This window comes from Papaver somniferum, chromosome 1, assembly GCF_003573695.1.
Source record: "Papaver somniferum cultivar HN1 chromosome 1, ASM357369v1, whole genome shotgun sequence".
NCBI classification, from domain to species: Eukaryota; Viridiplantae; Streptophyta; class Magnoliopsida; order Ranunculales; family Papaveraceae; genus Papaver; species Papaver somniferum.
In genome coordinates this window covers 65584137-65656225 of record NC_039358.1, presented here as the reverse complement: position 1 = coordinate 65656225, position 72089 = coordinate 65584137, and the positions used below count along the sequence as shown (strand labels likewise).

General features: G+C 36.5%; 3 protein-coding genes across 3 annotated transcripts; 2 read left to right on the top strand and 1 right to left on the bottom strand.

The window, feature by feature from the left end:
- Positions 1-23747: 23747 nt before the first annotated feature.
- On the top strand, positions 23748-24488 carry LOC113325559 (F-box protein CPR1-like). The gene has a single exon (XM_026573670.1). The coding sequence runs from the start codon at positions 23748-23750 to the stop codon at positions 24486-24488; it is 741 nt and encodes a 246-aa protein (XP_026429455.1).
- Positions 24489-27380: 2892 nt separating this feature from the next.
- LOC113289630 lies at positions 27381-32564 on the top strand. Its single transcript, XM_026538954.1, has 14 exons — positions 27381-27661; positions 27732-27781; positions 27894-27938; positions 28314-29047; positions 29132-29269; positions 29486-30121; positions 30220-30588; positions 30722-30820; positions 30947-31275; positions 31374-31443; positions 31568-31741; positions 31824-31895; positions 31974-32133; positions 32225-32564. The coding sequence occupies exons 4-9, from the start codon at positions 28970-28972 to the stop codon at positions 31193-31195; spliced, it is 1569 nt and encodes a 522-aa protein (XP_026394739.1). The 5' UTR covers positions 27381-27661; positions 27732-27781; positions 27894-27938; positions 28314-28969; the 3' UTR covers positions 31196-31275; positions 31374-31443; positions 31568-31741; positions 31824-31895; positions 31974-32133; positions 32225-32564.
- A 16090-nt stretch (positions 32565-48654) lies between these two features.
- Positions 48655-51976, bottom strand: LOC113325423. The gene is made up of 4 exons (XM_026573660.1): positions 51847-51976; positions 51429-51743; positions 50911-51260; positions 48655-48741 (listed from the first exon to the last, which is right to left on the bottom strand). Exons 1-4 carry the CDS (start codon positions 51974-51976, stop codon positions 48655-48657), a joined length of 882 nt encoding a protein of 293 aa, XP_026429445.1.
- Between the last annotated feature and the right edge of the window lie 20113 nt (positions 51977-72089).

The following is a 72089-nucleotide window of genomic DNA, read 5'->3' as shown; positions in this document are numbered from 1 at the left end:
AAGTAACAATTGTATACATCAAGCATGAAACATCAAAAGTCTTAACCTAAGCATGCTCCATCAAAACGGATCACAATCATTCAATAAAAATCAATTTTCCAATATTAGTTCCATGCAAATAATCATAAAAGAAATTGTAAGAATTAATTAAAATAGAAATATACCACTTTTCATGGAACAATGGCTTCCTCCGTCGCCTCGGCTAAGGGGTTTAGCTCCTCATATTATTCACATACTCAAAATAGATTTTCATAGCTCAAAAAGGGTGAAAAACAAGAGAAAACTAATTAAGCAGACAGTTTGCAACGGTGTATAAGCGTTACAAACAGCTGTTACAGAAATGATATATGAAAACTGTTGTAGAAGAAACGACTGTCTCTGGGAGTAGTATGTTCTTCGTGTTCTTCCCCTACACCAGCAGAACTGAATGTCTGTAATTTCAATTTTGAGCTTTCTGTGGTTATCTAAACTACCCCAAACTGTTCGTAACCCTTCTATGACTTGCAACCAACCTATATATAGGCAACAACTCTCAAGTAAACCCTAAACGACTCAAGTTTATCTTGATTATTCTTTCACAGCAAGTCCCGAGAATAATTCTCTCTAGATTTCTATGCACGTGTCTTCCAAGTTTAATCCAACGTACCAGAATCTCTCAATGATGGTATCCTCAATCATATCCATCAGTATACTGTTAATACTTCACCTAACTTCCAATTATAGTTGAAGAAAATCCCGAAACTTCCTTATCCTCTGTTTAGCTTGAACTCGACGAAATCTCACGACTTTATCGAATCTGACAGACTTACCAGTCCTGTTTTATAGAAAAAGGCTTAACTGACTCCAAAGCGACAACCAAATCCGATTGTATCTCAGACAAAACCAAATCCAGAAGTTCGCTACAAGCCGTGAACTTCCTACACCTGTGTTTCCTTCTCCCGGCTTATTCATCCCAATTCATTCGACCCAAACACACGTAACAACCCTGTAATGTTCTAGGAAGTCCAGCCCAACGAAAATCAAACCTTGAATCTCTCTAAAACTCTGTTGAATTCCGAACCCTAATCTGCAGGTGTGTGGGTTCATTTTCCCGCCAAAAAAATCTGTTTGAAATGTGAAGAAGAAAGGTGCCCCCTATCCAGATTAGTGGTGCCGATAGCAGGTGCCTTTGGGATGTCATGAGGGTGCCCCTTAGTAACTCGGGTACCCCTTATCCATAGTGAGAGTCCGAATAGCAAGTTTCCTCCGGGTGCGCTTTTCGACAACTTTTCGAGCCGATTTTTCCAAAAATGTTTATTGGACAAAAATACCTACATACACATAAAACACCATAATAAGTACAAAAATGAGCACTATCAATATATAGAATCGAGACAAATTGGACACAAAAATGTGTCCATCACTAGAATACCAATGCTTTGATGTATAGACGGTACCTGAGTATTTTGTTCTTTACGAGAATTAGGACTAGCCAAGCCACTGTCTCACAACTTAGCATCCTTTTGAACTCTCTTCTAGTCTAGTCTAGGTAATTAAAGAAACGGATCTTTTTGTCTTTGTCATTTAATCAGTTGATTTAAATTCAACACTCTCAACTTAGCACTAATCTTTGTAAATGCTATTTTTATTTTATTTTTGAAGGGATTATGTGCTTTGTCAAATTAATACTATCATTTAACTGAAGAATAAAAAATTAACCATCATCAAGATTTAAAGATTTGATCAAACAGTCAAGCCTCTGATGATCTCTTTCTTGGGGTCTTCAATGGGTCCAAAAACAAGCTCACTTATTTGCCCACTGGATTGGATATAAACCCTAATCATCAATCCTTTTCACAAAGAAACTGACCTCCACGTGACGTGATTTGTCTTTTATTTACAGAAATTATGAAAGAAGAAAAATAAAGCTTTTATCTTTTGTCAGACAGGGTCGTACAGGAAATATCCACTCAAACCTGTGCAGGGAATATCTACAACTATAAGACTATTATGGTCATTCCGTATCACCGTGGATAACAGATGCACGCTAAGAATAATTGTAAACAAGGGTTGTTTTCAGATGTATTGGACCCAACAACATATTTACAATAACAGTTAGGAGGATTGTCAATGATAAATAAAAAAGAAAAATTAAAAGATAGTATTAAATTTAGTTTATACTAAGGTGATACTATAACGACAAATATGTGATTCCATTCCCGGCACCCTAGATCATCTAACCATGCTTGGCTAGGACGTGTAGTCTTCTTTATCTAGTAATATTCTTTATCCAATAATAATTTTAAAAGGATTAGCTTTTGTGAAATTCAGCGATGTCGGGACATGTTTTGTAAGCGTGTCTCGACACTCTTCAAATTTCTGTTCCCAAGAATTCTGGGGGAGTGGTCCCGGCTTCCTTGAAAAATTTTTCCCGCACGGATAGAATACCACGTTCCCTTCAAAGGGATTAGTATGGGAAAATGCTAGTGATTAAGTCGGTGAAAAATCCGAAGTGGATATAGACTTATTCAAAGCTTTTCACGGAAACATGCGCCGAGATGGAATCCAATGGTTAAGATGTGCCTGTCAACAGTCAACATTGGGATAGGGAGTGGGGACGAGTGGACTATGATCGGTGGGTGAATCATTTTCGAATTAAAATGAGCCGTTGTATTTCGAGGGCTGGCACGTGGTAGAGGAATCGACAATTTGGTTTGGGATCCCAAGACCTTTTTCCAATTAAATTTATTCCCCTGAGGAAAAGGAAACTCTTCACTCTTCGAAGACAAAACAAAAATCCCCGTTTGATCAGAAAAACCAAACCAGGGAAAAAAAACAAACCTTATTTTCAATGGAGTATTTCAAGAATCTCCCCATGGAAAGCACGATAGACATATTATCTCGTTTACCTGCTGAATCGGTTATGGATTGAAAATTAGTATCTAAAGGTTGGAATAAACTTATTTCTCATCCATCATTCTCTAAGATCCACCTAAATCATCTTATTGATTCTGGTAAGTTGAGTTTTCTTATTAGCAGCTTCGATGAGTTGAATTTCCTTCCTACACCCAACCAATTTTATTATTTTGATTATGGTAAGAACAATAACATCGTTAGCAAGATCGATGTGCTCCCTCAAGAAACATCTAACTTTATTATTGTTGGTTCCTGCAATGGTCTGGTTTGTCTTTTCAATTACGATGATACTATTATTATTAGTAACCCCATCATCAAAGAGTATGTCATTCTTCCCAAACTTACGTCACCTGCCCATATAGATGTGTAGGATCAGAATCTCGCAACGACAATGTTTCAGCGAAATTATCAATGTCACAGCACTACAGCGTCGCAGAACAATTTCAGAAATGATAAAATAAATGACGTCAGCAAAGGTCACGAGAAAGATATGATAGTTCTGCAGAAATTAGAGAGCTTGCGAAATTAACATTTGTAAGGTTGCGAGAATGTCACAAACCATACCCAAAAATAAAGGACAGATTACCTGTCATCCACTATGTATTTATTTATAAATAGTCGTTCGAGTTGTAAAGAAAAGGAGAGATCTTTTTTGAGTAAGAAACAAGTAAATAGGAGAGAGAAAGTTCAGAGCAGAGATCATTCTTGATTTCTTTATCTTTCCTTGTAAGAACATTCAAAGATTAATCAATAAAATTAAGAGTGTAAACTTAAAAATGAGTTGATTAACAATGAAATCATATGAGAGGTGTAGTGTAGGATTTCCTGCAACTACATAATGGCGCCAGAAACAGGGACTGAAGATCGAAATTTGAAGATTGTTGTTGAAGATATTCAAATCAAGAAAGTGATTAAATAAATCATTGAATCGGTTAGAAGAAAGATGAATAGAATTAATATGGATGACAAAAGATTGGAGTGTAATATGATAACAAAAACGATGATTAATGAATTCCATGAAAACATCAAAGGAAGAATACATAAACAAAATTTTGAAGGAAGGAAAGTTATGGCGGTAGAAAAGAAATCACCTTTGAAAGATTGGGAAAAGCAAAAAATTACATTCATGGCGGAAGAAATACCAAAAGAAAATTTGAACCACACATCTCCATTAGTTGTCACAGTGCCAATTGTGCGAAAAAAGAGGGAGACAACGACAAAATCCACAAGAGAATGGATATTGAACAGAACTTTAATCGATACAGGAAGTTCAATGGATATAATATTTTATCACGCATTCCGGGGAATGACATTTAAAGATGAAGAAATGTCAAGTTCAACATATTTTGTTCACGGCTTTGGAAAATCCATAACAAAACCTAAAGGAGAGATAGTGGTACGAATTCCACTTGGAGAAGTCGAAACACATGTAACGTTGTGCGTGGTGGATATGGAATCGCCATATAATATGTTATTAGGAAGACCATGGATACATGCGATAAAAGCTATGGTATCAACGTCGCATCAATGTATTAAATTCCCCACACCAAATGGAATAGGTGAAATCAGAGGAGATGTTGACAATGCGAAATTATGTCATCAGATTGAAGTAAAGCATTATGAAGGACAATCAAAAAAGAAACAATTTCGCAGAAAGTTGGCATAGGAAGCAAATAAAGAAGAAGAATTTAGAGTATATATGATAAGGGCAAAAGAAGGCAAAGGAATACCCAACAAAATTTCGGAAGAAGGAGAAGGACCTATGAAAATGATAAAAGAACCAACACCAATGGGATAACCTAAACCCACTTACACTGCCGCAGAACCAATAAAAGAAATAAATGTTGGGACTATAGAAGAACCTCTAATATTGAGAATTGGAACCAAAATGGATATGGAAGAAGAAGAAAGAACTGTTAACTTGTTGCGAGAATATAAAGATGTTTTCATAGGAAACATGGATGAGATACCAGGAATAGATCCATCAATTGCATGCCACAAGTTGGAGATTAACAAAAATGTGAGACCATTTAAACAGAGAATAAGAAAAATTGCAACAACTTATCATTCCCAAATAAAAGAAAAATCACAGAAAATGCTTGAGGCGGGAATCATAAGAGAAGCTAAATATACAGAATGGATAGCGAATATGGTCATTGTCCCAAAGAAAAACAAAGGAATCAGGATTTGCATAGATTTCACTGATTTAAACAAAGCTTGCCCCAAAGATAGTTTTCCGTTACCAGATATTCCTCAAATGGTGGAATCCGCAGCGGGAAATGATAGGCTATCATCTTTAGATGGATACAAAGGGTATAACCAAATCCCTCTCGCTGAAGAATATCAAGAACATACTGCTTTCTTTGCCCCTAGAGGTTTATATTGTTACACGAAAATTCCATTTGGTTTGCGAAACGCAGGAGCGACATACCAAAGAATGGTAGAGAAGGTGTTCACAAAATGGATACACAAAACATTAAAAGTATACGTGGATGACATGTTAGTAAAGAGTAAAGAAGCTAAAGACCATGTACAAGACCCGAGGGAGATTTTTGAACAAATGCGGCAGTATAACATTAAATTGAATCCTGAGAAGTGTACTATTGGAGTTGCATCGGGAAAATTTTTAGGCTACATTGTATCAAAAGAAGGAATACAGGTTGATCCAGAAAAAGTGCAAGCAGTTCGTGACATGCCAACACCAGCAACAATAAAAGATGTACATAAGTTGAATGGGATTCTAGCTTCGCTGGGGAAATTCATTTCGCGATCATCAGAAAAATGCAAATATTTTTTCGATATACTCAAGAAGGGTGAGAAATTTAAATGGACTGATGAATGTGAAAAAACTTTTCAAGGAATCAAAGAACATCTTATGAATACAACTATTTTACAAAAAGCAGAATCAGGAGAAGAATTATTGATCTATCTTGCGACGACGTCGCATGCATTAAGTGATGTGTTATTGCGAGTATACGCAGGAGTGGAGAAAACCATTTATTATATTAGCAAAACTTTTAATACTGCTGAGATGAATTACTCAAAGATTGAAAAGTTAATCTTAGCATTAGTTTATGCATCATTTAAGCTCCGCATATACTTTCAAGCACACAAGATAAAGGTATTAACAAAAGTACCAATTGAATCAGTGATGAAGAATTCTAAAAGATAAGGAAGAGTGGAGAGATGGAATGCACAAGTAGGCCACTTTGATATTAAATATGAAATTTTGTCTTCACCAAAATCACAAGTTGTTGCAGATTTCTTGGCAGAATTTCCTTTAGAAGAAGATTAAGCAGTAGAAGAAATGATGGATGTAGAAGAAGAACATGGATATCCATAAGATTTATTAACAGAACCAAATAGATGGGAGATATTGGTAGATGGATCATCAAATGGAGAAGGAAATGGAGTTGGAATTTTTTAATTTCGCCAGAAGGAATAAAAATGGCTTTTTCATTCAGATTGGAATTTGCATCCACTAATAATGAAACAGAATATGAAGCTGTGATACATGCCTTAAAATTCGCAATAGAAATGAAACTAGAAAATGCCAGGATCACTAGTGATTCGCAGCTAGTTATTCGCCAAATAAAGGGAGAGTATACTACAAATGAACCATCCTTGAAGAAATACAAGAAGCTGGTTGAAGAATTGTCAGCGAAAATCCCAAAAATAAAATGGAGGCACATTTCAAGAAAGATAACAGACTCGCAGACGCTTTTGCTTTCATCTCAAGCATGATGACAGATCCAACTGCGAGATGCATAAAAATACAAACACTTCTGTCACCATCAATCAATAAAGAAGAAAGACGTGGACGTGATGATAATAGACAATGAAGAAGAAGAACAAATGAACAATATCGCAGACTGGAGAATGGAACTTCATGCATATTTGGCGAAAGGAGAAACACCAAGAAATAGATTGGAAACACACAAGTTAAAAAGCCGTGCAACGAATTATGAATTAAGAGATGGGTTGCTATACCGAAAATCCTTTAATGGACCATCACTCAGATGTTTGACACGAGAGGAAGGAGAAAAGGTGCTAAAAATGTTACATAGTGGGGATGCTGGCAATCATAGTGGAGGAAGATCTTTGGCACATAGAGCAAAAATGCAAGGTTATTACTGGCCATATATGCATGAAGATGCAAAAAAATATCAAGACGTTGCGAAGATTGTCAGCGGCATGGAAAGAAAATACATGCACCTGGAGCACCATTGTCATCTTCAACTAGTGTATGGCCTTTTGGAAAGTGGGGCTTAGATTTGTGGGGCCATTTTTACCAGGATCTGGACAAAGAAGATACTTAATAGTCGCAACAGATTATTTCACAAAATGGACAGAAGTGAAGGCAGTACAACATATTCGCGACAAAGATATCTTTACATTCATATTCGAAAATATCATTTGCAGATTCGGAATTCCTGCACAGTTGGTATCTGATAATGGGAAACTTTGAAGGACAAATATAGAAATGCTACTTAATGCATTCAAGATAAAATGTGGAAAGTCTACTCCTTTGTATCCACAAGCTAATGGGCAAGTAGAAGCAACAAACAATTGCAGATATATTAAAGAAGAAATTGGAAGGACATCACAGAGCATGGTGCGAACAAGTACATAATGCAGTATGGGCTTATAATACAACTAGAAGAGAAGCTACTGGAATGTCACCTTTTTGTTTAACATACGGAGTTGAAGCGGTGTTACCAACAGAAGTTGTTATTCCGACAACAAAAAGAGAAGCTTGGGAGAAAAATCTTAGTGCGGGCTTGATTTTAAATAAACTTGATGAATTAGAAGAAAGAAGAAAAAGCTTTACAACATATGGAGAATTATCAGCGAAGATTAGCCGAGAATATAATAAACGTGTCAAAATACGCGAATTTCAACCAGGAGATTTAGTTCTGCGAGAAACACCAATATATCAGCGAGAAAATGGTGGAAAATTAGCGAAAAAATGGGATGGACCTTACATCATTAAGGAGATAGTTGGAACAGAGCTTATAGATTAATGGATCCAGAAGGAAGAGATGTTGGTCATAGATTAGACAGACCATGGAACAGGTTGTACTTAAAAAGATATTATCCGTAAGAAGCTTTGAGAAGTTATGATTCTGAAAGAATAATTGCAGATTACTCATATCAAAACAAGATCATGATGTGCGAAATTTTCGCAGAGATAATCACAGAACAATGACATAAAAGAAAGGGGCGAACCTTTATGGCGTACACCCTAGTTCGCGAATAAAATTTCGCAAGAGGCAAATGTAAGACCTAAAGTACGTCATATTAGGGGGTACCTGTTCATGGCTCAGGGAAAGGCTACACCGCCACCGGAACCTGAGTCATGGAGATTTGGGGTCAATAAAGCCCATCCGGGAGAGGCACCTTGGATTCTCAGCTTAAGCATATGACTTGGGTTGGGCGACTAAGGTAATAAGGACTCTCCCAAGGAGTGCAGATCTGATCAAGGCGCCGAGGTACACGGTTGAGTCAAGAGTGCCAGGGACGTTTGAAGCGTACCTTGCCATTCTTGACAAGTCTTGGCTTATACTGCACTCGGCCTGAAGAAAACCCCACTTAGGGTGCAGTCTCGTAACCATAAGCCCTATAGGTAAAAGGGATAAGAGGCTGCGAAAACAACTGGTTGTTGTTAAGACTGGATGGGAGGAGCTAACCTTGTATGGTAGAAGTACGCCTCCTTGAAGGGGCAACCAGGGGGAGATAAGGGCGGCACCCTCCATTAGGGAGCTGATAAGTGTCTTAAGACGCAAATGTCATGAGGCTTTTTATTCGCAAGGATATTAAGGCTTGTCATATTTGTGCAACAATCCTGAAGAGGCAATAATACAAAAGAAAAGGATAAGACGAGATCAATGGGTTTTCGCATGAAAGTGCGAAGACGTCCTGCGATTTCGTCGCAAGACGGCAATGTCATGGGCTTTATTTTCGCAAGAATATTTAGGCCTGTCATATTGTCGCAACATTCCTGAAGAGGCCATAATACAAAAGAAAAAGTTAAGGCAAGATCAATGGGTTTTTGCATGAAAGTGCAAGGACGTCCTGCGATTTTGTCGCAATGACAAAGGTGGCATAATAAGACCTTTAATTAGGAAGGAAAATAAGACCATATGATAAAACAAAATTTTATAAGTATTCGTAACAGATTATTTTTTGCAAGAAAGATAATGAGAGGCAAGTATGGGAATCAATACACAAGAAGCATTATCTTTCTCATCAACAAAATATTAAAAGGAAAAGTTGACTCCAAAGGTTGAAAAATGTAACTCGCAAAAGTGATAAAAATAAGACAGTTCAAGAAGACAAAGCTAATAAGAAGCTCAAGCTTCAGTATTAATTTCAGTAGCAGGAGATAACAAAATTCTTCGCCAATTTCTCGCAAGCTCTCCTTCATTTCGGTTTTGATCTTCGCCTTGACTAGCATCTTGATTATCGCCAGCAATTACTTCTTCAGGAGAAATTTCTTTCTCATTCTGATTAACACCAGCAGATGCTTCTTTAGAAGGAACCTCTTCTTCATCTTCCAAGAAATTATCCTCTGCACCGCTTTCGTAATCATAATCACTATCAGCAGGACGAGGAACTTCATCATCATCTACTTCTAAAGGATCAATTGATGTAGGAGGAAGAGAGTTGGACAATAAAATGTCATTTACAAGGACTTCAGCCCGGAGATGAACTTGGCGAAGAAGTCTCTGATGATTCCTATCTTGAATATCCTTAAAATAAGCAAGATAATCAAGTCTTCTTTCTGCTCGGTCGCGAGAACCAGTAAGGGTAGAGACGAGCAATGCATTTTCTTTGCGAATTTTGGCATATTTAGCCTCCAAAACAGAAATGGAAGAATGAAGATTCTTCTCAGACTCTGCGAAAGATAGAATACAAAATTTATTAAGATAAGAATTCAGAGAGATATGACAAAGAAAAGATAATTAAGGCAGTCAAACTATTATGACTACCTTCCTTTTGCGAAATAAGGTGTTGAATCAAGGAAGACAACTATTCTCCCAACGGTCCATTGCGTCATCAAATTTATCTCCAACTAAACCTTTAAGTCGAGACTGAAGATTTTTCTCTTTAGAAATAAGAAAGGCATTTTTCTTCGCAAGAGAAGAATAAGATTCTTCTAATTTGGAATATTGTTCTTTAAGCTGATTCGCCTTTACACTTAAAGCTATTCTACCTTGAATGAGTGTATCTCTTTCAGCGATAGATGACTCTGTTACTTCTTTAAGTTCATTTCTCAAGAGCGAAGAGATTGCTCTTGGTCATCACATACTTTTTGAAGAATACTAAGTTGTTGCGAAGATATCGCCATCTTGTTTAAATAAGTTCTCTTCTCTTGGAAGGTTTTATTCTCATCTGATAAAGTTTCCATCCCTAAATTAGCTTTAGTTAAAGAATAAGAAAGACGAGATACTTCATTACTTAATAAATCTTGTCTTTGAACTAATTGGGTATTTTCATTGGTAAGATTATTTATATGATCAAGAGAATATGAATAGAGGTTATCTAATTGGTTATATTGATCCATCAAGATTTCTTTATCAACACGGGCTTCTTCAACAGCAGATTCAAATTGATATCTCTCCATTATTCGTTTCTGGTTTAAAGCTTAACATGCGAAAGAGGGATTTCAAGGATAATTAAATATGGGAAGGATAAAACCATTAAAAGGCAAATTAAAGACACAGATAAGAAAATATACCTCTCAATTCATCATTCTTCTTGCGAAGATTGTCACGATCCAAAACATTCTGAAGCTTCTGATTTTCGAGACGAAGAGCATTACATTCTTTTTCCAAAGCTGTCTGCGAAGCAGCTCTGTCAGAACCCAAATGCTTGCTCAGAATTTCGCAAACATTAGACTTGATAGGATCAATAGAAGACTTCTTGACATCATCCAGAACTTCAGATAAAACTTTGAAGGCAATATCTATCCCTTCCACGGTTTCTTTCGAAAGAGGAAGAGACTTAGGTAAGAACTGGTAGAGATAGAAGGTTGAGAAACATTCTCAATGGGAAGAGAAGAGGTTTCATTCACAGAAGGATCAACAAGGGGAGGTCAGCTGAAGAAATGAAGTCTGAGGCAGCTTTTTCGCGAATTGGAGATAAAGGTTTATCTTGCGAAGATGTCGCAGGAGATTTAGAAAGATGAGTAAGTGGAAGGGAACAAGTTGGAACAGTTTTAAGGTGGCGAGATTTCTTGAGTTTATTACATCTTTATCACCCTGCGAATTACAATCCAGATAAGAAACAGAGGCAACAATATTGTTATTAGAAAAGGATAGTGTTTCTTACTACCTTCTCATTCGCAGACTTTCTTTTATGCGCAACAACCTTATGCTGCGATTTGGGAATGTTAGGGTTCTGAACTGTAAATCTAGTGTTGGAGCGCTTTTGCTGAAATAACAAGAGTATGGGAATCACATAAACAACATCAAATAAGGCAATAAACAAGATCAATTTCAGCAAAACTCATAAAGAAGAAAAAAAAACTAACCTTGATGAATCCATGGAAAAATAATAGCAGGGAGATTGTTTCGAAGAAAATTACGAACTATGAAGATTGCAGAAGAAATAGTATGAAGATGAAGAAGAACTTAAAAAGATTGAAGAAGAAAGAAGAAAAGTTGCAATAATGGAATTTGCAGAAGAACGATGAAGTTGCAGAGAAATAAAAAGAAAGAAAAAGAGTGAAAAGGAATATATATAGAGGGAATTTATCCTCGAGAGAATAAACACGATTAATACGGAAAGATATAAGCGGTTAAAAAGTAACGGTTACAAAAGACATGTCTAGAAATAAATGGAAGAAAGAATACGTGTGATAAATGCAGAATATGAAAAGATAAGCAGCTGCGGCATTTCTCACATCATTCTCTATTTTGCAGAGAAGATATGAGAAGAGGCAAGATGTAGGATCATAATCTCGCAACGACAATGTTTCAGCGAAATTATCAATGACACAACACTACAGCGTCGCAGAACAATTTCAGAAATGATAAAATAAATGACGTCAGCAAAGGTCACGAGAAAGATATGATAGTTCTGCGAAAATTAGAGAGTTTTCGAAATTAAAATTTGTAAGGTTGCGAGAATGTCGCAAACCATACCCGAAAATAAAGGACAGATTAGCTGCATCCACTATGTATTTTTTTATAAATAGTCGTTCGAGTTGTAAAGAAAAGGAGAGATCTTTTTTGAGTAAGAAACAAGTAAATAGGAGAGAGAAAGTTCAGAGCAGAGATCATTCTTGATTTCTTTATCTTTCCTTGTAAGAACATTCAAAGATTAATCAATAAAATTAAGAGTGTAAACCTAAAAATGAGTTGATTAACAATGAAATCGTATGAGGGGTGTATTGTAGGATTTCCTGCAACTACAAGATGAAAGTTTATTCAGCGGGTATATGTTCAACGGATTTGGTTACCTCCCCAAAACTGAGGAGTACAAAGTTGTCAGAATGTATACGTTACTAAAAGATTCTGATTTTATTGAAGTCGAAGTATACACTCTTGGTAGTGGCTGTAAATGAAGAAACATAGGAAACTTCGAGTACACTAGGTTTGGAGGCAAAGTGGATGTCTTTGGACATGGTGCTCTTTATTGGTTGTGTAGTGCAAATAACTTCCTTGTCTTTGATTTGGCCGATGAGAAGATTAGGGATATTCCACTACCTGCGATTCTGGAATGCGACAACTCTTTAAGCTTTATAACTATGCTTGGTGTTTCAGTTTGGCCTTTGGGCGATTTTTTGATGTGTGTAGAAAATAATCTGGTGGAAGGTGTTAGGATGAACCGGTGGTTGTTGAAGATGGAAAGTCGTATTGATGAAATGAAAAGGGAGGTAGGTTGCAATTGGGAGAGTTGGGGTGAAGAGTTAAGCTTAGCTGATGCAAGCATTAAACCATTTGCCTTCACGAAAAGTGGTGCGGTGCTGGGGATTAAACATATTAACGGACGTTCCACTCTCCATCGTTATGACGTAGAATCTTCATCTCTGGAGACCCTTACCGGTATTGATCAACATTTTGTTGGATTTCCCTCCCATCACATGAATACTTTGGTTTCTTTAGGAGCTCTTGGAGAACCAATACAAAAGACAAGAGAAGATCTTTAGTAGCAATTTCTTTAGATCAACTTTATCCACCACCTCTCCATTCCGTTTAGGTCAACTTCATCCTCTCCATATCTTTTATCAACTGTATTAGCGTTCCTGGGCTAGTTTATTCTGTTTTCTATAGATTTATATGTTGCATTTGAACTTGGTGGTTTACTTTGTTTTGATATTATTTTCAGTAAATAGTTGGGATCCTTCTTGTTTTTTTTAGATTTATATATTGCATTTGAACTTGGAGCAACTAGAAAACATCTGAGAAATGTAATAATAAGAGCAAAACCAAACATTGAATATGATGTATCTACTACTACCTGCATACATTGACCCAAAAAATAGAAGTAGCAACAATGCTAATAGGGGGTGATATTCCCCTATTAGCAGCCATGAAAAGTAAGTGGGTGCAATCTCCGATGGAAGTACATACATGATGCATCAGTCTTATGGATATGGACCAACTCAGTGCCTCCACAGTCCACACTTTGAAGCTAGTCTATAATAACAGTCAACAACTATAGTTATAAGGCAGCAAAGTAGTAGGCCTTTTATAGGACAAGAGTTGCACTAGAATAGCAATGCTTTGATGTATAGACGGTACCCGAGTCTTTTGTTCTTTACGAGAATTAGGACTAGCCAAGCCACTGTCTCACAACTTAGCATCCTTTTGAACTCTCTTCTAGTCTAGTCTAGGTAATTAAAGAAACATATATTTTTGCCTTTGTCATTTAATCAGTTGATTTAAATTCAACACTCTCAACTTAGCACTAATCTTTGTAAATGCTATTTTTATTTTATTTTTGAAGGGATTATGTGCTTTGTCAAATTAATACTATCATTTAACTGAAGAATAGAAAATTAACCATCATCAAGATTTAAAGATTTGATCAAACAGTCAATCCTCTGATGATCTCTATCTTGGGGTCTTCAATGGGTCCAAAAACAAGATCACTTCTTTGCCCACTGGATTGGATATAAACCCTAATCATCAATCCTCTTCACAAAGAAACTGACCTCCACGTGATGTGATTTGTCTTTTATTTACAGAAATTGTGAAAGAAGAAAATGAAGTTTTATCTTTTGTCAGAAGGGGATGTACAGGAAATATCCACTCAAACCTGTGCAGGATATATCCGCAGCTAGAAACCAGGGAATATCTACAACTATAAGGCTATTATGGTCTTTCCGTATCACCGTGGATAACATCTGCACGTTAAGAATAATTGTAAACAAGGGTTGTTCAGATGTCGTGGACCCAACAACATATTTCGATGGAGCCATTTATCTTCACCTGAACAACCCTGTTTAGAAGGACATGTTTCCGCGCGTGCCATTCACATGCGTGACAGATGCTTCCACCCCACACCAAAACGAACTATAGGATGTTTCTCCCCTTGGCCTTTATCTCCCATCTCTACTCGAGTTTTCATTTCATTTCTATTTTCCTTTGTCATTTAATCTGTTGATTTAAATTTAACACTCTCAATTTTATTGAACTTGCACGACCACAGCTTAAAAGAAACAATGTGCAGACTATGAATATATTTATATTTATAATGTTTTAATGCAATTGGCTTTTCTTTGGTTTCATCAGATTTGTCTTTTTTTTTGCTAAGAAACACCACCCTTCATTAAGAAACAAGAGAGTTACAAATTACACTAAGGTTTATCTTCCTGAACACACCATCAAGAAAATTTGGAAGAGAAAACCATAAACCCTTAAAAAAAAAAATTCTAGCCCGTCGCGCAAGACGGTCTTCTAAGGGGTTATTTAACCGCTTTATATACGTAACATTAAAGGAAACAGAACTAGAAATAGAACTCCGACATTTCTCCAAGAGGTCTTGGCTTCACCAGCCCACAAAGATGTTGCAGCCATTCACAAAATGCACCAATAAGAGACAATCACTACTTTAGGAAGATTCATCTCTTCTGCCCAAGAGATGGCAAAACTAAGAGTAGCAGCTTCAGCTCCCACTGCATCTTGAATCAACCCAAAGTCTGAGCGCACCTTTCTTACATTCCCTGCAGCATCACACCAAATAACACCAATTCCAAAATTAAAATCCTTGAAAGAGCCATCTACAAACATAAAGTTCTCCACTTCAGACTGAGAAATTTTGACATTGTGTACAAGATTCATAACAGTAATCCTTGGATCAATGTAAGAATTTAACATTATCTTGATATTAACAATGATCTTGTTCATATCCAGAGAAGCACACTTAAAAACTACATCACACCGCAGCTTCCATATAGACCACATAACAATAACACCTACACTAGGTCAACCAACTTTAAAAGGAGAAGCACCCAGGCTTGATTCATGCCAATATAAGAAAATATCATCAACCCAATCCAAATCAGTAGATATCAAATGCTGAAGGGAAAGACTGAACCAAATACGCAACACTACAGGGCAGTTAACAAAAAGATGCATCACAGTTTCATCATGAGCATTACAGAAAGAGCAGAGAACATTCACATGAGGATTGTAAAGCTGCATAATGGCATTAACTGGGAGCATATGAGCAAAAATTTTCCACATAAAAACTTAACTTTCGGCAGACAATCAATATCCCAGATTTTCCTCCAGAAAGTGGAGTTTTCAGGAGAAGGAATATCATTCATATACATTCGATAAGCAGATTTGATGGTGAACTTACCATTCCTAGTATGAGCCCACATAAGCGAGTCCGGCTGCAACAAATTCAATCTAATAGACTTAATTCTAATAACCTCATATGGGGAGAATAAGAGGTTCAGAAGAGGTACATTCCAACAGTTATGATTATAGTCAATAAGCTCAGACACATAAACAAATTCATTACAAGCAGTATTCATGGGAGAGGGAGGAAGAACAATCCCTGGAAACCATGAAGCATTCCAAATGGGAGTAAGCACCCCATTATTTATTTTAACCACTGAGTTAGCCTTTATAAATCTCAACCCCTTACTAATGCCTTTCCACATCCACGAAGCGGAATCATCAGCCTTATCAATCTCTAAAAGATTCTGGTTAGGGAAGTATTTATCCTTGAGAAATCTAGTAAGTAAACTACCCTGATTCTTCAAAATTCTCCAGCCCAGTTTGCAAATGAAAACCCTATTAGTAGCAAAGGAATTCCTAATACCCAGACCTCCATTAAGTTTAGATTTCCTTATATCACCCCAAGAGCGAAAGTATGCAGCATGCTTAGGATTCTTTTTAGCCCACCAAAAAGTACGCTGAATCGAATCGATTTTATTAGTAACTGTTTTAGAAAGAGGAAAACATGCCATATGATAAACAGACAAACTAGAAAGTACATGCTTAGTAACCACAGTTCTACCAGCAATGTTCAAATTGGATTTTTTCGAAGAATTTAATCTGGCATAGAAATTATCAATGAGAAAACTAAAAGACTTAGTTTTATGCTTACCAATAAACAAAGGCGTGCCTAAGTATTTTTCAGAACTACTGAGAAACTTCATGTTAAGGGCCTTAGATAAAATCTTGATGTGTCTATGATGCATATTCCCACTAGTAATAAACCCAGATTTATCAAAGTTAATTGCCTGACCTGACGCCTTTGCAAACACATTAATAACCTTTATGATATTTTTCGCATAAGTGACAGAAGCTTTACAAAACAACATGCAATCGTCTGCAAAAAAAAGGTGAGAAATAGAGGGACTATTTTGCCTAAATCTAAAACCCTGAATAAGATTTTCATCCTCAGCTTTAGAGAGAAGTTGAGATAAAACCTCCATACAAAGAATGAAAATATACGGAGAAATATAGTCACCTTGCCGTATTCCCCGAGAAGGCAAAAAAAAACTCACTTGGTGAACCATTGACCAAAACAGAATAAGATACGGTGCTGATACACTGAAAGACTAAATGGCACCAATCATCAGAGAAACACAACTTTTTAAAAACAACAATGATAAAAGACCACTCAAGCCTATCAAAGGCTTTAGAGAGATCAAGCTTGATAGCCATATAATTATTCTTCGATTTCTTCTTTTTTGATTTAAAAGAATGCAGAATTTCATGAGTGATTACAATATTGTCATGGATCTGCCTATTAGCAACAAAAGCAGATTGGAAGGGAGAGATCAGAGAATCTAGAAGAGGTTTCAACCTATTAGTCAAAATCTTAGATATAATCTTATACACACAATTTGCTAAACTAATCGGTCTAAAATCATGTGGAGAGGCAGGGTTTTTTTATCTTGGGGATCAAAGTAATGTAGGAAAAATTCAGTTGTTTAAGAAGGAATTTGTTCCTAAAAAAACTCTGCACATGAGAGACAACATCCTCTTTAACAGTATCCCAATTATCCTTGAAGAACCCAGGAGGAAAACCATCCGGTCCCGGAGAACTCCAAGGAGCCATCATGTTAACAGTGTCCCAAATTTCTTGAACTGAGGAATAACAGTCAAATTTTCATTCATATCCTCATTAATCAAAGGAATGACAAACCTTAAGGAATCATGAATATCCTGGACACTAGGGTTGGAAGAAGTATAAATCTTCTTAAAATGCCTAGAAAGCAAGTCTGCTACCTGGTCTTTATTATCAATCCAGTTCCCTTAATCATCTCTAATTGTATGAATGGTATTGTACATGTTCCTCAGTCTAACAGTGTTATGAAAGAAGCTAGTATTCTTATCATAATGCATGAATTAATTAATTCTATACTTTTGTTTATAAAAGAAATGTTCAATTTTATACCAGTAATCAAGCTGATTTGAATAGTTCAATTTATAACCACCAATCTGAGGAGAATATGGCAAAGCTTGCAATTTTTCTATTTCAACATTTAAGTTTCCTATTGTAGTTTTGATGTGACCAAAGGAGTTAACATTCCATTTGATTAAAACATTTTTCACATGACTAAGCTTATTTGCAACAACAAAGGAAGGAGAGCCTTTGACACCATGAGACCAAGAATCAGCAAGAACTTCTTTAAAATCAGGGTTAAGTTGCCAACATTTAAAAAATTTGTATGGGATATTAACATTCCTCTCATAGTGGAAGAATTTCACCAATAAGGGGCTGTGATCAGAATAAATCCTACCTAGATTTGTGACTCTAGTTTGAGGAAGAACCAAAAGCCATTTATCATTCATAAACTACGATCCAACTTTTCAAAAATTAATTTAGATGGGTTCTTATATCTTCTATTGCACCAAGTAAACGGGTTGCCATATGAAAAAACTTCATTCATATTCATCTTAAGTAAATTTTCTCTAACAAAATTCGGGGGAAATGAAGCATCAGCATTACCACCTTGTTGTTCAGAACTATGCAATATGAAATTAAAGTCGCCAACTAGCAACCAGGGGTTATTGTTATTTGCTAGCATGTCATTTAAAAAGTTCCATTGATTCCTTTTACCACACACTAATAAGGACCCATAAATAAAGGAAACAACACAATTTTTGATTGCAGGAGTGATGTCACACAATATATGAATCATATTAAGGGAGGAACCTAGAACTTCTATATTCGACTTAACAAAGTAACCAAAAGCAAGACCCCCCGATTTACCAACCAACGGAAGAAAAAACCAAGCATCAAACGGCAGGTGATGAGTGTATTTTTTAACAGTGTCCGTATCAACCATAGTTTCAAGCAGGCAAACAACATCTAGTTTATACTTTCTAACTAAACTAAATAAGTGTCTCCATTTTTTGTCAGAGCAACAGCCATTCATATTCCAACATAAAAACTTCATCTTTGATCACAACAAAAACTTAAACAGGATTGAAGCAAGATAAAAAAGAAGCAAGCAGCAGCAGCTAGAAAGACGGAGAACAAACAATATAGGAAAATAACAGACAACTAAAAAGAAGAGAAAGTTAAAGAAAAGCAAGAGTGACTTACAAGGTCATGAGCTAAGGAGGTATCATCAGCCAAGGAATCATCATCCATCATCATGAGGTCGACTTCATTTTCGAACTCTTTATCAGTGATTACCGGTTCCGGTGGCAGAGTGGCAAGAGGATATGGTTCCAAAATAATGCAGTCCTTGGTGTCATCAAAACGAGGAGGAGCACTCAGTTCTTGCTCAAAGGTATGAGGCAGAGATACACCAGCGGTGAAGTTCACTTCAGCAACAGTGCTGCAGGAGAAGCTAGAAGTCGTCACCACAGAATGCGAGATTGATGAGGAAGACGTGGCCCATAAAACATTGCTGACAGAGGAACTTAGGCTAGCAGATAAACCAACACTCCCTAAGTTGAAAGCAGCAGAAGCAGGTGGTGAGAATGGAGGATCTGAAGAGAGCGAGGGCCAGAAAGGTGACTGCATTCCATCTGAATGAGTAGAATGATTACTAGCCTCTAGGTATACTGATTCAAAAATAGTCCTAGGTCTTTTCCCCTTCCTGTCATGAACATTCTCATTGCTGCCAATGGAAAAGTTATCAAAAGGGGACACAAAAGCTGAAGTAGTCTTAGCAGACACAGAAAGAGTCGAAGAAGCCAAACGGGTCACAGGACGAGGCTTAGAGTCCAACGACTCTCTAATAGTCAAAGAAAATACAACAGGCAATGCATTAGAGAGAGCAATAGGGGAGAAAGTTGAAGCTTTGTTACCAATACTCCCAGATGGCTGAAGACAAACCGAGAATCCAGAAGCCTTCGAGTGGTCCATGAAATCCGAGCCATATAACGAACCACCAGACTTGGAGCCTTCGCCACTCTCAGTCTGAGACATCACTTTGGTGACAACAACATGAGAAGCACGACGAGAAGGCGAAGGCAAAGCTCTAACAAAGATCCTTGACTGAGATTCCCTGCATCTTTCCTCATTATGATACAAAACAAAACATTTTTTACAATCTCTAAACGGCAACTTAGGGTAAAAGGCTGTCATGTAGTAGGGTCTCTTTTTAGTATTAAAGACCCCTTTCCTAGTAAGAGGTGTTCTCAATGGGACCATCATCTTAGCTTCAAACCAGTTACCAGCTCGGGAGACTGCTGCTACGAATTTTCCAAGCTGATCAAAAACCTCACGAGCCTTACCAGCATTGACAAGATCAGAGTGAATAGGAATCTGCACAGGCATAAGAGTGACTTCCCAAACAAGATCGAAAATCGAATCCAAATCCTCTAAAGGTTGAACAACGAAAAGCTAGCCAAACACCAAGGTTGGCATGGCATTGAAGGCAATGTCTCTATCCTGACTCTTTCTGAACGTCAGCACAAACAGATTTTGCATTCCCATACCCTGAACATAAGCTTTGGCCAGTTGAAAATCATTTGACTCAATTGGCCAAGCCCTATTGAGATGATGTTTGATAGAATTTTTGAGATAACTACGGGAATCATCACATAGCAAAGCAGCAAATCTAAAAGGGAATTCCTCTATATCCTCATCACACTCAATGACTCTCACTTGATCAGCTGGAAAAGCCATTAATGAAACACTGACTAGAAAGTAACACTTAGCTACACTAAAACTTGCAGGAATGCTGAAGACAATTACAGTAAAGTGAAAGGGAAATATGAATTTGTATAAATAGATAATAAACTGCAAAAGAAAGCCTAAGTAAGGTAGATTGAGCATGCAACATTGCAATAAATCCTCAGACAAGACAATTAAGGGAGAGAGAATGAGAAAACTCAATAAATCAATCACATCTCCCTGACAAACAATTGAGGACTGAGAGAAATTGGATATAATGCCTGCAGTAATGTATTGACAACACAATTTTAAAGAGACTAACAATAAATGACAGGATAGAAAATGAGCAATATTCTTTATCCTCAAGCATGGAAGATCAAATGACTCAGATTTCATAGAAATGATTTGCCAAGTGTAACAAAGCTTCTGAGTAAGCCACCCTAGAGAACAAGTTCCTAAGAATAAATAAATCATTTGCTTCCAGAATTAAAATTAAGATTCCCACTAATGATAATTAAAATAACCATTAAATCACAAAACAAAACTTTTAATGTATTGAAAACAGCTTCTGGGCAGAGAAACTCTTCACCATTACACTAATATTGTTCCTGGGCTACTAATACGAGACCCAAAGCATAACCCTGAAAGAAGAATCAATCACCAGACCCTCAAAAGGAACACTTTACAATAATAACATCTAATCCCTACATTAAGTAGGATCTCATAAAATATCAGAATCATCTTCATCAGAATCATCTTATCAAGAATCTTAAAATAAACAGACTCAAGTATTCAAATATCATAACTAGAGAGATTGAGAGAGAACCCGAATCCTTGAGTCAAGTCCAATCACAACAGCCAAGTCTGACAACCAAAAAATCACTATTGATTATATAACTCATGATGATGAATCGATGACTCTAAGGCCGCACCTCCATTAGCTCATGACCTAGCATAAAAACACGAGAAAAGAAGAAATTAGAGAAAACCCAGAGGAGAAGCAGAATCAAATAGCTAAGAGAGATGACAATCAAAACAAAATTTCGGAAATCATGATTGAAAGTATGAAACTACAAGCAGACGAAGAACAATCGAAAACCTAAAAAATTAGGTCAGAAAAACAAAACCAAATTTCTAAAAAATATTAACTATAGTGTAAATTAAACATATGATATTGAACAGAATCACAAGGAGAACATGGATTTGAATCAAAGTGTTAAGACTAGAAACAGATTCAAAAGCAAGATTGGAGAATTTTTTTGATTTTGACTAAGTCAGCTCCGCCTGACTTATCGCCACAACTAATATTCTTGTTCCCAATGTTCCATCAGATTTGTCACAGTCACTATAAAGGGTCGGATGATAATAAATCTTTAATTCTCTGGGCATACTTCCAACATCAATATAAAAGTAACTAAAATAAATAAACACATATTTTATTAATAATTAAAAACAAAAAAGAGTAATTTTACAAATTGACAACCAAACTTTAATACTCCCTCCGTCCCACTATTAAGTGACCTAGTTTAAATTTGCACAATTTTTAAGGCAAGCAAGGAAAAGAGTAATTTTAAGTATTTTTTACAATTATACCCTTATGGATAATAATTAATGAAATTTAGAAATGATTTATCTCTCAAACTACTCCACGGATGTTCGCAATCTTCATACCATTGAAAAGCATTTTAAAACACCTACGTAACGAATATAAACATGCCTATCAAATTATCCATATTTCTTATATTTTTTATAATTAACTAAAAGGATAATTTTAGAAATATCTCCTTGTTTAGTGATATAGGTCACTTATTAGTGGACAAAATCTAAAATCAAATAGGTCACTTAATAGTGGGACGGAGGGAGTATAACATATCTAAAAATCCGTGTCTTGGAATTTTACAAATTTTATCTCGTTGGAAATGTTTAAAAAAATCTACGCAATGAGTATAAACAACAATATCATATTTAGAGTTTTTACGAAAAAATCGGATATGTATATCATTTTAGGCTCAATTTTCGAAAATTAAATGTATATCCATTATGCAAACTACCACAAAGGATACATAATACTTTATGTGTAGCCATATTTTGGTTTATGCATCAACTTATTTTTCGTTGCCACTAATAAAACGATGTACTCCTGCCGTTTCAAGAAAAATGATACTTTCACTTTAGGCACAATTTTCGAAAATTTAATGCGTAGCCATTATGCAAACCACCACAAAGGATGCATAACACATTATGCAACCATATTTTGGTTTATGCATTGGCTAATCTTCCGTTTCAGGAAAAATGATACTTTTACCTGTGTCAGGAAAAATGATATTTTCACGCCGTGTCAGGAAAAATGACAATTTCACCCTGTGTCAGGAAAAATAATACTTTAATACTTCCGCACCGCGTCAGGAAAAATGTAATTTTCGCGGCGTGTCAAGAAAAATGATACTTTCCCACCGTGTCAGGAAAAATGATACTTTCACGTCATGTCAATAAATAATACTTTCGGTCGATCGTCCTACCGTGGCAGCGGTCATCTAGTTGAATTCGTTTTGTTTTTATATTAAATAAAGTATTAAAATTTGAAAATTTAATAGTCAATTCTTTTTAATAGAATAAAATGAAAATTAATTTGGTCAACTAAACCATCACTCACTCGAGGACTTACTACTCTAGCAACCCGGCCCACTGCTATTCGCTGCTTAAATCCTAACTCCTCGTCTTCTCGATTTCATCGTCCCATTTTGAAAAACCTTACCCATCCTGCACCTAAAATGAGCATTTCATCTCCTACCAGATCTGAACTCAAGCAACGAGAATTCTTAAATTTTCCTGAAGAAGTTCATCATGAGATCTTTCTGAAGTTACCAGCGAAATCCATCTTGGCATCGAGGTGTGTATGTAAGTTTTTTAATAATCTACTTTATAAACCTAGTTTCATCCAAAATCATGTCAATCACACCAATCAAAGCAAGAACAACAACCCTAAACTCTTGATTGTTCATCAACCTTTATGTAAGCACCCAATGATTTACTCCATAAGTATTGATTACGAATCTTTATTATTACCAGCACCATCATCCTCATCCACAACAACAACATCAGCTGATTTTGATGGAGCTGTTCTGATAAATTACCCATTTGAATCTACCATACATCATGTTCTTGATTATATGTGTTCATCTAATGGCTTGATTTGCTCAAGAATAATGAGGATTAGTAGACCTAGTTGTGAATAGGAATTTACTGTGGATATTAGATTCTGTGTTCTGAACCCATTTACAAGAGAATTTAAGGAATTTAAAATGCCTGGAAAGTATTACGGCGAAGTTACCTGTGGATTTGGTTATGATAACAGTATTGGTGATTATAAACTAGTGATGATACCAGACTATGAATATACTTGCTGTAAAATTGATGTTTATACAGTGAAATCAAATTCATGGAGTAGTAGTATTCAGGGTACCTTCTTATTTCGCAGCGGTAAAGGATATCGTGGTGTGTTTTTTAATGGACGTCTTCATTGGTTGGGAGGTCTCGACACTTACGAAACGTGCTCAGAAGTTATCTTATCTTTTTATATTAGTAATGAGATAGTGGTGAATATGCTATTACCTGAAAATATTATGCCACCTAAAGATTACTACGGAGAAGTTTATAAAAATGTGGGAGTGTGGGGAGACTGCATTGGTATAGCTTGTATATGGAATTCAGTTAGGATTGATGTGTGGGTGATGCAAGAGTACGGAGTGAAGGACTCTTGGATCATAAAATATACCACAACTCAACTGCCGTTGCCCTTTTCCTTGCAAGAAATTCCGTTTTGGAAGTCACTGTGGTGCTTTAACAATGGTGAACTTCTAGTAGATACTGGCAAGAAAATACTTTTATATGAACCAAAAACTGAAAGAGTTACATCGGTGGTGGTCCGTGATATTTCTATAAACAATAGTCGACAGATTTATGTGGAGAGCATAGTCTCACTTGGTTCTGGTACTAATATGGAGAAACCGATTACAGATGAGGTCGTGAAGAATCCTATGTAATCTCAGTCAAAAGGATTCATATTGCTTAAATCCAGGAACAAAGGAACTAGTATTAAGGTCATTGTGGAGGAATCAAAGGAATTCTTAGCAGATTGCTTGAATCCAGAAGAGGCAGAATGCAAAGCAGTCATAGAGGCGCATTTGTGGGCTAAAGCAGTCATATTCAGGGTGATGCTACACTGATTATCCTATCCATCATGGAGAAAGATTGCATCACACACTGGGAGCACAGAAACATATTATTAAAGAAATAAAATATCTTAGTATTAGTTTTGAATTATGCATTTTCACTTATGTAAGCAGGAGGAATGACAATCAAGTTGCTGACGCACTGGTAGTTTTCCTTCCAACATTTGTAACCTTGTTAAGCAATGTTAGTTTTCCTTCAAACATTTGTAACCTTGTAGCCAGAGATCAAAACTTCTTTGTTGGTTAGCTTTTTTGAATAATATATACTCCCTCCGTTCCTAAATAATAGGCTGGTTTCATGTGTTAATTATACATGAAACCAGGGAATATCTACAACTATAAGGTTATTATGGCCTTTCCGTATCACCGTGGATAACAACTGCACGCTAAGAATATTTGTAAACAAGGGTTGTTCAGATGTATTGGACCCACCAGCATATTTCGATGTAACCATTTCCCCTTGGTCTGTATCTCCCATCTCGACTCGAGTTTTCATTTCCTTTCCTTTTGCCTTTGTCATTTAATATGTTGATTTAACTTTAACACTCTCAATTTTTTTGAACTTGCACGACCACAACTTAAAAGAAACAGTGTACAGACTATGAATATATTTATATTTATAGTGTTTTAATGCAATTGACTTTTCTTTGGTTTCATCAGATTTGTCACAGTCACTATAAGGGGCCGGATGATAATAAATTTTTAATTCTTTGAGCACACTTCCAACATCAATATAAAAGTAACTAAAATAAATAAACACATATTTTATTAATAATTAAAAAAAGAGAGTAACTTTTATGAAATATATCAATAAATAAAACAAAACAATAAATAAAATGGAACTTGGAGCTTTATTTTATTTATTTAAATATATCAATAAATAAAATGGAAAGTACAAAGATATTTAATTTCTTAAGAAATAAAAAAGATTATAATCTGTAAAAGCGAAACAAATTTATATTTGTATTTAAATAAGGTTATTAACAAATAAAACAAAACAATAAAACCACTAATAGGTCTCCATCATCCCTCTCACCTGCTGCAGCTCCATCAAACAACTACTATTGCAGTGCACAAATTTCGAACAAAGCTATCCTATGATTCTAATTTTCAAATTAAAGCTGCTTTTCCCTGTAACCTATCCTATGATTCCAATTTTCAATTTTCAAACCCTTTCCATCAGCCAACACCTATATAGTTAAGTTATAAGGCAGCAAAGTAGTAGGCCTTTTGTAGGACAGTAATTAGGACTAGCCTCTTCTAGTCTAGGTAATTAAAGAAATGTTCTTTTTGCCTTTGTCATTTAATCAGTTGATTTAAATTCAACACTCTCTACTGGACATCACAACTGGTTAAATATTCGATCCATGAATGAAACCATGATGCATTCATATTGTTGAATAAGCGAAGCTCAAACTTTACAATATTTGATTTGTGATGAAGAAGCAATGTTTTGTCCACAAAATACATGAATTATTGATCTCCGATGTCGAAGGAGGAGGGAATATCCAAAATCGGAAATCGAGGGTGGGGATAAAGGTCCATATGTGCTTCCATCTTTTAGATAACACACAAGTACGAGCAACATCCTTGATATCAAGGGGTGATGATGAAAGGATGTGATGAAGAACCGAGTCAGGTAATTGGCTAGTCCTATCTTCTAAAGCTTCACCCATAGACTTATGTGATTTTGGATTATCGAAATCCATGAGATTTCAATTTCTCTGTACAAAAAATAAATGGAATAAAGGTGTAGATTTTACAATGAAATGTTTAAATATATCTTCATTTGTTAAATTACTAACAATATTAAGAAAATCTCAAGTTTGATTTGATAAAAAAAAAAACCAAAATCACTAACATATTGAGAGTTCTATTGCAGCTTATTCATTCTCATTCATTCATCTAATAAACCAAACCATAACTTAATTAATCACTGCAATGTTGACGCCAAAACAAAAATTTAAACAGAGTACAGATGGAATTAAAAGAAATACCTTAGCTTAGGGTTTCCAGGGAAGATACCGGTACTCCCACTGACTTTTGGAAAGAGATAGAGAGGGCGAGAAAACAATGAAATATTAGAGCCTGTTTGGTACAGTTTTCAAAAACAGTTTCCAAAAATAGTTTTCCACTGTTTTAAAAACATACTCTTTTTTCCTTGTTTTCATTTTCTAAAAATTGTTTGGTAAACTGTTTTTTAAAACAAGGAAAATCAACTAAATCGTATCAAATGTAAAGATTCTTCTAAGAGATAGTGATATTATCCATGACTCACTTGCAGTCATTCTCCCGATCTCTTACTTTGTTTTGAATAGAAAAAAAAGAACCAAGAAAAAAAAAGAGAAAACACAAAAAACAATAATTTGTTGTTTTCACTTTTTTGTTTTCAGAAACAGAAAACAGATAGAAAACATTTTCTGAAAATGTCCCTACCAAACACGTTTTCTCCTGTTTTCTGTTTTCTCTATTTTTAAAAGCAGAAAACTGTTTTTGAAAACTATACCAAACAAGCTCTTAGGTTTTCATCTTTAGGGTGGTAAATAAAATAATGGTCCCACATGAAATTGACCAAAGGGTGAATGTCATTGGAATCAGATCAATTATTTGGGAGTAAATTATAGTTATGATCCTGGATAAAAGTTGCAAATTATTTTGGAGGCCCTAGGATCTTCTCGAAAGCTAGTTTACGAAACCGTAAACTCCCCATTTCTCTCCTTCGCGTCTGCCCAACTTCCTTACAGTTTCATAACTACTCTCGGAAAAAAATTCAAAAACCAAATTCATTCTCTCCTCCTTTTGTAAATCTTCGATGTCAGCTTCATCATCGTCAATTGATAATCAACAATTTTAGATTTTAGTGGAGTAAACAGTAAATCAGAAGTTTTAAATGGGAAAGAAAAAGCCTAGAACAAATGCGAAAGAAATTGAGTGCGATTCAGAAGAAGCAGAAACAGCGAATCGAGTAACAAATGCAATGACAGGTATAATTTCTGTAGATTTAGTGGATATGTCCTGCACAAACTAAAAATTGAATTTCTGTTGATTTTGTAGGAAGTAGCGAAATTGAATGTGATTCAGATCCAGATCAAACTGAGAGTCAAGTAAAAAAATCAAGAAAAGGCATACATTCTGTTGATTTATATCTTCAAATTTGTTTTTTTTTTTTTGTAAACACCATAAATCATGGACTAACTTTTGTGTTTGTTTTTGTAGGAGCAGTAAATCAGAAGAAATCGGATGAATGGGATGAAGAAGAAGGTATTAAATTATTTTGATGTCCCTTCTTGTGGATTTCCTGCATGAAAACCGAACTTTAGTAATTTTTCTGAAAAAATCAAAACTATGGATATTTCTTGCACAGTAGGTGTGTGTGGATTTAAAAATCAATCAATTTTGAGTTTTTTGTTACCTTATTCAATAAAAATTTGAACTGTATGATGATAGATCTGATATTTGATGAGTGGTTTGGTTGGTGTAGAAAACTGAATTGTACCAATACCATGATCCTGTTTTTCAGTTGGATACATCCTGCACAAGAATTAACTGTGGATATATCCTGCCCAAAAGTTATAGTTTTGATTGTTGAAAGTAAAATGTTTTGCAGTTTTGATTGTTTTCCATTTGTTTTTGTAGTATCATCTGGAAAGCCATATAGAGAAGGTTTTTCTGCTTTGTCGGCTTTAGTGAGGGTTATGAATGAAAAAAATTGAAGTCGAGTAAAGAACAATTGGATGTACTTATGGAATCTCCCTTTGGTGACTTGTACATAATGTTCTTGGAGAATGAATACGGTCCATCCCACTGGAACAAAACTGATAAAGCCTTCACGAAGTTCTTGAGGTGCTTCAAAGGAGCGACAAAACATGAAATCAAGTTTGAGTTTGTTCAAAATGGTGAAAAACACATATTCACGTCCACGCCACAAGAGCTGGGTCTCATTCTTGGAATGCCATGCATTGAAGGGAGAAAACGTGCAACAAAAGAGGCGATGTATGGTGGTTGCTTTAGAGAATCTGAATTTTACCGTAGGATTTTTGGTAAAGATAAATCTGCAACAAAGGCATCGATACGAGAAGCAATCTACTGATTGGTAAAAGCTAATGGAGAAAATGAAATGGAACCGTCTATTAGAAGGAGGGGTAATGAAGACTTGGCGATGCTTATCGGTCTGTACATGTGCAACACTATCTTTTTTACAACGAAAGATGCAATTACAATAAAGGAGAAGTATCTGGGTTTAGTGGTTAATTTTGAAAGATGTAAAACCTTGTCATGGGCACACCTGATACATGCACATTTGGCCAGACGCATCAACAAAAGTTTCAAAAACCCAGAAAACATTACTGGATGTGTTTTTTTATCTTCCGGTGAGTTATAAACAAAAATTATATGCCTATTTTATTAAGTATTCTTTAAATTAGAAAAGTAGTATTTACTATGATTTGAAACAGATTTGGTTTGCTGAGCATACCAAAATAATGGTGCCAAAAGCATTACCAGAAGATAAATTTGTACCGAGAGCAGGTAGGTGGAATCTGAAACAGATTTGCACTGCATTACTCAAAAACATGGATGAGTCGAAATATGTGGTAAGCTAATCTTATTCTTCATGTTTAAGCTTAATTTGTCTTCCTGTTTAAGTTGAATTTGTCTCTATGTTTAAGCTCCTAGGTTTCATGTTGATCTGTGTAAATTTCCTGCACAGAATGAATGTTTGTCAACGAACATAGATATTACCTGCACAGAATGAATGTTTGTTAATTTGTACTTGTAGTGTCAACTAACATATAAATAAAATATTGCAGTTTGATCAAAAATTTGTCGAGCCTTACACTGAGAAAGAAAAGGTTGTATTGAATATGAGTGAAGAGGGTGGCATTATGTTCTTGGAAGAAGGAAGAGAAGACAAATATGAGGAATTGAGGATGACTATAAAGTCAAGTTGGAAACAAATGCAGAAAATGGATTGTAATAATGAAAAAGTTGTGCCTAAAATGCAAGAGATGTTGAACAAGATCTACTTCAAAGCCTACCCAGACATTCAGCCTGATAGAATACATAAAGAATTTGATGATTCTGTACAATTGGATGATGATGCAAAACTTGATGTGCCTATGTCACATCAAGAAGCACCAGAAGATGATTCCAGTTCGGCACAGGTTAAAAAGGATGATGATGCAAAAGTTGATGTGCCTATGTCACATCAAGAAGCACCAGAAGATGATTCCAATTCGGCACAGGTTAAAAATGATAAGAGGGTTGAATTTGATGATTCTGTACAATTGGATGATGATGCAAAAGTTGATGTGCCTATGTCACATCAAGAAGCACCAGAAGATGATTCCAATTTGGTACAGGTTAAAAATGATAAGAGGGTTGAACTTGTTTTTGGTGATGATGTTGAAAACATGGACGTTGCCGATATTTTAATAGGGTTGAAGGTACATTTCATAGTATGAATAGACATGTTTTCTTCTTTCTATTGATATTTACACAATATTGTTAAGACTTAACAATTTAAAAAAAAAAAATTAAGCAGGAAACACCAAGATTGCAGACCTCGGCAACGGCTATTAATCCAGAGCCAACTCCTATTGTTACAGAAACAACTTCTAGTGCTCCTATTGCTCCTGAAGCAAAGGTTGCTGATGAATCTCAAGAGGCAAATCATACTGCTCCAGAAACAACAAGTTCTGCTTCTCCAAAGCCTGCTAGTGAAGATCCAAATGTTACTGTTCCTGAAGATCCAAATGTTACGAAACCATATCTGGTTTTCGAGAGGAATTTTAAAAAGAGGAAAGCTTCTGAGTCGAATGTACAAAAAGACGATATTCTAGCAGAGAATAAGAAGGCAAAGGACGAACACATTGCCGCAAGGTCGGCCGAAATTATTAAAAAGTTTGAAGAGGTAATTTCTGAACAATATTGATATTGCGGATATTACATGCACAGAATGAAAATGTCCTTCGATTGAGAAAGATTATGCAAAAATATTTATGATGAACATTGTTGATGAACTTTACTCATTGTTGAGATTACAGGAAGGATTCTATAAAGGAAATTCGATGGATGGAAATGGTAAAACATCCTTGGAAAAAGTTACAAGGGAGTTGGCCAAGACAATAGAAAAGCTTCAAGAGGTAAAAAAGTATTCATGTCTTTTTTGAGAAGTTTAATTGATTACATTTTTGTTAATGTGAAAACATCTTATTTTTGTGTATGTTCTGCATGTTATTGTGGATATGCATCATGTGTTGAGACTTCAGGATGGAGAAAGTAAACCATCGACTGCAAAGATCGACGAGTTCGCACTGGCTACTAGCAGAAACAGGAATAATATACAAGTAGAAGCGTCTTCAGTGGTGACTAAGGAAAAGGAAACCCTGTCTTCTGAGTTGAGGGTCATGAATCACCCAGAGAGGTTTTTGAATGAAGCACATGACGAGAAACGGATTCTTTTGATTCTAGACCTGAATGGGGTCCTTGGTTCTTTTGGTTATAGGAAAATTTCATAATTGAGGCCTCACTGTTATGAGTTTGTGCGCTTCTGTGTTGCGTCGTTTAAAAAAGTGGTGTTTTGGTCTTCAATGACCAGGTACTCTTCCAGATATTTGCCTAATTCGAATCATATTTCCTATTTGGAGAATTTGAATACTGGATATGTTTTTCTTCTCTTTTTTCTAATCCCTGCAGTGCAAATACTACGAAGGCAATGAAAAAGATATTCCCGCCAGATTTGGACATACAACAAATCCAGATATGGGTATGGTATAAACTTATCTTTTTAATGTCCTTGCTACCTTTATTTGCATTCCCTTTTTCCTTCTCTGGTAGCACAACCTAAAATACTGCACTTTTTCCTCTTCTTGTCATATGCTTTTGGGCAGAACCAAGCACATTGCACTGACACCAAGATTCCGGATCCTGAATCTGATAAAGCTTCCAAGCCATGGTTTCTAAAGGTAACATACCAAATCAACGCCCGTTTTTCAGGAGACTTCGATCATGCTTTAAACACTATTATGGTGGACGATTCTCCATTGAAAACAGTTATTAATCCAGTAAGTTTGCTTGTTACTGCTCCCTTCATCTTTTTATCATTTTCCTCTACCGTCTTTGTGCTTAACTATGTCCTTGCTATAGACGTATTCTAGCGCAACACAACGGTGTTTCCGAAAACATGGCATCCTGGGGATGCGAAGGGTAACGCATTAAGTAAGTCTGAATTATGTTATATGTTTAGCATTACGTAAAAAAGTCCCAGGTTATCATATATTTGGTTTTTGTTAACAGGCAAAGATGGAGCTATCCGCAGTTTCCTCTATAGTCTACCGTATGATGGGCATATCCAAGACCATGTGCTAACAAAACATCCCAAATGTTTCCGTCAAGAGGAAGCTGATAGCACAATCGCTATGGTTTGGGGTAATTCAGATTATGCGACAAAATTAAGGTTGGTGTCTTGCTCCACATGACTAGTTATAGAATCCTGAAATGTTTTAAGATATCATGTGAAGTAACGAATGTTTGGTTCTGCTTACCAGAAAGATTGAGGAACAGGATAGAACAAAGTCCGGATCTACAATAATTGGAAAAACAAAGGCCGGATCTACAACAATTGGAAGCTCTTGATCCACAAAATGGAGATAGATATCAAAATGGAGAGACATATCAGCTTATATATTATATAGATAGAGCTATCATAACACAACCATAGACAGATAAAGCTGTGGTCGTGCGACTCGTGCAAGTTCAAAAAAATTGAGAGTGTTGAATTCAAGAGTCCAAGTGGCTTCTTTATGTAAGGAAATTGAAAAAAATCTTCATCTGTAAAATCTGCAAGACCTGTCTTAAATAAAGAAACAACCACTACATTTCATCATATATTATAGATAGAGCTGTCATAACACAACCATAGACAGATAAAGTTGTGGTCGTGCAAGTTCAAAAAAATTGACTGTGTTAAAATGACAAAGGCAAAAAGAAAGGAAATGAAAACTCGAGTAGAGATGGGAGATAAAGACCAAGGGGAGAAACATCCTTTAGTTCAGTTTGGTGTGGGGTGGAAGCATCTTGGCACACGCAGAAACCTGTCCTTGTAAACAAGGTTGTTCAGGTGAAGAGAAGTGGCTGCATCGAAATATGCTGTTGGGTCCACGACATATGAGCAACCCTTGTTTACAATTATTTTTAGCGTGCAGCTGTTATCCACGGTGATACGGAAATACCATAATAGTCTTATAGTTGTAGATATTCCCTGCACAGGTTTCAGTGGATATTTCCTGTACGGCCCCGTCTGACAAAAGATAAAAGCTTTATTTTTCTTCTTTCGTAATTTCTGTAAATAAAAGATAAATCACATCACGTGGAGGTCAGTTGCTTTGTGAAAATGATTGATGATTAGGGTTTATATCCAATCTAGTGGGCAAAGAAGTGAGCCTATTTTTGGACCCATTGAAGACCCCAAGAAAGAGATCATCATAGGCTTGAATGTTCGATCAAATCTTTAAATCTTAATGATGGTTAATTTTCTATTCTTCAGTTAAATGATAGTATTAATTTGACAAAGCACACAATCCCATCAAAAATAAAAATAACATTTACAAAGATTAGTGCTAAGTTGAGAGTGTTGAATTTAAATCAACTGATTAAATGACAAAGGCAAAAAGATCTGTTTCTTTAATTACCTAGACTAGACTAGAAGAGATTTCAAAAGGATGCTAAGTTGTGAGACAGTGTCTTGGCTAGTCCTAATTCTCGTAAAGAACAAAAGACTCGAGTACCGTCTATACATCAAAGCATTGCTATTCTAGTGCAACTCTTGTCCTACAAAAGGCCTACTACTTTGCTGCCTTATAACTATAGATGTTGACTGTTATTATAGACTAGCTTCAAAGTGTGGACTGTGGAGGCACTGAGTTGGTCCATATCCATAAGACTGATGCATCATGTATGTACTTCCATCGGAGATTGCACCCACTTACTTTTCATGGCTGCTAATAGGGGAATATCACCCTCTATTAGCATTGTTGCTACTTCTTTTTTTTGGGTCAATGTATACAGGTAGTAATATATAGATCATATTAGCATTGTTGCTACTTTATAGATCTTTCTTTGGACGGAGTCATCATTAAAGCCCCTCAGACCGAGTTATCTTAGTGACTCATGTACCCCACAGACCGGGTTAACTCCGGGGACATGTGTAAAGAACGATAATCTAACAAGGACTTGCAGCAGTGGGTGCCGACCTAAAGTTCCAACAATAAAAACTAACCGACAGTAAAAAAATCATTTACCTCGACGGTTATAAAGTTAAAGGGAAAATGTGTTCAAAATGCAAATAGAGCACGTGTTAGTTTTTACTGATGCATGGAGTACCACTTACCAGGTGGTCAAAACCACATCTCGTTACCGTTACCGACTCACCACAACTCATTTTTAAAAACCACCGTTTTCTTGAAAAGAGAGAGAGAGAAAAAGAGCGAGCGAGCGAGAGGAAACGAAAACCCTAGAAATTTATTTATTTTTCCCAAGATTCAACAAAAACCTAGTGATTCATCAAAAAAAAAAATTGGTAATGGAGAAAAAGAGGGAATCAAAAAAGAAAAGACGATCTTCAAATCTCGACATTGATTATCGTCTGATTAGGGGTAATTCAGGTGTACAAAAAGAAGATGATTTAAAAGTTGTGGTTGTGAAAGAAGAAGAAGAAGATGCAATCGAAATTGAAACAAATAGGAGGAAACTGCCAAAGAAAGAGCCAATTTCTGGTAAGTAATGAGATTTGGTAATTTACTTTGTGTATGATCCATAATTTGTTTTTTTAGTAGATGCAAGTGAAATATGTTCAATTAGATGCAATTGAAAATTAACCATGAATTATGTACACATTTAGGCTTAATTCGTTTGTTGCCGACTGTCTATATGCATTTCAGACCACAATTAGTGTCCGCCGGCTGCTATAAACTGTATTTAGTTGATTCAAGCTAACCAAGTCCACTAGCTTATGGTATGTGTTGAAGTCGAGTCAAACTAAATAGAAAAATTGAGTAAGATGACACTTGATAGGGTTAGAACCTACAATATTAGAAATTTTATAAGGTTTTGGCATAAAATTCAAATTTAAATCCTTGTAAAACTTTATTTGTTTTGTTTATGTACAAGTGCCCGAATTATCCTTTTGTTTTTGCAGAAACTTCAACTGTCATTGTGCTTGTTCCGGAACCGCTTTTTGCAGTGCCCAAACTAGAAGATCCTGGAGATATTATCCCCTATCAATGTGGTAAGCAAATTTGATTGTATGGATCTGTAATGCTTGATGTGAAAAAGCTTGTCCACCCATATGTACAAGTGCCCTAATTATCCTTTTGTTTTTCCAGAAGAACCAATTTCTCAGGGTATGCTAGTAGCAAAACAGGAAGTTTGTACAGATATTGTCTCCTTTAAAGGTGGTAAGAAAATAAATTTTACCTAATTTAAAAGTTTCGGCCGATGTTTAGCTCCCGAAGTATGATTTCTGAGAATTTTGTCTTCATTTTTACAGAACCAAAATAAATATCCTACAAAGGTGGCTTCCATGCAGTAGTAAGTTTTTATGAAAGATTTGAGAAAGATCCGGTGAAAAGAAAAAGGCGCGATGCGCTGATACTTGAAGCGGGCTCAACAACTTCGTTAAAGAAATTACTGTGGTTTAGGGACGGACATTTGAAGTTTTCAAAATAAAGTTCCTTTGTGGAAGGTGATGAAGTTTTTTCTGAACAAGGAGGTTCCTATGGGTAACGCTGATTGATGTAAGTATCCACATACAATTGAATCAATTATAAGATCTTACAAGCATTCTGGAGAAGGTGACTCTGGAGAAGGGGACTCTGATGAAGACCACTATTTTGAATTTGGTGATGGTGACAATAAGGTCACCTTGACAAGTAACCCTGATCATGTTGCCGTGACTTTTGGAATTAGGAGACCCAAACCAGGGGAAACTGTAAAATAGAGTAGGGAGTCAATAGCTGTAGAAGGAGATGTATTAGCTTATTTTAAGGATGACAAGATGAAAAATACTATCATTGAGAATGCCATTGTGGGCATACTTCAGTATGAGACTGAAGATGTGGAAGAAATAAAAAGAAATGGTATCCTACTAACAAAGCTACTTACATTGCATCTTTGTGTGGCTGTCTTCCTAACAACAGGAGAAGGAAGCTGGTTGTCAAAGAAGGAATGTGGAAAACATTTCCGAAGTTTGCCAGCGATGAACACTTTCGATTGGCCAACGCTAATTCACACCACTCTCATGTCGAGCATAAGAAAACAAAAAAAACTGTACTTGGATGCTTACCCTATCTACTGGTAAGTGTGACAGTTACGACTAGTTTGCAAGATAATTAATCTGATTAACTCGAGCTATTTTCATGCGTAGGTATGTATTACTGTGTGCATAATTTTAAAAATAAAATAAAATGATTTACTCAAGCTATTTTCATGCAGTACTTGTTCGCAGCGCACTCAAACTACTTCAAGCAAGAGAAACATAATTTTCCCCGGATGGAAAGATGGACAACGAAGGAACTGAGTTACAAAATAGATATGAAGATAGCAGTGTCCATGGTAAAACAAAGACATCATTTAAAATCTATGACTTATGTTCTTAGTTATTACCAAAAATCTATTGTGCAAGTCTGTTGATCTCTCTGATGATGCTTCAATTTCAGCTATCGAGTTCACTGATAAAAGGTTGGTCAGAATCTGAGAAAAGATTGATGATAGGGTTTCAAAAGAACCTACAACTACACCTGCAAGTATACAGGGTTGTTGTAGATAGGTGGAGTAAGAAGGGGTTTGTCCTCAGGGACTAGGAGGGAGTTGTGTTGATTTTCTATGTTTCTCACTTGAATTCGAATCCTAAAGTGTCAAGACAAAAGCTAAATCTCAGTGTGGATATGGAGATTGCTAGGATCTTGGAGTCCACCACCTAATCTTAGCTTAGTAATTCAGTTACAGTGATGTCATTGTCTCTGGTAAAAAGCATTCATCACAAGTATTAATTGTCTGATTAAAGCACAACTAATCAAAAGATAAATCTATTCATTTTAAGCATGATTTACAGCACAACAACATAGAATTGATCAAACTACCAAGGATGCATGACATACATGGTGAAAGTAATATGTTGTAGAACTAAGATGAAATCTACCCTTAAGCAATTAAGTACAGCAATAACACCACTAAGAACATGAATCAATTTAGCAAAATATTAAGGGCTCCATTTAACCCTAGCAGAATGGATTAGAACATCATAACATCATAAACATGAACTGATACAAAAATTGGAATTGAACTGAACCCTTGAGCTTGGCTAACCCAAGTCTCAATTGGTGCTCTGGCTAGCCCAGGCATATCCATTACAACGTCCCAAAGCATCTATTTATACATGCACAAGTTTTTCCAAAAAAACATAAAATTAGGGTTTCATAAAGATTGAAATTAGGTTTACCTAATCTCTGAAAACTCTCAAGTGCATCGACCCAATCTTCTATTTCTTCTCCTGATGCTACCCATTCCTTCAATTGCTCTCCATTTCGACCTAGTTTACCAATTTTACACGCTAGGGTTTTAGAGAGAAAACGTGTAGAAATTGGGAAAATAGGTGGCTAAAGAGAAGGGAAAATGATGGGATTAGGGTTGGTGGTGTTTTAGAAGAGATGGTGGTGGTGTGGTGGTGGCAGAGAGTTGGTGGCGGAGCTGTTGGTGCGGACATGGGTTTGCAGACATGGAGAGGAAGGAGAAGGAAGAGATGAAAGAAAACCCGATAGAATTTTCTTAGGGTTCGTTTGGTTTGGGTGTTAGACGGAACCATCAAATCTCGATGTTCTGCTTGTGAAAGACGTCGGATGAGAAGATTATGGATTAATCCAACGACGCGATGGAGATGGGTATGGAGCGACCGTTGGATGTGGGATACATCAAAATTGACGGTCCAAGATGGAGTTAGGTGCTGTAGTGTAAGGCGGAGATATCAAACTTCGATGCACAGCAAGGGAGCGACCGTCGGATGCTTCTGAGAACTGATCTGACGGCTGAAGACGCAAGCGGGTATGGATTTGGGTTTTAGGCTTTTGGGTATAGAATATGGGTTTGGGAAATGAGTTTGGGCTTGGAAAACCTTGAGCCCACTTCTTCTTTAAGAACAACTTTCTTCTTCAAGCCCATTTCTATCCTTTTTTTGGTCTTCCGCACATCACTCTTCGCGGCTTCCTTGCGTAATTCCTCCTGGCTTTTCACTACTTTTCTGCTCTTTTTGCTCCGCAACTCATCCAATCTTTATTTATTACCTAAAAATTCAAAATTAAGTAAGAAAAATATTTATTCTTGAAAACAATGAAAATACAGAATATGGGATAAAATGTAGAATTAATGCACAAAAGATGAGTTAAATGCCAAGAAAAATATATAGAAATATGCACTTTTTAGCACTCATCAAATACCCCCAAACCTGAATTTTACTTGTCCTCAAGTAAAACAAAACTAAGGAAATCCTAACTATACCACTGTCACTGGTCTCTCGAATGCATTTAGCGTATGCACTAAGCCTTTTAAACCACTAAGTGTCCCTAGTGGACGAGTTGAAGTCTCGTGAAGGTTTGCTTAGAACGTACCTACAAAGTTCTAGGTCAAAATATGAGCTCAGATTCCATCAAATGTGACATGTGCAAAACAGTTTAAGCTCACAGCAAAATGGAGATGTCAATCTAGATATCAAAGGCACAATCCTAGCACTGATAACAAAAAAAAAGACATGCGATAAGAGTGTAAAGTGTATCTACACATGTGTAAAGAAAGATCTGAAGTCATGACTACTAATCACCAAGAGATAGTTTCTCAGGCTAAGAACTGAGGTCGAAATCTAGCTAGCTGTCCGGACTTTACGAGAATTGTGAATGAGTTGGAGGTATTTCACAATTACTCGCGTTGTACATCAATGGCATACACCCTCCTTGCTTATTACAAAAAACAACAAAAGATGACTCTTTACATGACTCTTATTTACATTGACTATTCTCTTTTTATTTTTGGAACAAGAGATGATGGAATTGATAAATACTTGATTTTTTTTTTTTTTTTTTTTCTTGGATAGAAACACTTTTGATACATATACAAAAGGAAACAAAAATTACATGACACTTTGCAAGAGGTAGCCCTTTTTGATGCACCCAGTTAAATTCGATGGTTGTCTTTCTTAATGTAACCTCCACCTTCTATCCCAACCAACCAAAGAACAAGCTAGTCAAGTTTCGTTCAGTATTCTAAAGTGATTGGCAATCGTAACTTCCTATCAAACACCTTGAAGATCGAGGCCATACATGTATTGGTAGATCGTGCGCGTGCAAATTTCTTATCACTATGTGAATTGTGCTAGAATCAGGGTGCCTAAATATCTAGACTAAGACTCCTAATAAAAATACATATTTGCACAAGAGTCAACATTTCAAGGTAAATGAGCTCCATTTTTTATGATTTTTTTTTTTAATTTTTTTAATTTTTTTGAATTTTGATTTTTCAATTTTTTTTGGAATTTTTCAATTTTTTCAAAAAGAAGAAGGAGTTCGTTTTCAATTATGGCAAATTATCATGGTATCTACTCTATACCCCCAAACCTAAACTAAACATTGTCCTCAATGTTTCAAAATATGGAAAGAATTAAAATGCAACATATGGAAAGGGACATGCTGAGTAGAGTAAAAGGAGAGAGAATACCCGATTTCGGCGAAAGCAGAATTAAAACTCCGTTATTCAAGGCAAAAATCCAACATATTTTAGCCGAGATCAAATTGGATTAGCAAAATATATACAAAAGGAACAAAAGGTTTTTTAAAATTTTTATCTACTGGATTATATACAAAAAAATTCACCATACACTAACAATCTAAAGAGTTGAGGATCAACCCAAAAGACAAAGTGTAGACATTTCAACAGCTTCACACAATAATAACAGGAAAGAAACGCAAGTGAAACTGTGAAACAAAATGAGCTACCCCCAAACCTGGATTTTACAGAAGATATAATTTTGAAAACAAAATCGCGCAGTTTTGGGGGTTCATCATGCACAAGGTCTAGCTCAAAATGAACTGTGCTAGGGACGGGCAAACATGCTATTTCCAACTGTGGTTCCTCAAATGTATTATATTTGGAAGCAAAATAGTCCAAGAGGACTTGGGAAGCACACAGTTCCAAACCTAGGTTGGGCATTCTCAGAGAAATTGGTTTTAAATATTGGTACAAACCAAATCTAGGTTGGGTGGAAGGCTAACAGATTGTGACTCATGTAGGAGAATAGGTGCGTCATTATTAATCAAATCAAAATCTCCTAAATCATCCACACATGTCACATCATGCTCACAATCCAATCAGTTTAGCAAGTTCACACTCAGAATCATCAACATCATCAACAAATTTATTCTCATGCATCGGCAAATCAGGAGAAATATCACAATGTGACCTAGGTAGAGAATCAGACACATCAAATATATTTTCATGCATATTAGTGTCTACAGAAGATTCAACTATTCCTATGTCATGCTCATCTTCACAGAATAATTGTACGAATCCCATGTCAATATCAAAATCATATGAATTACAATGAGTATTAGAAAGAACAACATTCATGCAGGTCGAAGGCGAGAAGCCATATGTTATTGAACCAACAGGTTCCACAATATTTTCATGTTCTTCTAACATATCATCATATCATCATAATCATCATCATGGTAGCATGCATATTGGTCCTCATTAAAAGTGATGGTGTCATTAGTCGATTCATGTTCCTCTAAATTAGGTTCATATTCAACATCATTTACATGGATGGGACTAGACACTTCATTAGGGACAACATACATTTCCTCATGAATTTCCTCCTTTTGTAGGTGAAGCAAAATCTGATCTAAATATGCCTGAATTCGTGATGTAGATCTATCGAAGTTTTGCTCACTAAGTCTGAAAGCTTCTGTGGTGGAGTCTAAATTCATGGGAGTACAAAATTCTTCATGTTCAAATTGTGGTGATTGGTACATGTGTGCATGGTCATTAGGGTTTATAAAAGATTGATCGCAACCCTCAAAGGATTGATTATGGTCCCAATGACTACCATTCTCACAATTTATGGGCATTTCATACCTTGGATTTTCTCTAGATTGCCTAAAATTATGCAAAATATGACAATTCTCAACAGGGTGGTCTAAACTACCACATGCGGGACATGCATAGATTTTAGGTTGCCTAAGAAAATTAGATGTGACAGATTCTTCATGTGATTGCATTTCTAAAACTGCGATTCGAGCTTCTAATTGATCCACAAGAGATGATTGTGTGAATGAGGCACTAGCAAAATGTTCATTTTCACGTTGTGGCGAATGATGCATGTGTGAATAGTCATTAGGGTTCATGTATTGAGGCTCGGGACTTTGAAAATGTCCATAATAATTCCTATAACTATTGACATCATGGTCTATGGGAGGTTCATAACGTGAAATTTGTCCACACGCAAGTTCTCTAAGGGATTCGTTGTATTCCCCAACTGTAGAAAAAGATCTAGACATGATTGGGCTCAAAGGCTAAGTAAAGAGTTTACAAAGCTCAAAATTTGGTTTTTAAGGGAATGAAAAACATTTGGTTTTTGATGGGAAACATTTGGACTTAATGGGTTTGAAAACTTTTGGTTTTTAATGGGAGAAGAGACCAAGCCCACTGTTGTATTTTGCGAAGCCCACTGCACGTCTTTGAAAAACAGGCCCACTGCTTGTTTGCAAACCAACCTGGTTCAGTTTTTTTATTTTTCTTTTTTTTTTTTTTAAATTACAACTTGAACTGTTGTCTCAATTTAATTGGACTTGAAGCCCATAACGCATTTGTCCAAAGTTCAAAAGTTCAAGCAATTAAAACAAACTCAAAAAGAAAATTAAACAAGCCCACAAAAGAAAGAAATAAGAAAAAAAATACACAAGAAAATAAAAATAAAAATTATTACAATCCCAAAATAAAAATAAATTAATTATTACAAGCCCAAATTAAAAATAAATAAGTTATTACAAACCCAAATTGAATTTTAATGAGGCCCAGTTGGGTTAGCTCATTGGTTAGGCTTACTTGTGAAGCACAGCCCAGCTGTTCAGTTTGGTTGCAAAAGCCCAGTTGGGCTTTGGATCATCCTAAGCTTTGGCTTCAACACTCAAGGCCCAGTTGGGCTTGGTTCAATTTCTTCTCCTTCTGCAGCTTACAGCCCAGTTGGGCTTTATCTTACACCAGCTTCAGCAGGCAGCAGCACCAGGGAATAACAACAGGAGCACAGCAGCAATAGCAGCAGCAGGATCAGGAGCAGCAGCAGGATCAGGAGAAGCAGCAGGAGAAGCAGCTCAGCTCTATTTGGGCTTCACAGCAGGTACCTGGACTCAGCAAAGATCAGTTTCTTTCAGCTGCACTACACAGCAGCTACTAAAACAGCAAGTTAATCTAAGATGCAAGAATGCAATGCATGATGCAAGATATGCAGTGCAGAGAATATGCAAGATGAATATGCAAGTGAGGCTAGATGAACTAAATGCAAGGAGAACAGCAAATAAGAATGCTTCGAAAACACAACGCCAAGTCCCCGGCAGCGGCGCCAAAAACTTGGTAGGGTTTCAAAAGAACCTACAACTACACCTGCAAGTATACAGGGTTGTTGTAGATAGGTGGAGTAAGAAGGGGTTTGTCCTCAGGGACTAGGAGGGAGTTGTGTTGATTTTCTATGTTTCTCACTTGAATTCGAATCCTAAAGTGTCAAGACAAAAGCTAAATCTCAGTGTGGATATGGAGATTGCTAGGATCTTGGAGTCCACCACCTAATCTTAGCTTAGTAATTCAGTTACAGTGATGTCATTGTCTCTGGTAAAAAGCATTCATCACAAGTATTAATTGTCTGATTAAAGCACAACTAATCAAAAGATAAATCTATTCATTTTAAGCATGATTTACAGCACAACAACATAGAATTGATCAAACTACCAAGGATGCATGACATACATGGTGAAAGTAATATGTTGTAGAACTAAGATGAAATCTACCCTTAAGCAATTAAGTACAGCAATAACACCACTAAGACATGAATCAATTTAGCAAAATATTAAGGGCTCCATTTAACCCTAGCAGAATGGATTAGAACATCATAACATCATAAACATGAACTGATACAAAAATTGGAATTGAACTGAACCCTTGAGCTTGGCTAACCCAAGTCTCAATTGGTGCTCTGGCTAGCCCAGGCATATCCATTACAACGTCCCAAAGCATCTATTTATACATGCATGCACAAGTTTTTCCAAAAAAACATAAAATTAGGGTTTCATAAAGATTGAAATTAGGTTTACCTAATCTCTGAAAACTCTCAAGTGCATCGACCCAATCTTCTATTTCTTCTCCTGATGCTACCCATTCCTTCAATTGCTCTCCATTTCGACCTAGTTTACCAATTTTACACGCTAGGGTTTTAGAGAGAAAACGTGTAGAAATTGGGAAAATAGGTGGCTAAAGAGAAGGGAAAATGATGGGATTAGGGTTGGTGGTGTTTTAGAAGAGATGGTGGTGGTGTGGTGGTGGCAGAGAGTTGGTGGCGGAGCTGTTGGTGCGGACATGGGTTTGCAGACATGGAGAGGAAGGAGAAGGAAGAGATGAAAGAAAACCCGATAGAATTTTCTTAGGGTTCGTTTGGTTTGGGTGTTAGACGGAACCATCAAATCTCGATGTTCTGCTTGTGAAAGACGTCGGATGAGAAGATTATGGATTAATCCAACGACGCGATGGAGATGGGTATGGAGCGACCGTCGGATGAAGAGATACAACGAAACGAACGGTACTTGATGGAGTTAGGTACTGTAGTGTAAGGCGGAGATATCAAACTTCGATGCACAGCAAGGGAGCGACCGTCGGATGCTTCTGAGAACTGATCTGACGGCTGAAGACGCAAGCGGGTATGGATTTGGGTTTTAGGCTTTTGGGTATAGAATATGGGTTTGGGAAATGAGTTTGGGCTTGGAAAACCTTGAGCCCACTTCTTCTTTAAGAACAACTTTCTTCTTCAAGCCCATTTCTATCCTTTTTTTGGTCTTCCGCACATCACTCTTCGCGGCTTCCTTGCGTAATTCCTCCTGGCTTTTCACTACTTTTCTGCTCTTTTTGCTCCGCAACTCATCCAATCTTTATTTATTACCTAAAAATTCAAAATTAAGTAAGAAAAATATTTATTCTTGAAAACAATGAAAATACAGAATATGGGATAAAATGTAGAATTAATGCACAAAAGATGAGTTAAATGCCAAGAAAAATATATAGAAATATGCACTTTTTAGCACTCATCAATTGACTCTCGAGTCTGTGGTTCCTGACACTAGTAAATTGTGCCCGGACAGAAGGATTCAGTTGTTGAAGAATAAATTGAAAATATACAAACAAGTGTTGGCGAAGAAAGATGAAGATTATGCTGAGTTGGAATCTAGAGAGTGTAATTTGTATACTGTTATTCAGTACGTTCAGTCCAAAAAGGAGGTGCTAGATAGTTTGAAAGCTGATGGAGAAGTCATTCCTTTAGATAGATACAAGATTGATCTTGATGAAATTTTCACCAGAATGAGAGAAGTCCTGAATGAACCGGCTAATGATACCGAAGAAGAAGAAGATACTGATGTTAAAGAATAAGATACTGATGCTGAAGAAGAAGATCATATAGACCCACACACAACTACGAAGAAGCCGTTTGGTCACAAGCTTCATAAAATGAATGTACAAGACAAAATGAGGATTTCCAGATTCTGGAATCACGCTTTAACAAGGTAAAAACACTCTTTAAGTTTTATCATATCTACTATTAAATTTTTGATATTTGGAAACTCACGATGATATTACGGAATGATATGAGCATAGAATTAGAATTGCTTATCTAGAATATTTGTACAACTGACTTTAACATTCCCTAGAGTTTTCTAAACTACAATAGTGTCCTGTTTATCTACTGAACTAACATGATAATGGTTTTGTTGAAACCCTGTAGTGACGAAGCGTTTCACATGGATGTAAATGATGTTGATGAGGCACATGTAGAAGTTATTGTACTCGGTTATACATTGAAAGAACTACTATTCGACGACTTTGTTGACAGTCAAGCGATACAGTTCTACACATTACGGAGGAGAATGGGAGCTGCATTAGACCATCAGACGAAAAATCCAAAGTACAATAAGTGTGCGTACTTGGACCCTATGGGATGGGTTAGTTCTTCGACTTTCTCTGTTTTGTTTTGTTTTGTGACTTTTTGTTTAATTTAACCCATGATTTCTGAATGAAGTTCACCAAATTGAATTATGGGGGAGAAAATGCAGTATGCTGTCCGTAAGGGTTATCAAGTTCAAATAGATGAAATTGTTCGTAAACCTATCGAAAAATGGATCTGGACAACCTGGACCTCCTCTTCATTCCCATGAATATAAGTCTGGACCCAAGAGCCTCAGTACATCACTGGACTCTATTGGTATTGGATGTTAAATGCAGAGAGTGGCGGTTCCTGAACTCATTGGTTGGCGGTAGCATTGTAGATCCATGCCTTAAAGATGCATAGACAATGGCAGTGTTTATCACACCAATAGTAAACACACACTTAGTGGTAACAATAGATAACCTAAAGGTTCGTCAATTTGCATGTCCACAGCAAGGACCTAAGCCAGACTGCCTCCTCTTTACATGCTATCTAATGAAAAGGTATGCAAAATCCAACAAATCTATTGAAATGGATGATAAAAAATCCAGAGAAATATGCCACGAAATGAGGCATAAAATGGCAGCCAAAATATTGAGGCCATGTGTAAATGCCATTGTGTGGAATGCTCCTAATGCTAATCAGCCATAAATCTGGATATAATAGGGAAGCTTTCCTTGAAAAAATATCTTTTGTAGTATATTTTGGTTGAAAGCACAGTATTTTTTTAATACTTAACACAGCACCAGGTTTTTAACTATATTACAGTAGTCTAATGTTATTAGTTTAATCTTTGTTGAAATGAATTTATAATGTTGTTCCAATTTGAGAATTGTAGGTCTTAGTTTTCTTATTGCAGTGGTTATCTTTGTTTTGTATGCTCATTTCATAAATTTGACCTTCAGTTTATACTTGCTGTACATCATGCCTGTCTTTGCTTACTCGCAGTTTACATGTTCAGAATATAAGTTCAACACTTCAATCCATTACCATCGTGCACTGTGATAGGTCATTGCCTTATAAGGCTTAACATCTTAGATAACCAGAAGAGTTTTACTTTGCAAGGGCACTTGAAGGTTAAAGCGCATGACAATGTTTTGGTTCAAAATAAAAACATGCATTGCTTCTAAACTAGAGAGTCGGAGACCGTCCAAAAATTTCTGATCCAGGGCTTACCCTTGTTCACACTTATTTGAATTATTTTGGTGGTGGTGTTTCTTTGGCTAGGGGCTGGGGATGGGGCTGTTGCAGTTGGCTGATTGACCACCGGGCCAACATTGGGTACCTGCAATCCAACTTCTTCGGCTAAAAGTACGGCTGCAGGTCTGGTAATATGTGGACAATAAAGATCCAAGATTGGAAAGACAAGACCACTTTCAGGAGCTCTGGGTCTCAATGCAAGCATACAGATAAGTGATCTTATATCGGAAGGAAACTGTGGTCAAATCCCATCTGCACTCCACCGGAGACCAAAAATCGATCAGCCACAAGAGCAACACCTTCAAGCACAGGAATAGTTCCAAATCGGGGGTGGGTCGCATTTATAACCCATCCATTACCATAACCCCCATATATCTCCAATCTCGCTGCAAGCATACGTATATGTGATCTTGTCTCGGAGGACAACACTATCGTCTGAAAACCCATTTGCCTTCCACCGGCGACCAAAAATCGATCACCCACAAGTACAACACCTTCAAGCGCAGTAAGAGTTCCAAATCTGGGGTTGGTTGCATTTATAATCCATCCATTACCAGAACCCCCATCTGTCTCACTTGGTTTGGGAGTTTCCTCTGGGGATTTACCTTTATCACCATCATCACCACCAGAACTGCTACTCCCACCTTCGTAACTGCTATTCATAAATGGAGAATGAGATTAAAATTGAGGTGCGGAGAGTTGAGATTGAAATTGAGGTTGGTTCTCCAAGGCTGGTGAATTTGATATTAAAATTGAGGATGGTGGAATCCCGTTGAAACCGTCCTCAACAATATCTCTTTCATTTACCATGTCTGTTTTGAGATGTGAATGAAATTGAGTCTCTGAGTTAATATTCTTGTTTCACTCTAAGATTGCAGAGGCGAGATGAAAAAAATATCTAGTTGCCCTTCCTTTTAAAGCAAACTCTATGGTTGAAGAGATGTCTAACTAACACCCTTTGCTATTATGGTCTTTCCGTATCACCGTGGATAACAGCTGCACGCTAAAATATTTGTAAACAAGGGTTGTTCAGATGGTTTGGTCCCAACAGCATATTTCGATGTATCCATTTTTATTCACATGAACAACCTTGTTTACAAGCACAGGTTTCCGTGTGTGCCATTCACATGCGTGACAGATGCTTCCACCCCACACCAAGCTGAACTAGAGGATAATTCTCCCCTTGGTCTTTATCTCCTCCCATCTCTACTCGAGTTTTCATTTCATTTCTTTTCTCAGTCTCTCTTTCATTCTCAGCTGCAGTCTTCTTCTCTCTTTTTCTCCCATCAGCTGAATCGATTAAGAAGAGATTAATAGATTTTAGGGTTTCAATCTTCAGTTTCGATTTTATTTCTCAGTCTCTCTTTCATTCTCAGTTGCCGTCTTCTTCTCTCTTTTTCTCCCATCAGCTGAATCGATTAAGAAGAGGTTAATAGATTTTAGGGTTTCAATCATCAGTTTATCGACTGCGTAAGTCTTTTATCATCATCAGTTTCGATTTTAGGTTTTTTTCATCGTTTATTTTTTAGGGTTTCATCTGTGAATCAATTTTAGGTTTTTTTCACCGTCTGTTTTTTAGGGTTTCATCTGTGAATCGATTTTAGGTTTTTTTTTATAATACGATTTGTTAATCTGTGAAATCACTTGTATTATGTTAATTTCAATTTTATGGGTGTTTGCTCTACACCTTCCAAGTGAGCATTTATTTCTTGTGCGGCCCTCTGTCAAAAAATTACTAGTCAAGGAGAAGAGCTAGATGTTATGTCTGACAGACAGAGGACGACATAGGAAAGAAATCACTTGGAAGGTATAGTATGGAGCACATGGGGCAAGGTAGCATCTTCACAACTACATCAATTTGTTGAAACACTTTACTGAATCTTTGTGGATGTTTCCTACACTTCCTGGTATGATTCTACAACCTCCATTGTTAATTCCAATATTGATTCCTGAAAGGATCAAAAGTTATTTACATCCAATATTGGTTCCTGAAAGGATCAAAAGTTATTTACATATCGAAGTACTGATTGCATAGGTATTTGTCTTGTTTTGTAGAATCACAGTCAGGAAACCACAGAAGTAGCTTTCCATGGACTTGTATAAGACAATTTGAGAGATAATATAAATTGAGTGGTTTTAAAAATTAGGAGCCTTGGTCTCTGTACCATTCCAGAAAAGTATGAAACTTCAAATGGTTATACTTGTACTATTAAGTTTGAATTTGTGGATTTTGACCTTCAGTTTATACTTGCACGCTGGTGAGAAGTAAACTGCAGTGGGGTTGGAATCAACTTGTGTACCTGCTAGATTACCTGTTAAACTTCACTTGTATACTTGCTAGATTTCCTCTTTCTTACTATTGGATTACCCTGGTGGGAGAGCTTATGGAATTTGATTTGTTGCAGGACCAATTGCAGTGATTGCCTGGCAGAATCTACATGAAAGATAAACAGAGTGCCAAGTTATGAAGCTTCACATTACCTAGTTGTAGTTAACTAGTTAAGTATTGTTGCCTTTCCTAACTTCATATTCTATACTTCCAGAATCTATATGAATGACTAGGAGTGAAGCTGTTAAAACTTTGACCTGCAAATTAACATTGCAATGAATGACCAGTGAGTGAACTCCCTTCTAGCCTTATTTAAAGTATTTTTCTGCTATTAGAATATAAGTTAATAGAAGCAGAAGAAGAGCTCCCTTATAAAAGAACTTAGCTTAGAGTGTTATGTTGTAAGTCAGCGACGGAGCCAAGGCTCGTTCTAGGTGGGGTCTAGAAATTTTTCTTTCTCACTTGTACTCATTTAACCTTAGAAAACAACATAATTATCAATCTAACCATTCATTTTTCCCCCATAAGAGACTGAATTTTCAAGAAAACCATACAATTTTACACTAGGAACCAGAAACCAGTGGGGTCTTGAGACCCCATTTGTCTCTATATTCCTCCGTCGCTGTTGTAAGTGATTGTCTTTAGAAACAACTGTCTAAGATGATCACAACCCAGTCTAAGGTATTACTTGCTTAAACATGGCGAGGTTAAGCGTAAAGCATGTTAAAGCAAGTACTAGCATGTTTTTCTTTCTGTACATATGCATCTTGATGTTTCTAGATGTAGAACATGTGCTCTTCAGAGGATAAAGAAAGTTGTATGCATCAGCATAAGTTGTAAATGACAACCCTGATTATGTTAAGCATGCTAAGTTGCTAATATAGTTCATCTTACACATGATTAGAGGATGATATTCTTACAATGGCATCTTTGCTTTGTCTGATTATAAATTTCATAAATTTGACCTTCAGTTTATACTTGTTGTACATCATGCCTGTCTTTGCTTACCCTCAGTTTACATGTTACTTTGCTTATAAGATGGTGCTCTAAATGGTTGCAGTTGCAGTTGCAGTTGAAGCTGAATGAAAGTCGTGGTCCTTGAAGACGTCAATGTAAATGGTTAATCTGTTTTGCACCATCATGCTGCAAGCCTGCAATTTTCTCTCTAGGGTCCTTTGTTTTCTTTTAGTATAGTTTCTTACTCATATGTAAGAAATAATTTAACTTTTGCTTTTGAATTTGCTCATTATATTCAAACCTAACATTGTACCATTCTTGTTAAAGAAACCCACCGAAAAAATTCAACTTCACATGGGAGCCTGGGTTTTGTTCATTTCTTGTTGTTGTGTACTTGTGTTCAAGAAAGTGGTTTTTGATTTCCAATGTTAGCATTTTTGATTTCCAATCAAAAACTGCTTACCCGCAGTTTATGATTTTCATACTGTTCAGTTAGCATTTAACCAATCCGGTTTTTTATTTCCAATGCCAACTTCAAATAACATGTGATCGTCAGTTGTGAATCTGAGGCTGGCTACACATCTGGATGGGCCTGAAAGTAATATCAAGGATATGGGTGCCTGCACTTTAAATGGATATTGTAGTGATATCTATTTCTAGATGGTTCATGGTTGTTGATTTTCAAATGTTTATTTCTGATGAATTAGATTATTGAGTTAGGATCAATAGATAATTGTTTCTGGTACGATTTTTTTTTGTGGATATTTCCTGCACAGGTTTGAGGGACCATAATAAGTTGTAGATATTTCATGCACAACATATTATTCTTGTTGCGGATAATAGCAGCACACTAGAAGAACACCGTGGATATTGTAGTGATCTCTATTTATAGATGGTTCATGGTTGTTGATTTTCAAATGTTTGTTTCTTATGAATTAGATTATTGAGTTAGGATCAATAGATAATTGTTTCGAAGAGAGATTTGGTAAGATATTTTTTGTGGATATTTCCTGCACAGGTTTTAAGGACCATAATAAGTTGTAGATATTTCTTGCACAACATATTATTCTTATTGCGGATAATAGCTGCACACAAATGGAACCTATTATTATGTCAGCTTACAAATGACTTATCTTGTTGATAAGCCTTGGACAAGCAAGACGACCTTTAGTTTGCTTGTTCTTCTAATATAACGATATAGATAAATTTTCCAGGACGCTGAATTTTAAAACATAGTTAACACTGATAAAGTTCATTGCCTTATAAGGCTTAACAACTTACATAACCAGAAGAGTTTTACTTTGCAAGGGTACTTGAAGGTTAAAGCGCATGACAATCTTTTGGTTCAAAATAAAAACGTACATTCTAACAAGAGGGTCGGAAATCATCCAGAAAATTCTAATCTATGCTTTGGCTGGGGCTGGCGCTGTTGCAGTTGGCTGATTGACCACCGCGCCAACATTGGGTACCTGCAATCCAACTTCTCCAGCTAACACTACGGCTGCAAGCCTGCAATCCAACCCTCCCATCAGCTCTGTTCGAATGAAATCCACTAAATGGGTTATAGGGAGATCTCTAGCCTTCAAAAGTAGGTTATTCCAACTCTCACAGATGTTTTTTGTTATGAGAGTATAACGGGCTCTCTTGGCTTTCACCCTAGCCCAATTCCTTGGATGAAGTTCCTGCACATAGGAAAAAACTGCCTTATCCTTTTTGACTTGTAACATAGCCCTCCGATAACCATCTATAGTGTACGTTTTCGTAGCTCTCATAAATGCCTTAGCAGAGGCGAAGTTGTGGTACCTCCTGATGATATTCTCTGCATTGTGAAAAAATGACAACTGAATATGCCCTCAATATTATATGTAAACTACATCGGCAAAGATAACTAGGAGCTGTCCCGCGCTACATAACTCAAGGGTTAAAATTTAAAAGATATGAGTTTCTAACAAATGTAACACGACTATAAAGTGTTGTTGTTAGATACCTTTAATATGGTATGCGCAATACACATGGCATGCTTCAGGAAACACTTCCGCAATCGCTGATTCGAAGCCTGCCGATCTGTCTGAACACACAACTAGATCCTTTCTCACCGAATACTCGTGACCAAGCGCATTGAATAACTTTTGCATGAACCATAAACATGAATCACCGTTCTCAGAATCAACGATGGCAAACACAATAGGGTACATTTTTCCATTGGCATCATACGCAATTGCCGAAAGTAGAGTTCCTCTGCGTTCCCCACTTAGATGCATACCATACACAGCAAATGCGGGTCTACACCAATACTTGAATCCTTGTAATGATACGCCCAGCGCAAAAAAAATAATACAAAAAACCACCATTTGTATCGGGTTCAATTGTTGTTTGCGTTCCTGGGTTGTGTTCAAGCATGTTACTGTGACTGACCAGGTGCTGGTATGACTGTTCAGGAGAACCTCTAACCGTTTCAATTACCCGTTTACAACCAGTGAGACCCTGCTTGTCAGTGATGGTGATACCTAGTCCTCTCTTCATGTCTTCACACATTTATTGCTTATCACCCTAGAATGAACAAACAAGAGTCACCATGTCAGTTTGTTGCCAAGACCAGAGAGTTATGTATACAAAAAGAAATTGATAAGTGTGATGTATCCTAGAGTATTATAGGGATGTGGTGCTAGTCAAAGACGGTTGTAATGAGTGACTGACAAAGGAAAACTCTAGACAAAACTAGAGAGTCCATTGTAGCCTATAAATAGGTATTTCTATCATCACTTGTAACCTGAGCAAGAAAATTAATAACAGTGATTTTATAGTTTAAGAGAGTCTTGCTTCACCAACACTACTAGAGAGAATGAGCTCTGTATGAGCAACACTAAACCAGCTCATACATCTCCAGAAATTGTTCTATCAAAAATGAGTGTTCATCGAACACCAAAAATTCAACATAGTAACATCAAAATATTAAAAATTCAACACAGTTACACAATATGAGAAGTACCCTAGTATGTACAAACATGCTAGTTTGTTATTGATATGTACAACCATATCAGATGTTTGCTTAATTCCTCTTTAAAATCCGTACAACCAAAATCAAACAGTGGCATAATTTCGTAACCAAAATTCGAATCTAACACTAAGAAATTGCCTATTAAACCCATGAAATCAAAATCAAAATTTTATATCCAGTTTAACATTATCATCAAAGATGAAATTGAACCCAAAAAGAAAACATCAAAGATGCATAAACATATAAAACATCAAAACCCTAGCCTAATTTTCAATCTATATCCAGACGTGGAAGTCAAAATGGGGAAAAAGATTAGAAATCCAATTTTTACATCAAGATTTTAGGAAGACGGATTTTTCATACATGAGATTACAGATCAGTGGAACTGACAAGAGGACAATATGAACATGACCAGAAAAGGAAATAACAAGAACCAGTAACAGGAAGAAGAAGAAGAAGAAGAAGAAGCTGGGTGTGGTGTGTGTTCCGTGGAAAAAGAAAAACGGAAGAAATAGAAGTGAAGAGGAAGACGAGAAATACAAGATTTGAGTAACAACATTTAGACATCGAGGCCGATTAGTGATAACTATTTCACTAATGATTGTATAATTTTTTGATAATCACGTTTAGCAAACGTATAATGAGATCCAAATATCCAGTGTCGGGACTCCACAAAAGTTGATGTCGGGACTCTGATAGCATCCCTTATGCCTATCCTCTCGACATTTATACGGTGTCTGGATATGTTATCCGAACACCCACGTAAGCCACAGTTAAATAATAACCGGTAACTGTAAAAAGAAAAAATTAATAAAAAAATCGGATGTTGGGAACCGCCAGGGAAAAATAGGTCATAAAATAAAAAGGTAAGGACAGAAACGTCCAAATACCAAAATACATTTAGTTTTGGTCACGTTCGCCAACACCACCTAGTTTTCACCCTATTATTGAAATCACACACAGTTTCAGCCAAACACCCAAAGAGAACTGTTGTAGAAGATATATGACCATATTTCTCCACGATAAGCTTGTAATAATCATTTAACAACGGAGACCCCGGGAAATTGTAAACCGAAATAAAGTGAGAATATGCGGAGGCAACAGGGACAGAATTCCCTTTGAAATCAAACCAACAAGGATTTTTAATCAAAGACCCAGGGCTACCGATGGGAGTCGGGGTGATTGGAGCTTGGTCTTCGAAATGCTGTGCCCCGGAGCTGCCATGAGCACCTGTGTTTCTCCAAAGTTTTCAGTGCATTCCATCAGAGAATCCTGATGGGAGATTCACATGTTAAGATAATTCATTATTTTCGAGAAAAGAAGGGAAAATCGAAAAGATACCTGAATATTGATGCCGGAGGATGCAACTTGAGAACCGTGCATCTCACCTGAAAGAACAAAAGGAAGAATAAAGCTCAGAGAGAAAGAAAATTCTGAACAATTCGAAAGAAGTATTTATGAGGCATGGATGGGTGAATGATGTGGACAACATACCGAAAAGATCGTTACCTACTTTATAACAATCACGTGCAATTATATATATAAGAAAATACTCTGATGTGGTTAAAAGTTGTATCAAACTCAAATTCTAGAACTTCTGGCCCCACTAAAAATATTTAGACTAATAGAAATCTTCCGTTCTTTCACACCACCAATTTTGCCTATCATCGACCCCACTTCTCTCTTTTTTTTTCCGGCAATATTAGATCTTTTTTCCAAACCCTATTTTATTTCTCTAGCCGCACCACTGTTCTCCCAATTTCGATTCTTTCTTTCTTTCTCGCCTCATCTACAGATCGTTTTTTTCTATAGGCAGAACCATTATTTTTTCTCCTATTCGTATTGCTTCTTTTGCCCTGTATTTTTTTTTTCTTTTGTTCCTGCTGTTGTGCCTAAGAAATCCATTAAGAATAGCTTGGTTTTTGTTGATTTCATAGCTTTCTACATTAATTGTGGTGTAGCCTTTCGCACCTGACCCTTTTGCTGCTCAAAACCACAATAATACTTATGCTCTACGTGAGCTCTACGTGAAGATTCCATTCACCCATATAACAAACAAACTGCAAAGGTTTGCTTAAATCTCTTACTTCTTTTTTTCTGCTATCGATGAAGTCATTGTTGTGTATATCCTTATTTCTTTATGAAACAAAGATGGCATCTTATGTAGTTGAAAGTGCAATCATATGTGGTATGGTGACTCCCTAGATGGCGCTATCGGCATCTCCGCAATGTCTCCATCTCACCCATGATATGTAAAATAGATAAAAAATGGACTGAGACTGCTTGAAAAATTATCCTGGATTGTGATAAGAATGCAGATGCCTCTCGAAACATTCTTATGTTTGATAAGTGTGGTTTAGACATCCATTATACGATAGACCCCTTTCTGTAGTATACATTAATGTCACAATTGTACGGTACCTCCAATTCGTCGTTTTTGTTTTAGAGTTCCTCCGATTCATCAACGTGGTATTCTTAACCTAATAATCTTACATTTATATCTATAATTGTGCAAATGATCAAGTGAGTTTTTGTAAAGTTTTAATCTTTTCGCACCTGGCAGTGAAAACATGGGCTACAACCTCATCTTCTTTTGCCAATATATATACTGTCATTTGTCTTTTGGATTTTTATTTTTAATATGTTTTTCAGATAATAAGCCAATAATTGCTTTGGAGAATTTCAGTCGAACTTTGGCATCTTTAATTTGGGAAAACCTCTTCGTGTCTAATAGTTTATCATCTGAGACTCTATAGTAATTGCGTTGGCTTCTTTAATTATACATCATGAACAAAGAATGAGACTTCTTTTATACACAGAGAAGGAATTGCACAAACAAACTAGGAAAAGATGTGTCTAGAACAATTGTTAAAGGCCCAGAGAAGAGATGACCAATATGATTTTACTTGGACAGATTATTATTTTAGTTTCCGGTATATATCTTCAACGTTCAAGTGCTTATGCAATATTTATTACATGAAAATTTCATGTACATATCTTTGGTTTTTACGAACATGGTTGTAAAGAAAAAATGATACTGTTTTGATGATTTTTGATGAACTATGTTTCATGGAGCGTGTTTTCTGTTCTTTTCCTTTCAGGTGGTAGAGAGAGAAGGCGGATAGTCCCGGAAACACAGGTAAAAGCACCATATCTCTAGGAACCATGTTCTCCTTTGTATTGAGGACAGTTCTAATGTGTTGCTAACTAAGTGCATTTTCTGACATGTAATAATTTTGGGTTTCTGTAATGTAATTTTGGGGTTCTGCATAAAATCCAATTATGTAACAAAGTATGTAGTTGAAGAATTATCAGCGAGTTGCAGTAAAAATGAGAACACTGCTTTCGCATGAAATCCAGTAATGTGGAACTGATTAAAGTATTTTAACATGAGGGGCGATTGGCAGTGACACGACATATTTTTGGAGAACACTATGGGAGGTATTTCGGGATAATCAATCTGATCCCGTGCAACGCACGGGCGTACACCTAGTATGGATAACAATCGCTAAAATGATTTATGACTACTTACTCTACTGTTCAATAATACCCGATGACGTTGCAAGCTTACTTCTGCTCCGGACAATTATTCGAACCGATCCAGAAAGCTGTAAACAAGAACAACACCAAGAATAGTAGAAATGAATAACAAGATAAGGAATTCCGAAAGAATGAGGAACAACTCAAGAAAAGTCACAATAAACTAACCTTGGTAGTATTGTCCCTGGCAACATGACTCTCTTCATTTCGCGGATTTACCTTTGGCTTCAGATTTTAATGATTTGGCAATATGAGCAACAAGCTTGATGCGACTACGGCCACGTAGACTATGTGGGATGAGTACTGGCATCAGAAGAGCGGGAGAATGAAAAGTGCATAATTTACAATACTTTTGTTATCAATTTCATGCTTGTATTTGCTATGTTTCTTTCATATTGCCTTGTATTACTATTGTTTTCTTTTGTTTGTCTTATTTAGTTAGAATCATCCAAAAGGAGCGAAAAAAGTGCTAAACCGGACATAAATGTGAGCTTGGACTAAGGACCAGGGATATTTAAAGATACTTCCAAATATTTATAGGGATATTTAAAGATACTTCCAAATATTTTTAAGGAGAGTTCCAAAGTATCAAACAGAGATTATTATCAAGAGATACGGAAGTGGAGACAAGAAAACAAGGAGCGAAAGCTTGGGTTTTGGGTTCTTCCATTACCAAAACGATTTATCTTTGATTTTATCATATGTATATCACGGGTTTCACTAAATCCATGAGTAGATAAACTCATATTTCATTGAGGATGAATTCTAAGTTATAAACATGATTTGATTTAATATATAAATCTATTTTGATTTCTTCATATGATTATCGTTTGCTTCTACTAATATTTATGATTCATTGACTGGTTGATTTAGGAGGCCTACTAAACTGATCCATTGATTGATCTAGTGATAGTAACGGAACTGATCCCTTGATTGATCTAGTGCTAGTAACGGGTTAGGATATCCGTAATTGTTGAATAACCCTTACACAAGTAGAAAACGTGAGGGATTCTGTGGAGCAATCGCGTGTAGAAATAATACTAGTAAGTGAACCGATTGTACCGAGTTTAACTGCTATGACCGAATCTAGATTCATAAACCCTAAAAGCATTTGATTGAGTTATATCTTGTAAGCATACCTCAAGGTGGCTCATACGGATAGAATCCGATAGCTAAGGGTACCTGTTATTCGGTGATAGGAGTCTTGGGGGTAGCTAAGCGTACCTGTTACCTTGCGGTTGGTGATAATCTTGATTAATGACGAATAAATAATTATATTACTTTGATGAATGTTTAGTAACGAAGAAGGATTCCTCGATCATACTCCTCATCCTTGATTACATTTCAATTTATTTGCTTTGTTGTTTACTTTGCTTTATTTGCAACATTCAAACAAAACCCTCTATTTGTGACATTTGACAACTGAAACTCCCTGCTCTTCGTGTGAACGATCCTTGCTTCCATTATATTACCAGTTAATTGTGTGGAAATAAGTGATTTAATTTGTTGCACTCACGACGCGCATCAAATTTTGGCGCCGCTGCCGGGATCAGTTGGTAGTTTTTAATTGTTGTTTTTTTGTTTTTTTTGTTTCTTTAGTCATTACTTGATTTTTGTTAGTTTTATTTTTGTTGTTATTTAATTTAATTTCTATTTTTCGTTTTTATTCTTGATTTTAAATTTTATTGTTAGTTTTTGATATTGCTTTCTAGATTTTTGTTTCAGGTGCTTAATCTCTGGCTCCTGGTTATCGCGCTGGTTATAATTAGTGTGGTATTACTACTCGAAGAGGAACAATTCTACAAGATTCGCGGTTAGAAGAAATGGTGAACGGAAATCCTCCACCTCCTCCTCCTCTTCGGAGAACAAGTTGCGAGAATTGACATCTCCATGCTTGGATTCACAACCATTGTGTATTACCCTCACTGACACAGTGGAACTAAAGTAGAATTTGCTTCACCATTTACCGAAGTTCAAAGGACTTCCAGGTGAAAATCCGAACCGGCATCTCACGGTATTTCAGAATGTAGTGACTAGTCTCACGGTATTTCAGGAAGACACGGTAGAGGTAAATGTTGTGTTTCCTAATCAGAGACAAATGTATGATCCCTATTCCAATATTTATAATCCAGGTTGGAAGGATCATCCAAATTTCAGTTATGCAATACGCAAGTTGCGGCTCTATATGGGAGACAAAGTGGTTTTCAACAACCACAACCTCAACAAAAGAATCCAAATTCTAGTTTAGAGGAGATTATGAAGGTTATGATGCAAGAACGAAAGGAAATATCTCAGAGTTTGCAACAAAACTTGGAATATCAACATAAGACCGATTCTGCTATTAAGGACCTACAAACCCAGGTAGGGCAGATGGCTACAAAAATGAATTTATTGAAGGCTCGGATATTCTCTAAACTTCCATCTCAATCTCTTGTTAATCCAATTGAGCATGTTAATGCGGTTATGTTGAGAAGTGGGAAGCACATAGAGCCAAATCAGCAGAAACAGATTGTTGATGACTTAGATCAGGAGGAAAAGGCGCAAACATAGCCTAAGGAAAAGCCAATTCCATCCGGCCAACCTAAGGTTTCGGTTCCTACACATATTACACCACCTCCTTTTCTGAGTCGTTTTTCCAAGTCCAAAAAGAAGGATTAAGAAAAATAGATTTTGGACATCTTCAGCAAGTTGGAAATCAATTCCACTTATTGAGGCCATCAGAATGGTCCCCAGGTGGGCCAATTTTTTGAAGGAGTTGTGCACTAAAAAGAAAAGGCTGAATGGTAATGAGTTAATGAGTGTGGGGGAGAATGCTTCGGCATTTCTTCAAAAGAAACTCCCACCTAAATTAAAAGATTCTGGTAGCTTTACTATACCATGCAAAATTGGTAAAACCAGGTTTACACGAGCTTTGTTATATTTAGGAGCATTTGTTAATGTTATGCCTGCTTAAATTTATGATTCTCTTAATCTTGGTCCTCTCAAGGAGACTCGTGTAGTTCTTCAACTTGCTGACCGATCTAATGTTTACCCTAAAGAGGTTGTTGAGAATGTCTTGGTGCAGGTGAATGAGTTAATATTTTCAGTGGATTTCTATGTTCTAGACATGAGTGATGATAACTCATCAAAGTCTACACCCTTTTTGTTGGGAAGACCATTTATGAGCACTGCTGGAACGAAGATTGATGTCCAACAAGGTACCTTGACCATGGAGTTCGATGGAGAAGTTGTGAGCTTCAATATATTTGACGAGATGAGGCATCCAAGTGATGTGAGGTCTTGATTTTCAGTTGAAATCGTGGAAATAGGCTAAAGAGTGGCCGAAATATCAAGTCGGGCTGACGACGTTAAACTAAGCGCTAAATGGGAGACAACCCATCGATTTTGAATCTCTATCCCTTTTTGTTTTCGTTTGATTTTTATTTGTTTTTATAGTTTGTATATCATATCTTGCATTCCCATCTTAAAATTGTTACAAAGTCCTATATCTATAATAAATGTTTTTGACGGAAAGCTATTTTTCGTCAGAAAAATTCTGTCTGCACACTTGCTGCGAAAACAATCCTCTAGACTTCATTCAGAGTTCGATTTAAATGGTTGACCCCAACTTTTAAAGATAACAGACTCATATTTATTTTCCAAATAGAAAATATGAATTTGGAGTCTATTAAGTTGGACCTATTGGCCTGGACATTTGAGTTTCGGTATTTTTCCAGAACTTTTCAGACTGCGTGTATGTCAGTCCGGAGGATATAACTGTCAGACCATTTATCGAAATACCGTGCTCTTTTGACACGTTATAGAAAAGACGTAGGCGAAAAACCTTTGTCAATGAAGTTTTGCTAAATTCCATACCCGAATGTACAGTTTTCAAGTTTTCCAGGCTGTTGAGTCAGAAAATTAGAAATTTCAGTTTTTGAACATTGAGGATAATGTAGAGTTTAAGTGTGGGGGAGTAGTTAAGCATGTTTGGGAAGTATACTAGTATTATTATTCACTTTTTCAGGATATTTTCAGTATTTTATATACTTAAAAAAAATAAATAATAATAATAAAAAAGAACCAGAACTTTATGATTTTTCTTGGCCTTTTGAAACTTCATCTCTTTGAGGTTTTTGAGCTAACTAGGATGACATCAAATCTGCCGTCCGGGCTGATAATTTCTATTCTTTTGGTTAGAATTTATTATCATATCCGAGAAAACTCAGTTTCTAGAAATAGCATGATAGTCGTAAAAACATCAAGACAAGAACTTGTGCATGCATTACTCGTAAGTCGCATTCTATCAATACTGAATCACCTTCTTTTTAATTTTGCAGTATATGTTTCTCTAAGTGATTTGGTGGGACTCTGGTATTTCTTTGATGTTGTCGCGAGGAAAAATCGTTGGTTGAGATAGAAGCCCCAAAGATGATAAAAACCGATCAAATTAGTTGGTTATATGTATTAATTTATGGTGAAGATTTCATCCTAAGAAACAATGTTTTACATTTGTTTAAAGGAAGTAATTTCGTGGACTTGTTTCATGAATTTAAAGGGAAATCAATAGGTTTATTGATCCTAAGTAATCACCATGAGATGGTATGATCGATCCTTGTAATTGGTGTAACCGATCCTAGTAACTGGTATGACCGATCACAAGTAAGTACCAAAATAGAAATCAGGCTTGATTACCACATTACTACTATTTATAGCAAATCCAAAAGATTTGAGGAGGCGGTATTCGACACTTGATGGCAGCAGTGTGTGTTCTCCCTGTCTCCGTCGCCTAAACAAGCGTGGAATGAAGGATCCATGGGAACAATCATGAGTATGTCGTTGGATCGAAAAGATCCATATTTTTCAAGTTGTCGATGAATTGAGTACATCACTATTTATTGCGAATCCGAATCAAAAGGATTTGATGTGGGCATACGTGAGTGAAACCTATCATCATTATTTAGCAAGTCAAAAAGACTATTGATGAAGTTCTTGACACTTGGATAGCAATATGTGTGAAACATTGTCCCTGTCTCCGTCGCCTAAACAAGCGTGGAACGCAGGATCCAACGCAACTATCACATACTTGCTGAAAAGAACATGCGCTTAGATAGTATCTAATCATGTTGTCGAGTTAAATGGGTGCTTATCTCAAGTATTGTGCTAAATATATAAATAATCCTTTGGCAACTCATGCAACTACTATGGGTAACATCGTTCATCTTAGTTTACATTTGCACACTTCACTTTTCCATCCATTCTCTTATCTATCCATGTGATTCAAGTTTAAATAGATATGATAGTACTATTGTTAGAGAATAGCTCGGTCGACCTCGCATGCGTTGCTATATCAAGCATGTTTGTCAATGTTAATGATCAAAACTATGAGTCTTGATTTCTGGTCTATTATATCTAAGTCTCAGACTAGGATAGAAAAGTGTAGTTGAGATCAGAGACTTCATGGCGATTCATCATACAATGACGAAGATCTACTCAAGGAACCGTGGAACTTCATCAACAAATTTTTGTGGAGACTTGAACTTATCTATCACTCAAAAGTCTATCTATTCTATCTCCTACTTCTTATGAGACAAAAATTCGTATGCTATATAAACTGGATCATCACATTTGACATTTCGAGTTGAGTATTCACTACTTATATTTTTCTCGAAATCGTGTGTTGGTAAAGCGTTTCGCTTTGATCAAGTTTATCTTCACCTAGTGACGAAAGTCATGAAAAGTTTCAATTACTTTGAGAATTGATCTGACGTGAAACGGTTTGTGAATAACGGCTATATAACGTCCTCTGAGAATGTCTCAGTGATTGGAATGAGAGTTTAGATTACATAACCATGTATTCCTTAATACTAAGTTTTCGAACTTTGTTGATTGAGAAAACCGGAGGAATTGGCTTTGCCAAGTCCGCGAACTCAGTTTGCAAACTCAGTCCACGAACTGACGAAAGTTCTCTTGCCGAGAATTGCTGCTGGGATTTTCCAAAAACTCGTTCACGTGTTTAGTCCGCGAACTCAGTCCGCGAACTGGTGGAAGTCTCTTTGCCGAGATTTTCTGCTGAGTTTGGAAAACTATGCCGGTTGCCTTAAGTCCGCGAACTTGTTTGTGAGCTTAATTGGTTATGATCTAAAGATGTGCTCTGAACATGAAACTTAAATTACTAAGTAATGCTTTATGCAAACCGTGGATATAAAGTTCATGAGCCGATTCAATCGAATCGAATCATCTTTGTTTCAATTGTGTGTTGTGTAGTTACATAAGATCTCATATAAATTGAACAACTCTCTAACTAGTTCATTTGAGTCAATTCAACTAGTTATGGTGAAGAATAACTAGGTTAATATGAATTGCTCATATGGTTAACCTTTTGGGTTACTATGTTGAACCAACATACACGTACACATTTGTGCATGGTTTTCACAAACCCAGTAAACGTCTACCCAAGTGTGTGTGACAAGCTAAGTTTTCGATCTAACGTTTGAGAAATATTAGCTTGAATCTAAATCAGGTTTTCATCTAACAGTGAATATGGATTGCTTTATAACTAAGGAAAAACCCTGATTTGAAGGATATATAAAGGAGACATCTAGCATTCTGCAAAACTAATCCCCACATGTCTGTGTGATACTAGTGCGCTCGCTAGAGTCGATTCTCCTTTAATCTTTGGTTTTCTTCTCTAAAACCAGGTTAACGACTTAAAGACTTCACTGGGATTGTGAAGCCAGACCGATACTACTTTTATCGTAGTTGTGTGATCTGATCTTGCATCTTCTATCGTACAAGTACAATCTATTGATTGCCTTGAGATCGTGAGAGTTCTCCGATAGGCAAGATAAAGAAGTTACAACATCTTCGTCTCATTGTTTGTGATTCCTCGACAAACCGCTAGTGTAGTCAAGAAGGATTGTTGAGAGGTGATTGATTAATCTAGGATGTTCTTCGGGGATATAAGACCGGATTATCAATTGGTTCATGTTCACCTTGATTTTATATCTTAAGGCGGAACAAAAACCTAGGATTTTTCTGTGGGAGACAGATTTATCCTTTTTAAACTTTTCTATGTGAGACAGATTTGTTTATTATCAAGTCTGTGATTTTAGGTTGCAACAACTCTTAGTTGTGGGTGAGATCAGCTAAGGGAATCAAGTGCGCAGTATCCTGCTGGGATCAGAGGCGTAAGAGTACAACTGTACCTTGGATCGGTGGGAGACTGATTGGGGTTCAACTATAGTCCAGTCCGAAGTTAGCTTGTAGTAGGCTAGTGTCTGTAGCGGCTTAATACAGTGTGTATTCAATTTGGACTAGGTCCCGGGGTTAATACAGTGTGTAGCGGATTAATACAGTGTGTATTCAAGTGCGCAGTATCCTGCTGGGATCAGAGGCGTGGGAGTACAAATGTACCTTGGATCGGTGGGAGACTGATTGGGGTTCAACTATAGTCCAGTCCGAAGTTAGCTTGTAGTAGGCTAGTGTATGTAGCGGCTTAATACAGTGTGTATTCAATATGGACTAGGTCCCGGGGTTTTTCTGCATTTGCGGTTTCCTCGTAAACAAAAATTCTGGTGTCTGTGTTATTTGTTTTCCGCATTATATTTTTTTATATAATTGAAATAATACAGGTTGTGCATTAAAGATCATCAATTGGAAATCCAACCTTTGGTTGTTGATTGATATTGATTGATCCTTGGACATTGGTCTTTGGTACCGTCCAAGTTATCTCTCTTTGATAAAGACTCGCAGATTTCCATTTGCTTGAGTAAAGATCAAATCAAGAGATTGAGATATAAACTCTTTGATATATCTTTTTATTGATTGAGTCTAACTGTCTAGTTGATTCTCATAAAAAGTATATTGTAGTTTTTCCATATATATATTTCTAAGCAAAATATTGGGTGGTGTTGTTAGACCCCCACTTTTTCAATTGGTATCACAGCAGGCAAACACGTTAAGTCCTAACAAGTCTGTGTTTTTAGCGATCTGACTCTATGGACAAGAGTACTATCTCTGATAAACGCGTCACCAGTAATAAAGATTCTCTCTCGTCTAAATCTATTAAAGAGAAAAGTTCAATCTCGAATATAGAGAAACCTTGTGGTTGGAAGAGACAGACAAACAATGGCATGAGTGTTCATGATTACCCTTCGAAAGAGACCTTCTCTTCTAATGAATGGGATACAACTGAAGAGAGTAAATTGATTCTAAATCTTGTTAGAATTCAAGATGTTATAATGAATCAGTTAAAACACCATGTCAATGCTCTTCTTGGTATTTTAAGAGATTGCAAAGTCCATGGCAACGTTGAAGATCAGTCTTCATGCTTGACTTTTGAGGCCAGCCTCGAAAAGGATGCCTTGGATATTGAACGCCGCTTGAGTAAACTCTCCATTCAAGGATGTTCAAAGCAATCTAATGTACCAACAAATTCTGATGCTTTACATTCAGAAGTAAATACAGATGTTCCTAATGTTTCTTCCAATCATGAACTTGGGACATTATTGTCAAAGAGACAACTCTTCTGACGATAATATTAAGACTACATCCTCCAATCATTCCTATGATCAAAAGGTATGTCTTCTCTGTGAGACCAAGTGTTCTGTTAGACAGAAGAGAAACTCCAAGTTGAATAAAGACTCCTTAGTTCAACTTCAACACACCCTAGATTTGAATCTCAAAGGTGTGACTGACATCCGTATGATTGAACTAATTGGTTTTCGTACCTATCCTGTGTATGCAACCAGGAAAGTCAGTACAGTGAGTTCCTCCAATGTTCAAGGGCAGAATAGACGTCTTAATAAACATCGTCCTAAGGAAGTTCAACGCTTTGTCTACAAATACAACTGAAAAAGCGGGGGTCTAACAACACCACCCAATATTTCGCTTAGCAATCTGTATGGACTAACTCCGAAATACTTTGCTAGAGAATCAACTAGACAGTCAGACTCAATCTAGATAAAAGTATCTCAAGGAGTTAATATCTCTCTCTTGATTTGATTTTTACTCAAGCTAAAATCAATAACGAGTCTTTATCAAATACAAGGAATAACTTGGACGGTACCAAAGACCAATGTCCAAGGATCAATCAATATCAATCAACAACCAAAGGTTGGATTTCGAATTGATGATCACGAACGCACAACCTGTATTATTTCAATTATATAAAATACAATGCGGAAAAGAAATAACACACACACCAGAAGTTTTGTTAACGAGGAAACCGCAAATGCAGAAAAACCCCGGGACATAGTCCAGATTGAATACACAATGTATTAAGCCGCTACAGACACTAGCCTACTCCAAGCTAACTTCGGACTGGACTATAGTTGAACCCCAATCAGTATCCCACCGATCCAAGGTACAGTTGTACTCCTACGCCTCTGATCCCAGCAGGATACTCCGAAATTGATTCCCTTAGCTGATCTCACCCACAACTAAGAGTTGCTGCAACCCAAAATCGCAGACTTGATAATAAACAAATCTGTCTCACACAGAAAAGTCTATCAAAGAATAAATCCGTCTCCCACAGATAAACCCTAGGTTTTGTTCCGTCTTAAGATATGAAATCAAGGTGAACAGGAACCAATTGATAATCCGGTCTTATATTCCCGAATAACATCCTAGATTAATCAATCACCTATCTACAATCCTTCCTGACTACACAGGCGGTTTGTCGAGAAATCACAAACAGTGAGACGAAGATGTTTGTGACTTCTTTATCTTTCCTATCGGAGAACTCTCACGATCTCAAGCCAATCAAAGATTGTACTCGTACGATAGAAGATGAAAGATAAGATCACACAACTACGATAAAAGTAGTATCGGTCTGGCTTCACAATCCCAATGAAGTCTTTAAGTAGTTAACCTGGTTTTAGAGAAGAAAACCAAAGATTAAAGGAGAATCGACTCTAGCGAGCGCACTAGTATCACACAGACGTGTGGGGATTATTTTTGCACAATGCTCGATGTCTCCTTTATATAGTCTTCAAATCAGGGTTTTGCCTTAGTTACAAAGCAATCCATATTCACTGTTAGATGAAAACCTGATTTAGATTCAAGATAATATTTCTCAACCGTTAGATCGAAAACTTAGCTTGTCACACACACTTGGGTAGATGTTTACTGAGTTTGTGAAAACCATGCCCAAACGTGTACGTGTATGTTGGTTCAACATAGTAACCCAAAAGGTTAACCATATGAGCATTTCATATTAACCTTGTTCTTCTTCACCATAACTAGTTCAATTGACTCGAATGAACTAGCTAAAGAGTTGTTCAATTGCTATGAGATCTTATGTAACTACACAAGACACAATTGAAACAAAGATGATTTGATTCGATTGAATCGGCTCAGGAACTTTATAGCCACAGTTTGCATAAAGAATTCCTTAGTAATTTAAGTTTCATGTTCAGAGCACATCTTTAGATCATAACCTCTTAAGCTCACAAACAAGTTCGCGGACTTAAGACAACCGGTGAAGTTTTCAAACTCAGCAGAAAATCACGGCAAAGAGACTTTCGCCAGTTCGCGGACTTACAAGCAAACGACTTTTTGGAAAATCCCAGCAGAAACTCTCGATACAAGAACTTCCATCAGTTCGCGGACTGAGTTCGCGGAATGGGCTTGCGGACTTGGCAAATCCAATTCCTACGGTTTCTATCAATCAACAAAGTTCGAAAACTTCGGATTAAGGAATACATGGTTATGTAATCTAAACTCTCATTCCAATCATTGAGACATTCTCAGAGGACGTTATATATCCGTTATTCACATACCGTTTCGCGTCAGAGCAATTCTCAAATTAATTGAAACTTTTCATGACTTTCGTCACTAAGTGACGATAAACTTGATCAAAGTGAAACGCTTTACCAACACATGATTTCGAGATATAGATAGGCGAGATATACTCGGCTCGAAATATCAAATGTGTATGATCCAGTCTATATAGCATACAACTTTTGTCTCATAACAAGTAGGAGATAGAAGAGATAGACTTTTGAGTGATAGATAAGTTCAAGTCCCCACATACCTTTTTGGTGATGAGGTTCCACGGTTCCTTGAGTAGATTTTCGTCTTTGTATGATGAACCGCCATGAAGTCCTTGAGCTTAACTACACTTTTCTATCCTAGTCTGAGACTTAGGTATGTAGGCTAGAAATCAAGACTCATAGTTTTGATCACTAACATTGACAAACATGCTTGAGATAGCAACACATGCGAGGTCGACCGAGCTATGCTCTAACAGCAACATTGTTCCTGTTGAGAAGATCATTACAGAAGAAAGGAAAATTGATAATATAAGAGAGGATATTAAAGAGATAATTGAAAGATACGAAGAGCTTGTCAATAGATTATCTTCTTCCTCATGTCAAGGCACTTATGGTAAGAACTCTAACTATGTCTACAGTAAATTTTTTGATAATTTCTCATGTCAACCAGAATCCCTCTCTAAGACTAAGAGAAAAAACAAACTTAACCAAAGACATAAACCTCGTAATGAGCCTGTAGGCTCATACTTGTGATAATTAATCACAAGGTTCGAGAACTTACTCATATAAAATCCTGTTGAGTAAGTTGTGTTAAAAACATGTATACTTGCTGCTTGTATCTGTTAAGCTAAGCTATTTTCTTATCGTCCATAGCTAAACTTGTGTTGACAAATCCGCTAAGATCAAGTATTGGTTAAGTCAAAAGAAAATGTTGCATACTGTCTTAAAATTTGTTTTTAGGACCTGTTTTCAAATATTTGAAGGACTTTATTTCTTGGGTATTTGTTGTACTCGAACGGATCCCGTTCTGGCCCGAGTCAGCAGTTTTTTTGAAACCCTAAATTGTTGTCCCCAAGGATAAAATATCCAACCTCTTAGGGTTACAAGTCACTTTCGTGTACCTCTGGTTGTTTTTGAATTTTCAAAGAATGTCTTCCTCCTCTTTGAAAAGTGGTTTCGGAAAAGGATTTCTTGACAAAAGTGTTGAGGTTGATTCCAGGAGGAAGAGAACACTTTTAGATGAAGATCATCCCAATGCTTCATGCTTCTTTGCTTATTCTCATGAATATGTTGAGAAGGATGATATGATCTCTGCTGAAGTCGTTCATGACTTTCTTAAGTACTTTGGGGAAGCAAAACAACAACTTGTTGATACTTGAAAAGGTCTTGATAAGGTGAAAACTGAGTTGGAAAAGGTTGTGTCTGACCTTGGTCTCATAAAATCTCAAATCAATGATCTTCGTAAAGAGAATCATCTCTCTGATGAAGCATAGAAGGCTGGAGTTCACAAGCCCGAAGACTCCATGTCTTGTGAGGATCCTGCACTGCCCATATCCCTATTCGCTGTCAGGAAAATGATGGAGTCTGATTCTCTCTAGCTTGTCTTTTTATTGCCTAGTATGTCTTCTTTTTGGATTAGTTGGAAGAATAACTAGAGCTTGAATAGCGAAGATTGTGACTACACATAGCTATTTTTGTTTTCATCTTCTTATGTTATTTTTTAGGTTTATTGGTTTTTAAATTCTAAAAATATTTGGAGGATGATATTATTGCAGTATTAATCTGTTTTGAAGTATTGCAATATTTTTATGAGATATGTATTGTTTGCGTCCGTGAACTTGAAGGTCCCATATTGTGTCAAAAGTAAAGTCGTTCATAAATTTATTGATGAAAGGACGAATGGACTTTTGACAAATTACAAAAGTTATGCCTATGCAGTCATTTATTTGATGGAAAATAGGATGAAATCTTTTGTTTGACAAGGATAAAGTATATTATGTCATTATGCAAATAGTGATGGAAAATAGAATAGATCCTTGTATGTTATCCACGGTATTGATCTTCATTGATTGATTTTGTTATGTTTTACCGTGAAGGCTCCATTGTGTATCTTATGTTGAGCACCTTAAAACTATGTCGATTAATATTGGCCTTGTTGGTTGTTCCATGAGATGCTATATGTTGAGCATTCTTGAACTAAATTAATCATCTCGATTGATTATTTAGTTATTTGCTCCGAAATTCTTCTTTTGTCGAGCAAAATCTATAGACAATTAAATTGATTGCTTCGGTAATTAGTTTGGTTGTGTATTCCAATTAGATTAATTATAGGTTCTCTTGTAATTAATCTAGTTGATTTTTTCATATATTCCACAAGTTCTTGTGTTGAGTATATTAACGGCTATACTAATCATGTTCTATTGGTTGATGTAGTCGTATATTCCGTAAGGTTTTTCTTATGTTGAGTATTTGAACGGTTAAGGTAGTCATCTCCGTATGGTTATCTTAGTCGTAGCTCCGTGAGTTTTCTTATGTTAAGCACAATCAATTAAATTGATCACTTTTGTGGTTTGATTTAGTTGGTATTCCTATTAAATTAATCATGGGTTTACTTGTGATTAATTTGGTTGAGTTTTGGATATAGAAAATCATTTCCATGGTTTTTGGTGTCCAATTAAAAAATCCTTCTTTTCTTTCGAAATTAAGGTCGCTCTTGTTGTTCTTCCGGGAATGACATCAAATGGGGGAGAGTTCTTTTGAACTTGTGCTTAATGGTAATATCTTGCGGGGTGTACGGCTGTGGAATTTTATAGGGGTTATCTTGTATCTTAAAACTCCTTGATGAATGCATTTAGCTTCGGCTTTATGATTGCAACTAAATTAAGTTGGTATGTATTTTTTCTTTTATCTATGAAATATCTCTTGTGGAAATTTCATTGTGATCCCATTATTTTACCTTTGGCAATTTTATTGACAAAAGGGGGAGAAATAATGTAGTTAACACTACAAATACATATGGTTTTCGGATCAGTGTGTAAGGGGGAGTGGTTTCCATGATCGAGATGGAGTATTGACTAAGGGGGAGTGATACATATCACCATAGTACTGTTGTTAAAGTCGTGATGCAATTGGACTTTGATGTTACATAATGATACTATGACACTGTATAATAATGATCGAGAATCTCGATTTCTCTCATTGTTATAGCTAAGGATCTTCAACAACTGTGGTGCTAAACTTACAACCTTTGGAATCATTGGAGTACTTGGAAGGACGAAGATTTCAAGGAACGTTGAAGATTAGACTATGAAATAGGAGCCACTAAAGTTTATCTTTTTTGTATAACATATGTATTAATAGTTTTGTCACTAAAATTGACAAAGGGGGAGATTGTTAGAGCATAGCTCGGTCGACCTCGCATGCGTTGCTATATCAAGCATGTTTGTCAATGTTAATGATCAAAACTATGAGTCTTGATTTCTAGTCTATTATAGCTAAGTATCGGACTAGGATAGAAAAGTGTAGTTGAGCTCAAGGACTTCATGGCGATTCATCATACAACGACGAAGATCTACTCAAGGAACCGTGGAACTTCATCAATAAAAAGGTATGTGGAGACTTGAACTTATCTATCACTCAAAAGTCCATCTATTCTATCTCCTACTTCTTATGAGACAAAAAGTCGTATGCTATATAGACTGGATCATACACAGACATTTCGAGCTGAGTATTCACTACTTATCTTTTTCTCGAAATCGTGTGTTGGTAAAGCGTTTCGCTTTGGTCAAGTTTATCTTCACCTAGTGACGAAAGTCATGAAAAGTTTCAATTACTTTGAGAATTACTCTGATGTGAAACGGTCTGTGAATAACGGCTATATAACGTCCTCTGAGAATGTCTTAATGATTGGAATGAGAGTTTAGATTACATAACCATGTATTTCTTAATCCGAAGTTTTCGAACTTTGTTGATTGAGAGAAACCAGAGGAATTGGCTTTGCCAAGTCCGTGAACTCAGTTTGCAAACTCAGTCTGCGAACTGACGGAAGTTCACTTTCCGAGAATTTCTGCTGGGATTTTCCAAAAACTCGTTTGCGTGTTTAGTCCGCGAACTCAATCTGCGAACCTAGCCTGTGAACTGGCGGAAGTCTCTTTGCCGAGATTTTCTGTTGAGTTTGGAAAACTCTGTCGGTTGCCTTAAGTCCACGAACTTGTTTGTGAGGTTAAGTGGTTATGATCTAAATATGTGATCTGAACATGAAACTTAAATTACTAAGGAATGCTTTATGCAAACCGTGGCTATAAAGTTCATGAGCTGATGCAATCGAATCGAATCATCTTTGTTTCAATTGTGTCTTGTGTAGTTACATAAGATCTCATAGCAATTGAACAACTCTCTAACTAGTTCATTTGAGTCAATTGAACTAGTTATGGTGAAGAAGAACTAGGTTAATATGAATTGCTCATATGGTTAACCTTTTGGGTTACTATGTTGAACCAACATACACGTACACGTTTGGGTATGGTTTTCACAAACCCAGTAAACGTCTACCCAAGTGTGTGTGACAAGCTAAGTTTTCGATCTAACAGTTGAGAAATATTAGCTTGAATCTAAATAAGGTTTTCATCTAACGGTGAATATGGATTGCTTTGTAACTAAGGAAAAATCCTGATTTGAATGCTATATAAAGGAGACATCTAATATTGTGAAAAACTAATCCCCACACGTCTGTGTGATACTAGTGCGCTCGCTAGAGTCGATTCTCCTTTAGACTTTGGTTTTCTTCTCTAAAACCAGGTTAACGACTTAAAGACTTCATTGGGATTGTGAAGCCAGACCGATACTACTTTTATCGTAGTTGTGTGATCTCATCTTGCATCTTCTATCGTATGGGTACAATCTATTGATTGGCTTGAGATCGTGAGAGTTCTACGATAGGCAAGATAAAGAAGTCACAAACATCTTCGTCTCACTGTTTGTGATTCCTCGACATACCGCTTGTGTAGTCAATAAGGATTGTTGAAAGGTGGTTGGTTAATCTAGGCTGTTCTTCGGGAATATAAGATCGGATTATCAATTGGTTCCTGTTCACCTTGATTTTATATCTTAAGACGGAACAAAAACCTAGGGTTTTTCTGTGGGAGACATATTTATCCTTTGATAGACTTTTCTGTGTGAGACAGATTTGTTTATTATCAAGTCTGCGATTTTGGGTTGCAGCAACTCTTAGTTGTGGGTGAGATCAGCTAAGGGAATCAAGTTCGCAGTATCCTGCTCGGATCAGAGGCGTAGGAGTACAACTGTACCTTGGATCGGTGGGAGACTGATTTTGGTTTAACTATAGTCCAGTGCG

Excerpts from the sequence above, each read along its gene's own strand:
- LOC113289630 (XM_026538954.1), top strand. The coding sequence starts at position 28,970 with ATGCACATTTGGCCAGACGCATCAACAAAAGTTTCAAAAACCCAGAAA. Across the intron at positions 29,048-29,131 it reads ATGTGTTTTTTTATCTTCCG|ATTTGGTTTGCTGAGCATAC; the intron begins GTGAGTTATAAA and ends GATTTGAAACAG. Across the intron at positions 30,821-30,946 it reads CAATAGAAAAGCTTCAAGAG|GATGGAGAAAGTAAACCATC; the intron begins GTAAAAAAGTAT and ends TTGAGACTTCAG.
- LOC113325423 (XM_026573660.1), bottom strand. The coding sequence starts at position 51,976 with ATGTGTGAAGACATGAAGAGAGGACTAGGTATCACCATCACTGACAAG. Across the intron at positions 51,261-51,428 it reads TTGCGCATACCATATTAAAG|AGAATATCATCAGGAGGTAC; the intron begins GTATCTAACAAC and ends TTCACAATGCAG. Across the intron at positions 48,742-50,910 it reads CTGGAGAAGTTGGATTGCAG|GTCAAAGTTTTAACAGCTTC; the intron begins GTACCCAATGTT and ends GTTAATTTGCAG.
- LOC113325559 (XM_026573670.1), top strand. The coding sequence starts at position 23,748 with ATGCCTGGAAAGTATTACGGCGAAGTTACCTGTGGATTTGGTTATGAT.